The following is a 72,089-nucleotide window of genomic DNA, read 5'->3' as shown; positions in this document are numbered from 1 at the left end:
ATTCGGCAAGTACTTGCAGCAAGATGCAAGAAGGTAGAACAAATTTTCTCCCTGCAGCGGAGTGTATGCTGATTTTGAACTTACTTACAACTTAAAACTGTGTGCCGGGCTGAGACTCGAAGCTGGGAACCCGATCAAGAATAGGGTTTTAATTCATCAGGAAGCTTAATGCAAGAAACTGTTCCTACTAAACTGAGGAAACGAGCGGACGTAGATGGGTGGGAGGGGGGGGGGGGGGGGGGGCGGGGTTGCAGATATGGTTGTTCGTAATATTCCACTCACATCTGTGGTTGTACAGTTAATGCACCATGCCACTGCAGGAAGTTCGACAGAATGCGTAATAAATACGATATCAGGATTACGACGCTAGAATGGTTGCAAGGTAGGAAGCGAAACTGCAACGATTCAATCAGTGAAGCGGAACTGTTGTCTACAATAAATGAGAACAGACCAGCCGTGAAAGTGTACGGTGTGGATAAAATCGCCGAGAGCCACAAAGTAGTGCGTTTACCGCCCTACAACTCAGATCTAAATCCGGTAGAATTGGCATAAGCCAAAGTAAAATACAATTTCAGGGAGAACAATGTCAGTGGTGACACATCGAAGGAAAGATTGCAGAATCTTGTTAATTGTTGCTTCCGTTTCAATTACTTCAGAGGGCTGGCAAAGTTACTGCAGGAATGTGCAGAGGCTGGAGCAAGAGTACTGGACACGAGATGGAATAACGAAAATGGCCGTCGATGAAGTTATCATTAACAGAATGCCCTCAAGCGATGATGATGATGATGATGAGGAATGTAATGTACAGATTCCAAAAATCAGTTTTTTACCTTACGTCCATAGTGTCGAAAGGCGTACATTCATCTAGATTCATTTTTTCATTCTTTTCGATACATAAATAATACATGGTACAGGTAAAACTCTCGAGCTTGAATCATCAGCAAGTTAGGTGATTTCCGATCCGACGGATGTGTCACAAATGTATTGTAGGTGGTCTTGGGCGGGCAATATTGCCGCGAGTGCCACTTGCGATTTCGTGTTGAGCACAAAACACGGGTAGTGGTGGCAGCACTGGTGCAGGCAAAACGACGATGGCTTCCCATCACCCCTCGACAGTCAGCCGTTCCCGAAAGCCACCGTGCCAATCGTCAACTTACGGTGGGCAAACACGTCTCGAATTCTCCGACAGCCAATGAGCGTTCAGTAGTGTCCAAAGCGCCCTGCTGTGAACGTCGCAGCCAGTGTGAACACTTAAATTGATCGTTGTGAGTTATTTAGTAAATTTTTGTTCCATTTGTTGAGAGTTCGTTTCGCTGATGGTGACAGTAAGAGTCACTTCTACATAAACAAGGGAGAAACATAATTTGTGGTATACACGCTTTCTTCAAGTGCAAAGCACGTTGAACCTGCGTACCGCAACTGTCGCTTGAAACCGGTAACAATCCTGTGTCTTGACCATCATTAATCGCCACCGGTCGTGAAACGGACGATAGCACAACAATAGCTGTTTCTATATGATTCTACCTGGATGAAATCACACTGTGATAACAGCGTGCATTTACATTTGCATGGCCGAGGAAAGGTCTGCCTCTTGCAAGCAGAAGTCAGGAAGTGAGGGGCACCGGTAGGAGAACTCGCGTATCCTCTCACGTTTAAATCGTAAACCGTCTTTCTTTCTCTGTTTTTGCCCAGCTTTTGCACCCACTCTGGTGGAGGCTTGTCTCGTCACACCCTTGGTACAGCCGTGAGTGTTACCTGCAGGAAGTGAATGAAAGTAACGCAAACACAATTATAAATGAACACAATGAGACCTGTGACGAATATGGAGATCAATAAGAGATAACCAAGGTACATGGTGATTGGAAAATAAGGTGAAATAGCTAATATTAAGATAGGTAGCTAAGGAAGCTTTCAACAGAAAAAGAAACTTATTGCATGGAAAGCCAGGTAAAGAACACAGGAAAACTTCCTGGCAGATTAAAACTGTGTGCCCGACCGAGACTCGAACTCGGGACCTTTGCCTTTCGCGGGCAAGTGCTCTACCAACTGAGCTACCGAAGCACGACTCACGCCCGGTACTCACAGCTTTACTTCTGGCAGTACCTCGTCTCCTACCTTCCAAACTTTACAGAAGACGGTTCGCAGGAGAGCTTCTGTAAAGTTTGGAAGGTAGGAGACGAGGTACTGGCAGAAGTAAAGCTGTGAGTACCGGGCGTGAGTCGTGCTTCGGTAGCTCAGTTGGTAGAGCACTTGCCCGCGAAAGGCAAAGGTCCCGAGTTCGAGTCTCGGTCGGGCACACAGTTTTAATCTGCCAGGAAGTTTCATATCAGCGCACACTCCGCTGCAGAGTGAAAATCTCATTCTGAACACAGGAAAAGTGTTTTATCTGGAGTGTGGCACTCTACGGAGCAGAAACATGGACACTGAGACGAGAGGCGGCACGAGGTTGGAAGTATTTCAATGTGGGTGTTGGACTGTGGAAAGGATTAACTGGATGCAGAGAGCGACTAATGAAGAGATGCAGGAAACATTAGGGGAGAGAAGAAGACTATTTGAAGCTATAAGGTTCAAATGGTACAAATGGCTCTGAGCACTATGGTAACATCCCTGGTCATCAGTCCCCTAGAACTTAGAACTACTTAAACCTAACTATCCTAAGGACATCACACACATCCAGGATTCGAACCTGCGACCGTAGCGGTCGCGCGGTTCCAGACTGAAACGCCTAGAACCGCTCGGCCACCAGCGCCCGCCGAGCTATAAGGAAAAGAATGATGAACTGGCTTGGTCACATGTAGCGGCGAGACTGTTTCATGACGAATGTATTGCAACAATTAGGTTGTGGGGGAAGAATTACAGGAAGGAGAAGGTACACGATGGTCGAGTGCGAAAAGGAAGTGGAACTCATGTGGAGATGAAGAGAACAGCAGAAGACAGTAGGACATGGGGATCATCCTCGTGAAGACCTGACGTCGAGCAGAACACATAATAATAATAATAATAAGTATTATTATTATTTTATTAATGCCTGTAATTTTCAGCATCTGTGATATATATGTTTCAGAATAAAATTTGGTCCTCTGTTGCAAACATATTTTTAATATGCTTTATGGGATTCAACAATTAACTTGTATCTTCAGAAGCTTAGTTCTGGTTTAGAAGATGTTAATATCTTCTTCATGCAAGCATAATGATATGATATGTCAGAAACGTACAAATTGCATTCGATTACTGTAAATGCAGATTGACAATTGAAGATGACAAATTAATTTGTCGAAATTAATAAAGCATATATACACTCCTGGAAATGGAAAAAAGAACACATCGACACCGGTGTGTCAGACCCACCATACTTGCTCCGGACACTGCGAGAGGGCTGAACAAGCAATGATCACACGCACGGCACAGCGGACACACCAGGAACCGCGGTGTTGGCCGTCGAATGGCGCTAGCTGCGCAGCATTTGTGCACCGCCGCCGTCAGTGTCAGCCAGTTTGCCGTGGCATACGGAGCTCCATCGCAGTCTTTAACACTGGTAGCATGCCGCGACAGCGTGGACGTGAACCGTATGTGCAGTTGACGGACTTTGAGCGAGGGCGTATAGTGGGCATGCGGGAGGCCGGGTGGACGTACCGCCGAATTGCTCAACACGTGGGGCGTGAGGTCTCCACAGTACATCGATGTTGTCGCCAGTGGTCGGCGGAAGGTGCACGTGCCCGTCGACCTGGGACCGGACCGCAGCGACGCACGGATGCACGCCAAGACCGTAGGATCCTACGCAGTGCCGTAGGGGACCGCACCGCCACTTCCCAGCAAATTAGGGACACTGTTGCTCCTGGGATATCGGCGAGGACCATTCGCAACCGTCTCCATGAAGCTGGGCTACGGTCCCGCACACCGTTAGGCCGTCTTCCGCTCACGCCCCAACATCGTGCAGCCCGCCTCCAGTGGTGTCGCGACAGGCGTGAATGGAGGGACGAATGGAGACGTGTCGTCTTCAGCGATGAGAGTCGCTTCTGTCTTGGTGCCAATGATGGTCGTATGCGTGTTTGGCGCCGTGCAGGTGAGCGCCACAATCAGGACTGCATACGACCGAGGCACACAGGGCCAACACCCGGCATCATGGTGTGGGGAGCGCTCTCCTACACTGGCCGTACACCACTGGTGATCGTCGAGGGGACACTGAATAGTGCACGGTACATCCAAACCGTCATCGAACCCATCGTTCTACCATTCCTAGACCGGCAAGGGAACTTGCTGTTCCAACAGGACAATGCACGTCCGCATGTATCCCGTGCCACCCAACGTGCTCTAGAAGGTGTAAGTCAACTACCCTGGCCAGCAAGATCTCCGGATCTATCCCCCATTGAGCATGTTTGGGACTGGATGAAGCGTCGTCTCACGCGGTCTGCACGTCCAGCACGAACGCTGGTCCAACTGAGGCGCCAGGTGGAAATGGCATGGCAAGCCGTTCCACAGGACTACATCCAGCATCTCTACGATCGTCTCCATGGGAGAATAGCAGCCTGCATTGCTGCGAAAGGTGGATATACACTGTACTAGTGCCGTCATTGTGCATGCTCTGTTGCCTGTGTCTGTGTGCCTGTGGTTCTGTCAGTGTGATCATGTGATGTATCTGACCCCAGGAATGTGTCAATAAAGTTTCCCCTTCCTGGGACAATGAATTCACGGTGTTCTTATTTCAATTTCCAGGAGGATATATGCAATTGACGACTTAATTTTATTCTGAAATAATAAAAATAATATCTCATGAAAACCTACATACAAAGTTTCGAGAAACGGATCAATGTAGGAATATAATACAGTCCCATAAGTGCTGGTACTGTATCTTTCCCGTATTGACAGCTAACACGGTTTAAACCATTTACAGCCGTCACACAAGCAATTAGTTATTTCTTCTGCGCTCCAAGCTCAAATGGAACAGGAAGAAATTCTAATACGTGTCAAAATGGAGAATACTGTCTGCCATGCACTTCACAGTGGTTTTCAAATTTCGGATAGATTTAGAATGCAGGACGCCATAAAACGCTCTGGCATGCTCTTCCCAACCAAGGCCAGAGTAGAATCATTAAGTCAGATGTTTGACGAGTAGTTTGTCTGCTGTTCCTCAAATATTTTCTTTCAAGCTGAAAACATCTTCACCGAGGAGACTGCTGACGAGGAGACAAGAAGAGTCTTCACAAGCATTGGTACCTCGCCTTTCCGATTTATTACTGAGTGAAAGACATCCATCCTCTAATAATGAGTACTTCCGTATGTAGCTTAGCGCGGCAATTTTTGGAAACAAACGCGGGTAACCACTTCAATACTTGCAATAAAAATGGTTCAAATGGCTCTGAGCACTATGGGACGTAACATCTGTGGTCATCAGTCACCTAGAACTTAGAACTACTTAAACCTAACCAACCTAAGGACATCACACAACACCCACTCATCACGAGGCACAGAAAATCCCTGACCCCGCCGGGAATCGAACCCGGGAACCCGGGCGTGGGAAGCGAGAACGCTACCGCACGACCACGAGCTGCGGACTAACAAGCTCGAGCAGCGTTGCCAACAACACAGTTTTGACCATACGTTTATAGTTTTGTGTCACCTCTGTGCGGCGTAAGGTCACCATTGTCAGATAAAATTGACGAAAATACCGAAGACTGCCCGGCGGAAGGATTGGTGTGCACAATAAAACACTTAGCTAACATTAAACATTATATTTATTACTGTTAGTTACAGCTTTCAACAAATTTTTGTTACCTTTATTTTTTTGGCAAAAGTGGCTGCATATTGCAAAACTTAAAATTACAACAAATGTATAATTTTGGTTTTACCAAATCGGCATTTAATTTGTTTCTAGCGTCAGCCATAAATGACGCATGTGACCGAAGGCTTTTTCCACAAAGGCATTGCTACGTGGAACCCCCATTATTCTTCTGATATTTTTTTTGTTAGGTGTTTCTTCTCCGTTTACAAGTGTTTTCGACGAAAACGAGTTTTCGGACGTAAAAGCTTGACTTCGTAATCGTTACAAAGTTTTATTTTGCATTACGTATCTCTCCTAAAAACTATCTGAATTAGTGATATGAATGGAATTCTAAAATTGTCGAACCGCGCGTGCTACGGTACCGAATACTGATCTCGGCTGAAATACCGAACAGCTCGGTAAAAAACCGAACACTTGGCAACCCAGTGTGAAGTCCAAAGCTAGAAGCGTACGGGCTAAAACGGTCGTGGATATCTTTAAAGGAACATACTGCAAATGAAAGATATTTTGTGTTAATAGGTAAAATGTTCTTTTTCCCTTCACTATACTTATTTTTTGACGTACATCACTTTACGTGACGAGATTATAGCAGTATAACATGGCTCAGCCCATTGGCTTGAGGTCGATAACAAAGGCGTATTTCGAGCACGACAACGTCCCATATAGCACGCAAATCTGGAAGTACCCGCGATGACCGTACTTTCACGTTCTAATGTAACATTTTCGTATGTTTCTATTACGTAACGATGCAGTTCGGCCAGGGTCAGTTCAAGAACATTTTTCTACACAGGCGGCATATCATTTTGTTCCCCACGCCTCAGACATCAATTACCTTTCCATCGACTCTTGGCGAGACCTTTAAAATCTAAATCCAGGTCTAGTGATCCTGGAAAAATGGTTATTTCTCCTGTTAAAATATGTACGAGGAGCATCCCACATTGATTAACACTTCATTTTTTCCCATCATTCATGGTGCGCAATTTCACACATCATTACAGATGCAAGTATGTAGTATCTTGGTCTCCCCGTAAGTGGTAGAACAATCTTTAGAAAGATAATCCTCGAACAGAACAGCTCAGTTTTCCGTCTGCTGTCATTTTGTGAGCGGACAATATAGGGTATGACGGCCAAGGACGTTGCTGGACGAAGCAGGTTCTGTGGAAGGAGGGTGTAATCTCTGTGATTATTCACATGTGTCTGGTGTCAGTGTGTGGAGAGTGTGCGCCGTCACGAAAAGTGGTCTTTCAACATGACAATGCTCGTCTCCATACAAGTTGGTAAACCACAGGCCAGGTGCTGCTATACCCACCGTGTATTCTCATGACTTGTACCCCTCTGATTACCACGTCTTTGAGCCATGAGAAAACTTATGTGCGGACATCATTTCGCAGACTTCCAGGGACTGTGAACAGCTGTCCTTCGGTGGATGGAGAATGTTCCACACGGTCGCCTGGGTTACCCTGTACTGGTGGGCCAACTGCCTGTTAGTGACACGGTGGTCACCCTCCTCATTGTCAATCACATTTTCCTCCAAGTCTGGTGTCCGGGCATTTCGAGTACGTCCTTCATGATTTCCTACTTCCTGAAACGACCGTGACGCAGACAAACGCCGAAACACTTCTGCAAACATCGAATGCTGTGGTTGTTGCGGAGCGGATAGGTGTCCTGATACAATCTGGCCCGCGTTGCCATTTGCCTCTCCGTAAGTAAACAACATATCGGCAAGCTCTCGATTCGAATATGGAACCATTGTGTACAACGCTGTATCACGTCCACTATAAAGTGAGTCAGCAAGAGGAGTGAACCGGACACAACATCACCAATTACTATGGCAGGAGAGGGTGCTAGGGCATGACGTATGAGCAACAGTACGACCCTCTAGAAGGAAACCATGCATACTGTAACTGTGGCTGCTTGGTATAGACCAGGGGCTCCCAACAAAATTTTCTCGAGGATCCCCTCATCGAGCATGATTGGTACCTTGTCATATCACAGTATCAAGTACCTAAAAAGCCAAATTAAGAGTCTTTTTATACGTTTTCTATTTTTGGTACTTAGAAAAAACATTAATATATTCATTATTGAAAAAATATTGAACTTAAAAGTTTTTCAATTTAGCCATCATTGTTATTGTAAAAATTTTTGATTATTGCTCAAAATCTTTGTCTTAAAATCTGAGTGTTTAGTATAACAAACTCCTTGAAAAAAAATATAAATTGAGTATGAACTGAAAATGACAGGAAAAAATTAAAACTGAGTGTATTGGTCTTTCAAGTGTACTACACTTGAGATTGCATTGAGTAGACATGTGTGAAAAATAAGAAAACACTAATTTCATACAAGGTATTATTTATTTGAAAAAAATAGTTACAGCAGAGTACTCCATCTGTATACAGTTAGTTTTAATTTTCAGTTCTTAATGAGATAAGTTCAATCTGACCTTTGAGTCCATTATTTCTGAAATATTAGGTTCCAACCTTGAAACTTCCACTCTGAAATCCTACCGCATGTCGAGCCTATTCCTATATTTGTTTTTCATGGAACACATGGAAGAAAATACTTGCTCACACTGATATGTGGTTGCAAATGGAAGGATCTTTTTCATTGCCTTATCTCCAAGTTTCTTGTAGTCCTTGCGTGCTGATGCCCAGAATTCTGTAATTTTATAAGCGATGAAAATGTTTATCATCGTGCCATAGCTGGACAGATCCACAAGTTGATCTTGCTCTTCTTCAGTGAGGCCTTGGATTTTGTCTATTTCTTCACAGCTGAAGGGATTTAGAATCCATCTATCATCAGGTTCAGGGAAATACTCTCTAAAAGTGGTGGCTAGACTGCGTAGATGCTCAGGTACATTGATCTTGATCTGATCAGGCAAACTCTCCTCTGATGACTCCAAGAATTGTTTTAAAGTAGAAAAGTTAGTTAGTGACTCGTTTTCTATCCTTGACGCCCAGATCTGACAGTTTTTGACCATAGCACTAATCTTATCCTCAACTTTGAACATGTCTACATTTTTTTCCTTGTAAACTCAAGTTTAACACATTCAAGTGTTCAAACACATCAGCTAAGTACGGAACTGTGCAAAGCCAAGAGAAGTTAGTGAGAAAATATGGGTACTTTGTGTCAAGAAGAAAGGCACGAACCTCGTCTCTAAGTTCAAAAAATCTTGACAAGATCCTACCTCGAGAAAGCCATCTTACTTCCGTATGAATAAGAAGTTGCTCATGCTCACTGCCGATCTCTTTACACTCTAGGAAGACGCTAGACGCAGAAGTTAGCGTTCGATAAAGCTCTGCTCCTGCAGAAGCGGCCAAAACAAAAAAAACTGTTACCATACGAAATATATTTAATATATTTTTTATTCTAATAGCATCTTGCGGATCCCTCTGGCATAGCTCGCGGTGGGAACCACTGGTACAGAGCCGGTGGGAACCACTCGTACAGAACATATGAGACCGCAGTCTCTGTAACAATGTACGAGGATTGAGTGAAAAGTAAGGCCTCCACCTTCGTAACTCTCCACCAGTTGGCAACCTTGGCATGCGGCAGGTACTGGCTTGTTCCGTAGCCTCTTCTCTACAGCTCCTGTTGGCGGGAAGCCTTAGCACTGAACGGTTGTGTTTTTACAGTGTTAAGTATGGAACCCTGCGCAGGCGGTCGGTCAAACGCTGCGTCAATCAAACGCTGCCTGCAACACTAAGGAACACACTGCTCGTGGTCAGAGGAACTTTCATTCGTCAGCGCCATTTGGCGTGGCAGCGATACCCGGACAGATGTCCGTAAGATCCCTTTTCCTCCATCTCTAGTCAGGAGTCCGTCCCTGCAATTTGTCGGTTTTATTAATTTTCACCTAGTTTTTCTTGCTTATAGATTAAATACTAATTTATGGAGGCAGCCCGAAAGTAAATAATGCACATGAAAATAAATTGTGTGCTCAGGGTAAATGAAAAGCGTGAGCATTCTTGAGGTCCTCTTTCACAAATCGGATCCCCCTTTCGCAAAATCCTTGTTCCAGGGCCAACAAAAATGTTATATTTAATTTATACATATGATGAAAATGGATGTGTGTGTGTGTGTGTGTGCTTTACATTTAAATGTATTGCTTATGTATTACTTACTGTATTTGGAATAAATTTCACAGTAAGTATCCACATGTTTCGCTAATCCACCTGCAAAAGTATATCAAATGGTTCAAATGGCTCTGAGCACTATGGGACTTAACATCTGAGGTCACTCTCCTAGAACTTAGAACTACTTAAACGTAACTAACCTAAGGACATCACTCACATCCATGCCCGAGGCAGGATTCGAACCTGCGACCGTAGCAGTCATGCGGTTCCGGACTGCAGCGCCTAGAACCGCTCGGCTACCGCGGCCGGCTAAAAGTATATCATGGTACCACATGTTGCTCAGGAGCTATGACGTCATGAACAGAGATGTATGAAAAAGAGCTGCCTTGCGCATGACGTTTAAATTTATTTCTTCTATTCTACTAGCTCTGTTCGCATCACATTTTGCAGACAGTATCAACATATGGCCCTGAATGTGCCTACAAGGTTATATCATTGTACGACACGTAGTTCGGGAGACATGACTTTAAAAACACTGAGATGCGTGAAAAACTGCTGCATCATGCATGTCGTTTTAATCTATTACTTCTTCGCTACTAATCCTATTCGCAACACTTTTCGTTAACAGTATCCACGTACGTAACTACACAAATGCATAGTTCAAGAGATATGACGTCAGAAAAGGATGAGATAAGTGAAAAAATGCCTCAACATGCATGAAGTTTTAATACGTTAATTCATTCTCATTAAGGCACTCCTGCAGTTGAATAACATTAACGAAATCCCTGACACTTAGCAGCGCTTTTGACAGCTGTCAACTTCGAAGAGCGAACAGCTGTAGGCGAAAGCGGTAGCCATCTATACAGCTACCACGACGCGCTGCCGTAAGGCGTGTACGCGAAGCAGCTCCGCCCAGAGTTCAGAACTGTTCAAATGGCTCTGAGTACTATGGGACTTAACATCTGAGGTCATCAGTCCCCTAGAACTACTCACTAACTAACCTAAGGACATCGCACACAGCCATGTCCGAGGCAGGATTCGAACATGCGAGTGTAGCGGTCGCACGGTTCCAGACTGAAGCGCCTAGAACCTAACGGTTACATCGGCCGGCACAGAAACTGACCAGGATCACGTTTCTTAATTTAGATTCTGTACTTATACATTTGTACATTATGCTTATTTCTTTGTACGACTGTGTCATAATTTCAAAGGTGTTTTCACGAATACGAGAAAATAAAAATTTGTCATACTTCACTACAATCACAGTTCATTTTTTTTGTTCCCTTTTCTAACACAAAACTGGCGCAATGAATACACGGATAATGTCAGCTAGTATTTAACATAATAACTGCGAAGCCAAAACGGGCAACAATGTCTAATCCATGAAGTGCCGAAGAAGAACATTTCATATAACTATTGGCCGAATCTAGAAATTTGAAATCAATTCATTAAGAAATAAATCATATGTTACAGGTTTAACACAGTTAAGACAAGCACTTATAGTTAGAAACTATTCATATGTCGTGAGACAGCGTTTAACTCACAGCGCGAAAATTCCCAAGAGTATACTCAGTATTTGATAATGACAGCATTTAGTGACTCCCAACAAAATTTACAAATAATTTCAAACCTTTCCGAAAAAATTTTCCTTGTGGACACCCACCATACAATGATGAAAGGAAAATAGTTTATGGCTTTCTAGATTTTCGCTGTTCAGGTAATAGAACTTCATCTGCGGGCACGTCGTTTTACTCTGTTACTTTTTTACTGCTAACTCTATTCGCAACAGATTTTGTAAACAGTATCCATATATACCACTGAATACACCTGTAAAATTATATCTTTATGGAACACATACTTCGATTGATATGATGTCATGAGCATTGAAACGCGTGAAAAACTAGCTTTTCTTGAAACAGACGGTAAGTCTTACCCATACTACACTCATCCAGTGTTTGATAATTGGAGTACTTGACGACCTCCAACAAAACTTAAATATAATATAAAACCTTTTTTGCACTCACCTGTGAAGTAATCAGATATTGAAGCTGTTTCACACACGAGGGTTCGATTCTTTGATAAATTGGGATAAGGATTGATTCCGTCTATGTCCTTCCAACGGGGAAAAAACGATGTGTAAAGTCTGTAACATTTATTTCAGAATTATCAGTATGAAATGATCGTGTGGCATTTATTGGCCGGGATATCCCCTTCGGGGTTCGGCTGCCGTATTGCAAGTCTTTTTAGTTGACGCCACTTCGGCGACTTGCGTGTCAATGATTCGAACACACAACACCCAGTCCCATGCCGGGAATCGAACCCGGGCCCCTTGCGTGGTAGGCCGTAACGCTGCCGCTGCGCTACGGAGGCGGACTGTTACCAATATAAAAGAGATCGACAAAAGTGAAGCATATCAAATAAATGGAAGGCTTTTCAGCTGCCAGGCAAGAAATTCAAGATTCTTTTCCTCTAATGTAATACCGTTCGAAATTCAAAACACAGAGCAGAAACAATAGTACCCATCACTGACAGACATTAATCTTTTTTATTGTTGCGCTTGAGGACACACGTGTCGTTCGTTTTCGAGTGAATATCAGGTTTTGTTTTACATGTTCCTCTCATAGCCATTCTACTATGTAATGATCGGTACTTTCACTTAACTCTTCCGTAGGCACATTTCAGCGAAGCTAATTCCATGGTGTCGTATTACACGGGAGTGTTACAGACTGTCTTTAATATTCGATAATTTTAGTTTTGTGATTTAAGACCAAAAACTATCGTGATAAGTATCCTTCCCATTGTCATTTCGTGAGCTATTATGAGCTGTCACTACACAAGTTTCGAGATTGCCTTGATGACACCGAACTTCTGAAGAAGCAGTCTCAATATGTGCCGGATTTGAATATCAGCAGCAAGCCACAATAGTACTCTATAATACAAGTGGTCGTCTAGCTGGTCCGTAAAGCCCACTTATGGACGTTCCAGGTTTCATGGTGGGCAGAAGGAATTTGGGGGTTAAACAAATTTTAATTAGATTTTCATAAAATTTTGACGTTAAGTATTTGGTAAGTAATGCTTTAACTTGCTGCAGTTCTGCTTTATAAATTTTGCAACATAAAGTAACTTTCTTAATTTATAAGCGGCCATTACTGTAGAACTGGCGGGCAGTTAGAAAATTTTACTGCCAACAGAGATACAAAAGTGAGCGGTAGGCAAAAAAGGTTGACTGCCACTGATATGTACTGCATAAAAGAAGCAATGTGCGCCCACTTCACAAGCGACAACAATATTACCTCACAACTAGCAGGACTGACTATTGTAGCAGTATTTGTTCACCTGGTACTACCACATGATGTCAGGCACATCAGCAGATGGTAAGACATTAATTTTGTTGTGAGTATAATTCCCATATCTCTTTAAAAAAATACGTTGGTGGTAAGCAAACTTCCCACTGGCGTTAAAAATAACGTTATTTGGTGGGACGTATCCTTCCTGAGGCCCCTAAAATGCAAACTAGACGTTAGCGACAATCAAAAGCTATATTTCACAACAAACACAAACGACTGCTGGTACGATAAGACGAATTCCTATCATCGCAGTAAAGAAATACAGTTGGTGGTAAGTATACTTACCGTTCCTTGCGCAACGTTTAACCCATAACTTCCGAGGTGTGGTGTCTCAGACGACGAGTAGAATTTTCGAAATCGAACCTCAACGACCAATTCTGTGTGAATGCTTCTATACCCCTCCTTAAACCGCCGACCCTCCTATCTTTTACTGTCAGTTGTATTATCACGGTCTTTGTTTGTTGTTCACTCGTGCTGTTGACACGCGTTGGAGTTTTCTAAACCGCGCCTCGTGAATTATGCACCTGTTTTCCTCAGTATAGTACAAAATGTGTTCGCAGGGATCCGTCAATTTTAGCGATACTAAGTTTGATGTAATGGTTAGTCGGTGAATGGAGGTAGACGTCAACGATAAAGATCAAGAAGCAGACGAAAACGACGATCATTCAGAGGAAGAACTTAAGGACCGTGGCGATGGGCACCATCCCGTATCTCCAAAGAAATACTTACAAGTGTTAGCTCAAATTAAATGTGTCCTAAGTCGTAGTAAAGCGAAACGTAAATTCTAGAACAGAATGTCAGTTTTTCAGAATTTCTTTTTGTATTTGTTGAATTCAGTTTCATGTGCAAGTTTGAAACCTAGAATTTAAATTGTGTGATAATTTACTTGCTACTGAGATACTGTAATTTTTCAGAATGTAAAATCAGTTCTCTTAACAGTTCGTTTATGTGTACTCTTTAAATATCTGATGTGAATTTGCCTGATAAAAATTCAAATACTGCTGTCTTTATTCAGTCCATTAAAATCAACGAGGTGTGATTAAACAACACTTAATTAATTGTAAAAATAAATGTTATATAACTTAAGTTAAAAATTTCAAATGATTTGTGCTTTAAATCTCAGTTGAAACATAGGGGTTCCAGAGACTGTACCTCGTAATATGCACTGCAGAAAACTGACCTCATGAGTTAAGGGTTAAAATTAACTTTGAACGACTTTGTGTTGGCGAAATCTGTTTTCTAACTTCCACGAAGTGGCAACACTAAATGAAACATTCTTAACCCGAGCTATGGAATCGGATTCGCAATCGGAGGGATGGTGGTTCAGATCCCTGTTCGGCCAACCGGATTCTGTGATTTCCCTGGTGCTTACGGCAAATGCCCGTGTGGTTCCTTTGAAAATGACACGGGCAATTTCCTTCCCCAACCCGAATTTAGCCTCCATCTGTAGGTCTATACTGACTCCGTCAACGCCACGTTAGACGCTAACTTTCGCTCATTTAAATCTTCTGGAAAGCACAAAGCCGTGCGACTTGCGATGCGCTGCCCTCTTTCGCCGTAGTCGGCGCTGGCTGCTGGCTAGCGACTTAGTCACTGGCCTTCGAGAAGGACAAGTTGCGAGGGATAACGGGACCCGGTGAGTGGGGGTGGGGAGGAGAAATCCTTCGGCGAGCACGCCTCTTCCGCAGGTATGCAGTGTCGGAAAGTGGGTGACTGCAGCTGCTGCTACGTTAGCCGCCTGCGTTATATGTCATAGTTCCCATTATGAAAATCTGCTACCGGGTAGGGGCAACGGAGTGTATTCTTGTATTTATCGGCCTCCTCTTATTATCCGATTCCTGCGAAGGTAAGGCCAAAAGCACGATACCATGTGTTACTTATATTCTACCTGGACCGTACCTTTGCAATAGGAGGACGAATGAAGACGACAAATATGGGGAAGGAATAAGATTTTCTACGCAGATGGAACACTCATGCTGCACACTGTTCACAGACAGTTAGGAAGTAAAGTGACACCAGAGGGTGACGTGAATTATTTGCCTGTGGTCTTACATAAAAAGCGAGAGTAAACTCCCTGAGAGTAGTGGTGATGTGGGACACATATCCCGTAACTCATTTAAAGCGCTCGACAATTGAGCACGTTGTGATTGAAGATCATCTCACAACTTTTATTTATTTATTAATTTTTTTGTTCCGCGTGGAAACTCTTTTCTGCTGCTGGTATCAAAAATCAGATCTGAAATAAAACGATTCAACCCCCAACTAAAAATAGGCATAAGGTCAAAGATGAGAACGAGTTGTCTGGAAAATACCTCAGTTATTCGTATTTGCGCTAATGACATTAAGATTTCAAAAGCTCCATCTAACAGATATTTTTTGAGAAGCATTTTTTTTTATTTATTTGGTCCTGTTGATTACATATTATACAGCCAGTATACAAGTAATATATGCCAAGTCAATACATCTCCAGAAAGTAAAATGAAGAAGAAATATCCGTGGAAATTACACAATTTTTTGATGTAACAATTGTTACTGAACAATTAACTTCAAATTACATCTGCTGTGATTACAGTTGTAACATATAGTAACTATTTGCGGTTTCTGCTTGTTACATTCTGCATATAACAAATGAATTAAGTATACCAGCAAGTAAATTTTAAACAAAATTTTCTGAGTTTGTTTTGTTTTGGATTGAGTGCTATACTGGTAAATCCGATTTCAATCACAAATTTTTGGCATCAAAATTTAATCTATTTGCATATGAGACAGAAAATAAATGGCAGCTATTGTAACTGTTGTTTAAGCAGTATCTAATTCTAGTTCTTCATCTCAATTAATTAATTTGAAGCTACAGTTCTCAAAATGCCAAACGTAATTTTAAGAACTACTGGCTCATACATTTTACGTGATAAAAGTGTGGTATATGGTAGATGGGCACATCACATTGTCATAGGAAACTGACATTACATAGTGGAAGCAGCTTCCTTTGCTCTAGAGAACAAGCAATGGAATTAGGGACTTTTGAGTTTATACTTCCTATTGTAGTGTGAAAGTCTTATGTTTGTCACTGATCTTAATTAAATGCATACCAATGTAGTCACCAGTCGACATTGACTATACACGGAAATAATTTTGCAAATATGACTTTTATTCTCAGAATGAAAGAAGAAACTGTTTTAAGGAAGGAGAATGTATTGAGCAGTCTGTGATAAAACTGTAGGATTTTGCACTAACATAAAATTATTTCAATTGCTATATCAGTTTTGTATTTGTGAAAGTTTATTTTTTTCATTACAGATATTACCATTCATCAGTCTTCATTCATTTGTTGCCCTTACAGTATTCAGCATTCTTTACGGGTAATATTTTCTGTTTCCGTGATTGCGTGCTCTCTGTTATTAATATAACCCCTCTTTACATTTTGTTATATATTTGCATTGCTTTTTAGGTGTGTTGTTCTGGTCTTCATTTTGAAGGCTGGTGTAATGCAACATTCCATGTTGTTCCATCCTGTACAAGCATCTTAATCTCAGCATAACTGTTGTGACCCACCACTTGGATTCTGGTTATTGTAGTCAAATCTTGGACCCCTCTCCCAATTTTTTTCTCCCAGTACTTCCCTCCATTATCAAGTTTTTTATTTGTCAATTCTGGATGACGTATCCTGTCCACCAATCAGTATTTTTAGTCAAAAATTTCATTTCTTCCCAATTTCATTCATCCTTCCTTCTTAATTAGCCAAGCTACTTATCTTATCCTTAGCATTCTTCTGTAGCATCACATTTCTAAAGATTCTGTTCTCCAATGAAAAATCCAGGATGAAGTGTAACAGTATTATGAAAAGGATAGTTGCTACTCACCATATAGTGGAGATGCTGAGTCACAGACAGGCACAACAAAAAGACTGTCAGAAAGTGAGCTCTCAAACAACTGGAATAGTTTGAAGTAGACAATATACACACATATACTCATGCAAACACAACTCACCTTTTGACCATGGTGTTTACTGTTCACATTTAACTTCCATATCTTCCAGTTTTCAGAAAGGCTTCCTAACATTTCAATTTATATTAAATTTTAACATAATACTCTGTTTCAGAAATGCTTTTCATGCTAATGCTAGTTCACATTTTTATTCTCCTTGTTGTAGTCACCATAAGTTATAACAAAACTCACTGACTAATTTCATAATCCCATTTCCTAATCAAATTTCCTCAGAATCCATTTATTTGATTTGATTACATCACATTACCCTAGTTTTACTTTTGTTGGCAGTCACCTTATACCTTCTTTTCAAAAAACTGTCCTTTCTGAATTACGATGTCATTGTCAAATCTCAAAGTTTTTGTTTCACCTCTCTGAACTTTTAAATCCTTTTCAGAATTTCTTCTTGGTTCCCTTCACAGCTTGCTCATTATACCAGTTGAGAAATATTGGAAATAGGCTGCAATCCTGTCTCACTGGATTAAAGTGCCGTTGACTCTTGTATATAAGGAAGCCAAAGAACAGAGCTGCAATATTATGGACCAGTATCCTTAACATTGGTGTGCTGCAGTATTCTTGGGCATATTTGAAGTTCAAGTACAAAAAATTTCCTTTAGACAGAAAAGCTTTTGTCCATAAATCAGGATGTATTTAAAAAGCATCAGTTGTACGAACTCTGCTTGCCCTTCTCGCACACCACAGGCGAAGGGCAACAGGCTGATTCCATATTCCTAGATTACCAGAAAGCATTTGATACAGTGCCTCATTGCAGACTTTTAACAAAAGTGCTAGTATATGGAACAAATTCCCAGCTGTGTGAGTGGCCCAAACACTTCTGAAATAATAGAGCCCAGAATGTTATTCTGGATGGTGTGTGTTCATCAGAGACAAGGTTTTCATCAGAAGTGCCCCAGGGATGTGTGGCAGCACAACTCTTGTTTATAGATGTAAATGATCTGAGGGATAGCATCAGCAGCAATCTGTGACTTGTGCTGATGACTCTGTAGTGTAAGCCAAAGTGTCAACATTGGGTGACTTAGACAGAATTTCTATTTGATGTGATGAATAGAAAACTGCTCGAAATGTAGAAAAATGTAAGTTAATGCAAATGAGTAGGAGAGACGTTCCTGCAATGTTTGGAAACAGTATTAGTGGTTGCTGTTTGACAGTCATGTTGATTAAATACCTAGACATAACATAGCAAAGTGATAAGAAATGGAACAAGAACATAAGGTCAGTAATAGGGAAGATGAAGAGACAACTTTGGTTTATTGGGAGAATTTTACGAAACTGTAGCTGATCTATGAAGGAGACTGCATAAAGAACGCTAGTGCAACCCATTCTTTAGTACTACATGAATGTTTACAATCCCCACCAGGTCAGATGAAAGGAAAACATCATAGCTATTCAGAGGCATGCTGCTGTATTTGTTATCACCTGCAAGTGTTACAGAGATGCTTTATGAACTCAGTTGGGAATCCCTAGAGAGAAGACAACATTCTTTTTGGAAAAGACTATTGTAAAAATTTAGAGCACCTACATTTGGAACTGACTCCAGAACAATTCTTCTGCTGTCAACATACATTTTGCATAAGGTCTGCAAAGACAAGCTAAGAGAAATGGGGGCTCATATGGAGGCAGATAGGCAGGTGTTTTCCTGTCACTACATTTGCAGGTGGAACAGGGGTGGGAATGATTGGCAGTGGTACAAGTTACCCTCCAACATGTACCATATAGTGATTTGCAGACTATGACTGTAGGTATAGATATGTTCCATATCATCTTCATCAACTTTGCAGTTTTTCATTATATTGTCTTCAAATGTCGGGAAATATTGTACAGTTTAAAATTTGATTTTGAAATCTCTGTCTCACCATTATATAATCAATCTAAAACATTTCAGAATCTCCAGCTCTCTTTCATGGTGTTTCTTAAATCAAGTACAGGGCATTTATAAATGAATGGTGTGGTTTTAAAAATTAATACTGAATCAGTTTATTACTTTTTACCGGCAAACCTAACAGCATAAGCAGCAGCAAATGTCTGAGTTTTTGATGCATTAATCACAATCCTTCATTATGTGTAGCCTTGGTCACACAACAAACATCTACACAGTAATCAAATTCTTCCCACACTCGATGTAGCATGTCCTCTGTGACAGTCTGTAGTCAAGCTTTATCTGATCGCACACTTCCTCGAGGGAAACAGGTATTGCAACACACAAAACCAGTATTTCACAAATCCCCGCAGAAAGAAATTGGAGGGTATTAAATCTGGTGAATGAGGTGACCCGGGGAAAAGGCTGATGTCTGTTTTTGCAGCACATCTATTCAGCTTTGGTGAAGAATACAATTAAGAAACTCTTGTACATCCCAGAAAATGGGATGGAGAACTGTCCAGTGTCAAAATGTAATCGCCATAACTGGAGTTTGGATGGGGTAACAACCAGGTTTCTAACATCTCTAGAAATGAATTACCCGCGCACTTTCTTGTGTGACACCACACAGAACATATTTACTTTTGGACAGTCAGATTGACGCTTTATCAGTGTATGAGGTTTCTCGCATCCCCAGATACGGACATTGTGTGTGTTCACCTTGCCACTTAATGGAAAGTGCCTTCACTGCAAGGGATGAGTCTTTTTACTAAATCACTGTCCTCCATTTTTAACTGAAGCTCTTCACAGAAGTCATGCCTGTTAGTGTAAGGGCCTGTAATAATCTCTCTTTGTACCGTTTAAAACATAGCCACTCACGCAACACCTTCCACACCATAATCTTTGGCATAACCAATTCCCTCCTTGCTTAACTAAGTGACTTGTGAGGACTTCGGTGAAACACCACGAGCTGTCTTTCAGTGTTTGCATCAGACACAAGGATTCAGCCAGGACTGTTCCCCATACAAAGGCATCTGGTTTCCACCAACTGTTGGAACCACCTATCTATGTTATCCTTGTGTGGTGGGTCTTTCATAAACTGTGCACAAAACTCATGCTGCACCGTAACCATAGATCTGGACACCTCAAAACAGAGCTCACAGAAAGCCTTTTCCTGTTGCGGTGCCTTCTTGGAAACAGATGCTACACCTGTGCAATAAGAATGGCAAGCGAACAGTGGGCAGCAAAACAAAATTTGGACAGTTGCTTATGCTGTAGGTTTTGCCCATATGAAGTGATAAATTGATTTATTATTAATTTTTAAAACTGCAACATTTGTTTATAGACATCATGTATTAGCAGTGATTAAATTGTTTGATCTATGGAGCTAGTAGGCATGTAACTTGTGCTACTGTTGTAGGTGTTGGTTTTGTGTCTTGATGGCTATAATGCATTCACTGTGGTGGTCATAGTGACTTGCTTGTACTGCTATTTTCTTATTCATTATTAGACCTGGGTCTACTCTTGCATTACCCTTATTTGATTTTATCTTGATAATCCTGTGCTCACCTGACCTGAAACCCTATCCTTCCTACCATCACACTTCACTAATTACCACTGTATCTATCTTTACTGTATCCTTTTCTCTTTTTAAATTCTATAATATGATAAAGATATCTGACAGCCACACTCTGGCCCATAGAACACCTGATTTGATTTTCCTGATGACAAGTCTTGTGTAGATCTTGCCAGAAGATCCAAATGGGGGACTATTTTATGCAAGAGGATGACAACATAATTAAACGATACAGTAGAACTGCATTTCATTAGGAAATGTGACTGTAGTTCTTTTAGTAAGTTGGTTAATGTTACAAGCCCAGATCAATCATTTAGATTGTGCTGCTTGCAAGTACTAAAGAGGCTGCTGCCCCTGTTCAGGAACCATAGGTTGAGATGTGACCTCACCACAACCTTCTGATGTGGTAGCAGGTGTGGTGGCGTTGTCTGCATTGTTGAGCCACACGAGCCACCTCACTGTGGCAGATCCACGGCTCTTGGGGTTCTGTTAAGTTAGTAGTGATAAATTCTGTTGGTGATGAATGATAACTATTTATTATTTTTATGCAGCAGTTTTTTCATTCATTCAGACACTACTTTCCATAAAGCCCAACGTGAGGGAGCTCCTGCAGAGTCAAATTATACAGTAAAATCCTAAAGTCATCAGTGCATGCTCCTGCTGCAAAGTATACTAACAACATGTTGTGATTACTGCTGATCTACTCTCTCAGATAATAATGTGAAATGTGATTACTATATACACAGAAGTGCTATATACACAGAAGTGCCAAAGAAACTGGTATAGGCATGCATATTCAAATACAGAGATATGTAAACAGACAGAATAAGGCGCTGTGGTCAGCAGCAACTATATAAGACAACTAGTGTCTGGTACAGTTGTTAAATCCATTACTGGTGCTAAAAAGGCAGGTTATCAAGATTTAAGTGAGTTTGAACAAGATGTTATAGTTGGCGCACAAGTGGCGGGACATAGCATCTCCAAGGTAGTGATGAAGTGGAGGTTTTCCTGTATGACCTTTTTCATGAGTGTACCAGAAATATCAGGAATCCGGTAAAACGTCAAATCTCCGACATTGCTGCAACAAGAGCAAGAGCCTGCAAGAATGGGACCAACGACGGCTGAAGAGGATCGTTCAGTGTGACAGAAATGCAACTCTTTTGCAGACTGCTGCAGATTTCAATGCTGCGCCATCAACAAGAGTCAGTGTGCAAACCATCCAATGAAACATCATCAGTGTAGGTTATCAGAGCAGAAGGCCCACTCATGCACTCTTGATGACTGTATGACACAAAGCTTTACATCTCACCTCGGCCCATCAACACTGACAATGGACTTTTGATGACTGGAAACATGTTGCCTGATCGGATGAGTCTCATTTCAAATTGTATGAAGCAGAAGAACATGTACGGGTATGGAGAAAACCTCATGAATCCATGGATCCTGCATGTCAGCAGGGGACTGTTCAAGCTGGTGGAGGCTCTGTAATGGTGTGGGGCATGTGCAGCTGAAGGGATATGGGATGCCTGATATGTCTAGATATAACTCTGGCAGGTGACACATACGTAAGCATCGTGTCTAATTACTTGCATCCATTCATGTCCATTGTGCCTTCTGACAGACTTGGGCAATTCCAGCAGGACAATGTGACACCCCACACATCCAGAATTGCTACAAAGCAGCTCCAGGAACACTTTTCTGAGTTTAAACACCTTCGCTGGCCACCAAGTTCCCCAGACATGAACATTATTGAGCATATCTGGGATGCCTTGCAATGTGCTGTTCACAAGAGATCTCCACCCTCTCACACTCTTATGGATTTATGGACAGCCCTGCAGGACTCATGGTGTCAATTCCCTCCAGCACTACTTCAGACATTAATCAAGTACATGCCACGTCGTGTTGCAGCACTTCTGTGTGCTCGCGGGGGCCCCACACGATATTAGGCAGGTGCACCAGTTTCTTTGGCTCTTCATTGTAAGTGTATATGTGTTAGCAGAAAAGGCTATTTAAAAATTTAACAGCTCCATCTATTATACTAGTCAGGTGTTGTTCTTACCTGATACATAAAACAAAGCATTTACATTACGATGGATACTGTCAGCTATCTATACAGACGTACTGACAGTGTGTGATAGAAACATTAGACTTACACAGACTGTATGGTACATCCCCAGGTCCAAATATTGTGATAAATTGTAGAAGGAGTGGGTGTTGAGCTTGCTTTCACTCATTTTTGGATATCTGGAAATTTTCAGTATACTGCTGGGTGTCTACTGTAATTTATTGCAGCCTTTTGCACCAAGACATAAAAATCCATCCAGAACCCTTGATTTGAACACAGTCATGGGCACTGCACAATTTATCCTAAATTCACTCTTGTTATTAGCCTCAATTACCATTACGGAATATATGTATTGACACCTATGTGCAAGGACCCCTAGGTCCTAAGGAGTTTTCTCTAAGATATCTAGTTATCAGCTTTCACAAAATATTCTAACTGCATGCTTCTTTAGAATAAATACAGTTTTGACCTTAGCTGCATTGCCCCAGAAGATTATGCCAAATGACGGTGTTGAGTAGAAGTATGCTAATACTCCTCTCTGCAGGTCAGCACATCGAGAGATACTTCTAGTACAATACCTATAATAACATTATGAATTAAGACAGAGTGCTACTCACAACATAGAGAAGGCAGACAGGCACAATGAAAAGACTGCTGAACATTTAAGCTTTCATAACAAAAAGTCTTTGCTCAGAAATAGAAAACAAACACACATTCACAGAAGCACAACTCTCATACACACATGGCCACTGTCTTGGCCAATGTGGCCTTACTGCTGTGAGCTGTGCTTGTGAGAATGTGTGTTTGTTTTCTATTTCTGAGCAGAGACTTTTTGGTCTGAAAGCTTAAAGGTTCAGCAGTCTTTTCAGTGTGCTTGTCTGTGACTCACTAACTGACTCCTCTTTGTCAATCTATCCTTTTCATATTATTGTTTTTATTCTGTCCTGGACATTTCCTAACAACTGTATGAGGCATCTGGTATCAAAATGGAACAAGTCACTGAAGGCATATTTTTCAGTATGAATGAAAAACCTCTAGCGACAAAACAATTCTCTCTCTCTCTCTCTCTCTCTCTCTCTTTTTTTTTTTTTTTTTTTTTTTTTTTTTTAGTGATCTGTGTTGCAATTTTATATAATTTTACGCTTTTTAAAATAAAAATGTATCCTTTTTAAATTCCAAAATCTTGTGAAAAAGCACATAAATTAAAATAAAGTGACATTGTAATTACTTTTCTTTATAATAATTTAAAAAAAGCATCTCTATGTAAATTGAATAATAGCATGTCAAGGTGAACATTAGAAAACTGAGGAGAATACAAAATAAGATTTCTCTCACTAAAAGTTTGTAGTTTACATAGATTTTGAACACAATAAAAAAATGGAGTGCAAATTATGCTAAAAGAATCACTATTATGATAGACACTGATTACATAAACTGAGAAATATTGTTATTTTATGTCTTCAATCTGCCCTCATTTAGATTACAATGTACAAATGAAATATTAAGACTTCAAACAATATACAGTATAAGGTATTATTTTGCTTCCTGATATGGTCACATTGTTGTGTAATATAACAACACAAGATTCCAAATAAAAATGCTGCGACATGAATATTGTTGCCCATTCCTTGATGCAGCCACCTGTGAATTCACTGCCTGCAAGACTTGGCCCATTCTCTTACAAGATCAGTAGTTCAATGGTCTGTAACATAAAGACATGATGGAGTTTAAATCATGTTCTTGTTACACCTAGTAGTGATATACTTTTACTTTAAATAGGTAACTTTGACTCATTTTTGTAAATTTTGCCACTTGTCCAATTTAAATACTAAACACATCATAAATAAAGTAAGCTAGAAGTAATTATCATAATTATCAGTCAGTAGATTAATGGTAGTCCTAATTTGTAGTTGATATATTTTGCAGAAGTAGCCAGCAGTGGTAGCTTCTGCCTGTTAATGGATTACTTGACTTGTTCTACATCTCGGAAGGCTTCTGTTTTATGATGTGATTGACAGAACATAATGTGTGAATCAATGAATGAACAAATTGGCTGCATACAATGATATTTCCTTTCTATCTGAATTCTTTACATTATTTGCACAAAATCACATCATACAGCTGCAATGTGCACACTTTTGATGTCCCACAACAGGACTTGGACACTTGTCAGTGATGTAATGTGAGTTGTACCAAGAAGCTGGCAATGGGGCACAAATGGCAGTCATTGTGTGTGGTGCCCTTCTTATGATGTCAACAAAACGTCAGTAGGGGGTGTGATGCCCTCATACTGCAGTACAGAGCACACAAGAACTCACCGTACCGTGTATCGGGCCTCGTATCGGGACTAGTGCCTTCTGCAAGTCGGCAGTGGCCTATGGCACCAGTGTTAGGGCTGCAGTCCTTTGGTGTAAAGGATCCTATACATAGCCAGGAAATAAGCTGGGCCACACTAAACATGTGATGCTATATGCTGGAGGTGCTTTTCATCCTAGACTTATCATCTGATAGATGGAACTCATGATGTTGCTGTGGTTTCCACTCCAAAGACTTGTTTTGATGCAGCTCTCCATACTACTCTATACTTTGCAAGCTCCTTCTCAGCATAATTACTGCAACCTACATCCTCTTGAACATGCTTATTATTGTAAAGCCAGGAGGTCTCTCTACAGTTTCTACCCCTCTCCACCCCTTCCACACTTACCTGCATTACTAACATAACTATTTCTTGATGTCTCAGGCTGCGCTCCATCTTCAGTCTTCTTTCAGTCAAATGGTGTCACGAAGCTCTTCCCATTGTGGTGTGGTACCCCTTCAACCTCTTCATTAGTTTGTGTATCTACCCAAGGAATTTCAGGATTCTTCTGTGACATTGTATTTCAGAAGTTTATGTTCTGTTGTTGTGTGTACTGTGTATCACCGACATTTCGCTTTCATGCACTTTGTGGAAACTCATTCTAGCACTTTAATTTATACTTTGTGTTAATTTCTCCGTTTCAAAAACACTTTTTGTGCTGTCGCCAATGTGAATTTTATATTATCTTTATTTTGGCAATTTTGCTCCTCAAATAGCAAAACCCATCTGTTACTTTTAGTGAATTGCTAGTGAAATTGGTTAATTTGACTACATCCCATTGCCCTAATTTTATGTTTGTTGATAAGTATGTTATAATCTCTTTTCAAGACACTGCCCTTTACATTCAATTGATCTCCCAAGTCCTTTTCAATACACTGTCCTTTCCATTCAACAGATCTCCCAAGTCCTTTACTGTGTCTGATAGAATGCCATCAACAAACCTCAAAGCAACATTGTCAAAAGCTCCCTCTAAATTACAAATGTTGTAAAGATGGGTATATGCCTTTTTTCAACCTATCTTCTAATATAAATAATAGTATCATACTGCTTTGCATGCTCCTGATTTTCTCTAAACCCTGAACTGTTTTTCCCCAAGACAGCTTCTGGCAGTATTCATCTGCCTGTAGATATTTTTTGTTAATATTTTTCAACTGTTATTCAGAAACTGATGGTTCCCTAAGCCTCAGTTGCTCACACTTGTCAGTGTCCACCTTCCTTGGTATTGGGAGTAAGTCCAGGGGTATTTCACCTTTCCTATATGTTGTACATACTGGGTGGAACAGTTTTTTTCCTCGTAAGTTCTTCCAGGGTTCATAGTAATTCTGAGGCAATGTCATGTAATTCACATTTGTCATTTTGACTTATGTCTTTCAGTGCTCTGTCAAATTATTCTTGCTTTATCGTGTTCCCCATCACACTTTCATCCCCTTCTTCTTCCCTTTCCTTAATATTGTCTTCAGGTTTGTAGCCTTTCTATATATTCTTTCAACCTTTCATTCTTTGCTTATAACTGGCCTATCAATGAGCAACTGATGATATTTATAGAGATGCTTCTCATTTCTCCAAAAAAATTCTTTAATATTGCATGTGCAACCAGTATCTTTACAATATGCAGCATGTGTCTTTCCTATATTCATGCATACTTTTACCACCTTTCATTTCTCTTCTAGCCCTCCCTAATTTGCCATTTTGCACTTTGTCACTTCCATTTAGTTAGTTAAACATTCCACACGGGAAAAATATATCTAAAAACAAAGATGCTGTAACTTACCAAACGAAAACATTTGTATGTTGATAGAGACACTAACAAACACAAACACACACACAAAATTCAAGCTTTCACAACCCACAGTTGCTTCATCAGGAAAGAGGGAAGGAGAGGGAAAGACGAAAGGCTGTGGGTTTTAAAGGAGAGGGTAAGGAGTCATTCCAATCCCGGGAGCAGAAAGACTTACCTTAGGGGGAAAAAGGGACAGCATATATATCCAGAGACAGTATTAATTATGTGGGGGTTGTTCAGAGTAAATATCATTTAAAAACACATGTGAAATGTAGTTCAAAGATCCTCTAAAAATTTTTGTGCTAAAATCTTCTATAAAATTGTAGAGTCCACTTGTAGCTGCTAAACGTCATTTATTGAGAGTTCAAGTTACAACTGCTTGTGCAATAATGATTTGCATTTTCAGGTTAATGTACAACAACATACGTACAGATTAGAGGCCATTAAGTGAAAACACTAATATCGCTTGCTATAGAAGAGATAAGAAAGTACTCACTTGGCTGGATTACATGAAGCCATTAAACAAATATGTACATGAGAAACATTTGTGGCTCTACACATAGTTAAAATACAGAAATGTAATATTCTTTTGTTGTGTAACATACTCTGTTTGTGTAGTGTAGGTCATTTTTGTGTTGTATACTTGCTCTTGATCATAACAGGTAATTTTCCAAGATGAACATTTATCTAGATAGATCACATATCCTTTTTGGCTAATCTTTAACAGTGATGCAATTATTTTTCAATAAACAGGTTTTCTTTCATGTAACAAATAGTTTGAATGTATACATACAACATGGAATATGGTTTAAATGTGCGTAACTATATACAAGGGCAAATGAAAAAGTCTTTGCCCCTATTTTTTATTAGCTAAAGTAAGGTACAACAGGTAATTACAAATACAGGGTGTTTCAAAAATGACCGGTATATTTGAAACGGCAATAAAAACTAAACGAGCAGCGATAGAAATACACCGTTTGTTGCAATATGCTTGGGACAACAGTACATTTTCAGGCAGACAAACTTTCGAAATTACAGTAGTTACAATTTTCAACAACAGATGGTGCTGCAAGTGATGTGAAAGATATAGAAGACAACGCAGTCTGTGGGTGCGCCGTTCTGTACATCGTCTTTCTGCTGTAAGCGTGTGCTGTTCACAACGTGCTAGTGCGCTGTAGACAACGTGGTTTATTCCTTAGAACAGAGGATTTTTCTGGTGTTGCAATTCCACCGCCTAGAACACAGTGTTGTTGCAACAAGATGAAGTTTTCAACGGAGGTTTAATGTAACCAAAGGACCGAAATGCGATACAATAAAGGATCTGTTTGAAAAATGTCAACGGACTGGGAACGTGATGGATGAACGTGCTGGAAAGGTAGGGCGACCGCGTACGGCAACCGCAGAGGGCAACGCGCAGCTAGTGCAGCAGGTGATCCAACAGCGGCCTCGGGTTTCCGTTCGCCGTGTTGCAGCTGCGGTCCAAATGACGCCAACATCCACGTATCGTCTCATGCGCCAGAGTTTACACCTCTATCCATACAAAATTCAAACGTGGCAACCCCTCAGCGCCGCTACCATTGCTGCACGAGAGACATTAGCTAACGATATAGTGCACAGGATTGATGATGGCGATATGCATGTGGGCAGCATTTGGTTTACTGATGAAGCTCATTTTTACCTGGACGGCTTCGTCGATAAACAGAACTGGCGCATATGGGGAACCGAAAAGCCCCATGTTGCAGTCCCATCGTCCCTGCATCCTCAAAACGTACTGGTCTGGGCCACCATTTCTTCCAAAGGAATCATTGGCCCATTTTTCAGATCCGAAATGATTACTGCATCACGCTATATGGACATTCTTCGTGAATTTGTGGCGGTACAAACTGCCTTAGACGACACTGCGAACACCTCGTGGTTTATGCAAGATGGTGCCCGGCCACATTGCACGGCCGACGTCTTTAATTTCCTGAATGAATATTTCGATGATCGTGTGATTGCTTTGGGCTATCCGAAATATACAGGAGGCGGTGTGGATTGGCCTCCCTATTCGCCAGACATGAACCCCTTTGACTTCTTTCTGTGGGGACACTTGAAAGACCAGGTGTACCGCCAGAATCCAGAAACAATTGAACAGCTGAAGCAGTACATCTCATCTGCATGTGAAGCCATTCCGCCAGACACGTCAAAGGTTTCGGGTAATTTCATTCAGAGACTACGCCATATTATTGCTACGCATGGTGGATATGTGGAAAATATCGTACTATAGAGTTTCCCAGACTGCAGCGCCATCTGTTGTTGAAAATTGTAACTACTGTAATTTCGAAAGTTTGTCTGCCTGAAAATGTACTGTTGTCCCAAGCATAGTGCAACAAACGGTGTATTTCTATCGTTGCTCGTTTAGTTTTTATTGCCGTTTCAAATATACCGGTCATTTTTGAAACACCCTGTATCATTTAGCTTATCGTTTAGCTACAAAATAGCAGGTCAGCAACTGGAAGCAGTTAATTCCATAAATGATTTAAAATGGAATGATCATATAAAGTTGATCGTCGGTAAGGTGGATGCCAGACTGAGATTCATTGGAAGAATCCTAAGGAAATGCAATCCGAAAACAAAGGGAGCAGGTTACAGTACGCTTGTTCGCCCACTGCTTGAATACTGCTCAGCAGTGTGGGATCCGTACCAGTTAGGGTTGATAGAAGAGATAGAGAAGATCCAGCGCGCTTCATTACAGGATCATTTAGTAATCGCGAAAGCATTACGGAGATGATAGATAAACTCCAGTGGAAGACTCTGCAGGAGAGGCGCTCAGTAGCTTGGTACGGGCTTTTGTTAAAGTTTCCAGAACATACCTCCACCGAAGAGTCAAGCGGTATATTGCTCCCTCCTACGTATATCTCGCGAAGAGACCATGAGGATAAAATAAGAGAGATTAGAGCCCACGCAGAAGCATACCGACAATCCTTCTTTCCACAAACAATACGAGACTGGAATAGAAGGGAGAACCGATAGAGGTACTCAGGGTACCCTCCGCCACACACCGTCAGGTGGCTTGCGGAGTATGGATATAGATGTAGATGTATGTGAGGGCTATCCAGAAAATAATGGACGTTTTGAAATAAAAAAATAACAAAACAATGAAATCAATTTTTGTTATATATATTTTAAAGATACACTTTTAAGCTATTTTTCTTCATAATTGCCATTCAAATTGAGGCTCTTCTCTTACTGTGGCACAAACTTTCCAATACCATCTCTCTAGAAATCTACTTTCTGCGATTGGATTTTGGAAACCCACCTAGCACAAAATTTGCCATAAGCAAGCTTCTCCACCACAATTTAATGCACCAAACTCTGTGGAGAAAATGTTGCAAAAGTTCTGTCATCGTGAAATGACAGTTTCCACTAATTTTGTCATTGATTTTCATCACTAGTTTGTCAGTCACAAGGCTAGGCCTACCACTGCTGTACTCATCATGAACATTGGTCTAGCCATTTTTAAAATCAATGCGCCCTTGCCTCACCTGACTTTCACTCATTATTCCTTTTCCATACATATCACAAAGGTTGTGATAAGTTTCAATTAGTTTGCAGCTTTTTCCCAACAAAAACCTTATCACAGAACACACCTCAGGAATGTCCGGAGTGGTGGCATCTTCTACTGCAGCAGCCATTTTAATGCGGCACAGGAAGCAAAGTAGCAGAGATACAGACCAAATGCTACCACCGCTGGATGTAGGAATGTTATGGCACTAAGATGGTGGCTGTAGCCCGCCCACCGCCGCGACAGACCAAAATGTCTGTTAATTTCTGGGTAGCCCTCATATGTACTGTTCTATGTATCTTACACTACTTTTCCATATAGTCCCCAAACCATTTCAGACATTTGGCTCAATGCAGCACTAAATTTGTGATGCTTGTGCGGTAGAATTCATCTGGCTTACTGTGGAACCACCACTGGACTGCTGTCTTGACTTCATTGTTTGAACTGATGACATGTCAGAAATGTCTTCAGTGGAATGAAAATGTGGAAATCACTAGGTCGCTAGGGGCAAGGTCAAGACTGTATGATAGATGGACCAGACTCTCCCAGTCAAATGACCAGACCTTGTCGGCAGTTCTGATCGCCACCTGTGGCCTCACACTGTCATTGAGGACAAACGTGTCGCCCATATCAAGAATCCCTCGGTGCTTCTTCCTGATGGCAATTCACAGCTGTGGCAGTGAGCAACAATAACTATTGGCATTGATGGTTGTACTTAATGGCATACGATCCAGCAGGAGCAGTCCATGGTGATCCCACAATACTCTTTAACATCACTTTCCCAGCAGATGACAGTGAACAGGCTTTTCTTTTTTGTCACAGATGATTCCACACCATGCTCTGCTTTGAATCTGGCATGAAATGCTATATCTACATTTCATCACCAGTAACAGTGCAGTTAAGGAAACTGGCACCCTCCTTGGCATACCACTACAGAAGATTCAATGAAGCAATCATTTGCTTGCTTTTCATCGTGTCATCCAACTGATTAGGCACCCACCAACATGAAATCTTCTGGTGCCCTAAGGCTGAGAAACAATGTTGTAAATGCTCCCAAATGAAATGCCAACCTTCTAGGAAATGATCTTCAGGTACACATGCCGATCTGCTTTCACTGTTGCATTCGTATGGGAAATGTTGTCATCAGTCAGTGACACACGAATGCTCATTGTCATGTTAGTCTTCGTGGCCTTTTGTGAACTCACGACACTACCACCTCACACTTTCCAAAGTCAGACACTTTTCCCCATATATGGGCTGGATTTCCCTGTGAATTTCGAAGGGTGTTTGTCCCTTGTTCCATAGAAAATGAATCACACCTTGCTGCGAGTGTACTGTAGGTTTGTGAAGCACAACCAACATCTTCAACAACTGGCAGCAACATCATTCTGTGGAGCTACCAGCAGATAGGGCGGCTCCAGTTCAAGAAAGATCAACCTCTGGGAATGGATATGCTAACTGCAGGTTTACAGCTGTAATTTGGCTAAAAGAGGACAAAGACTTTCTGATTTGTCCTCCGACATACAGTATTACTTGAGTAATGTTAAATATTTGCAGAGTTTATATAACTATTATTTTATACTATTTTTTGTAACAGTTAATTTGATAACATGAAACTATAAGGATTCTTAAAGCTTTATTAAACAAGGCAATGCACGGAGCCTTCTACTACTTTTTTATGATTTGTAAAGAGAGCTCTTTTTTTTGCTGGAAGATTCACTAATACTCTGCCCATTCCTCCCCACAAGGTTATGCCATAACTAATTATTGAATGGACATATGCAAAATGTGTTACACTTGCTCATGAACTGCTAGTTGCTGAAATTATGATTCAGAATACATAGCATGCTGTTGTGGTTTGCTTTCCCATTATTGTAATATGCTCAGTACACTTTAGCTGTTGGCCACAAGCAGTCCTAGAAATTTTGTGTTTGATATGCATTCTACATCCTCATCATTCACTCTTAGATTTACACTATTGGGAATTGTTTGTAGGGAAACTAATACTTTTTTAGTTAGCTTATTTTTTGTGTCCACCTACACACATTCCTTAGAATTTCTTCAATCTTTTCCATTAGCATGCCTGGTGACTTGTTGCTGGTCATAATACTTCTTTCATCACCAAATAGTATTATTTTTCTGTGCTTTAAACTCTGAGGAAAATAGTTTGTATATATTAGAAAACGTATGGGATCCAGAACAGTTCCTTGTGGTACTACTCTGTTGGTGTGTTGTGGATCGGAGAGATGTTTTCTATTCATCACAAAATGCTCATACCATCACAGGCTCTCACATGTATAGATTGTCATCATCGTAGCACTTCTACAAATAAAGTAGCGCGATACATACTGCTAACATAAAGCTGATTTAGATGACAACACTACTGTTGCCATATTGTCCCTGTTCCACAGTACTGACAGGGTCATAATGTGTGACTGGGGTGTGCGACATAGTCAGGCTCATTTTCCGGGCAAAACTGCATTTCATCCATGAACAGAACTCTACCCAACCATTCCTGTATCCACTCATGATGAGGACACCACCCTGTGTTATCTTAGCATCTCATGAAGAGCCAACCATAAATAACGAACTATACAAGCCAATGATATGAATCTGGCTGCAAATATATGACCAAATTTTCATATTCTGCCATGTTCTGGTCATGGAAACAACCCCCTGTTCTCTTTGCACTAGCCTCTGGCGTTAATTAATATTTATGTTTAACTAACTTCTATCCAAAGACACCACACTGATGTATATCTGTTACTTCCAATCAGGATGTTCAATTGTGACCTGTTGCTTACCAACACCATCTACTGACTGTTTCTTAGGAATTGTCAAACCATATACACTCAGGCTCATAAATTAAGGATAATTGCAGAATGTGGCGCCACACAATGTGGCACTACACAAAACTGGCGCTAACAGCATAGGCACATAGGGAACACACACGGCACAGATCTGTAAGTCCACAGTATTGGTGATAAGTTGAGAAAACCGTCCCAAAACACATGTGCTAATACTTGTTTAGTTAGTTTATTTTTTTCCTGCACATGTACCCTAACATCAATACAGGATATAATCACCATGCAGTACCTACACAGGCTGCACAACGGGTTGGCATACTCTGGATCAGGTGGTCAAGCAGCTGCTGGGGTATAGCCTCCCAGTCTTGCACCAGTGCCTGTCGGAGCTCCTGAAGTGTCGTAGGGGTTTGAAGTCGTGCAGCGATATGTTGACCGAAAGCATCCCATATGTGCTCGATGAGGTTTATGTCTGGAGAACAGGCAGGCACTCCATTCGCCTGATATCTTCTGTTTCAAGGTACTCCTCCACGATAGCAGCTCAGTGGGGCCACATGTTATCATCTGTCAGGAGGAAGGTGGGACCCACTGCACCCCTGAAAAGGCGGACATAATGGTGCAAAATGACGTCCCGATACACCTGACCTGTTACAGTTCCTCTCTCAAAGACATGCAGGTGTGTATGTGCACCAATCATAATCCCACCCCACCCTATCAAACCCCGACCTCCATAAAGGTCCCTTTCAAGGACATTAAGTGGTTGGTATCTGGTTCCTGGTTCACGCCAGATGAAAATTCGGTGAGAATCACTGTTCAGACTATACGTGGACTTGTCCGTGAACATAACCTGGGACCACTGCTCCAATTACCATGTACTGTGTTCTTGACACCAGGCTTTACGAGCTCTCCTGTGACCATTGGTCAGTGGAATGCACTTTGAAGGTCTCTTGGTGAATAAACCATGTCTGTTCAGTTGACTGTAGACTGTGAGTCTGGAGACAACTGTTCCAGTGTCTGCAGTAAGGGCTCGAGCAAGGCTACCTGCAGATCTCCATGGCCATCTGCAGGCACTGATGGTGAGATATGGGTCTTCTTGTGGTGTTGTACACTGTGGATGTCCCATACTGTCTGCTGGAATCGTTGCCATAATCTTGAGATCACACTTTGTGGCACACGGAGGGCTTGTGCTATGACCTGCTGTGTTTGACCAGCCTCCAGTCGCCCTAGTATTCTACCCCTCATAATGTCATCAATATGTTTTCTTTGAGCAATTTTCAACACATAGTTACCATTAGCACGTCTGCACACATACTCTCTACACCAAACTCTGACATGCGCCAACACACCTCTGCATATGTGGACTGCTGCCAGCGCCACTGTGCGATGACCACAGGTCAAATGCACCGCATGGTCACACCCCGAGGTGATTTAAACCCACAAACTGCTCACCAGAGCATTGTTTCACCGTGTATCAGCATTATCCTTAATTTATGAGCATGAGTGTAGTTTGTGTAGTCCGAAATTTTAATTTCCCATTTTTTCCCAGAAGTCATATGCAATATATACTGCCTGCCAAATAAAGAGAAAGTATCTGGAAGACATGGTCAGATGTCAGTGTAGCTTCATACGATACACACCAGGAGCATGTATATTAATAACTAGAGTTACAATTCTCTGTGACAAGTAGAATTGCCATCAGAGTGCTGTAGTATTGTTCATGTTTAGTGTTGCTACCAGGCCTGGTAGACTTCATATGGGGTGTGAACAGTCTGATGTTGTGTGATCACTATGAAGGACACAGAGATGTCATGTACTCATCTGAGACAACATTATCAGCACATAACAGAGTTTGAAAGGGGTGTCAGTGTGGTTTTCCATTTGGGTGACTGGTTGAATTGTGCATAACCAGATATGACAGTGGCCCGCTGTTGCATGGAAATAGGCAGGTGGGCATATTTTTGACAATGTTTGACCACCACAAAGAGCTTCAGAGACTACCATAGCTGAATATTGTCAAATGATATTTCACAAAACCAAAAGAAATTCTGGTCATATGTGAAGGCTGTTAGTGGCACCAAAGTTAGTGTCCCATCCCTAGCAAGGGAGAAAATGTTTGACTCCATTTTCAAATGCTCCATTATAAAGGAAAACTCAGGAGAAATGCCCCAATGTAATCTTTGTACCACTGAAAAGATGAATGATGTTGAGAAACAGCTAAAATCGTTAAAACTGAACAAATCTCCAGGGCCTGATGGAATCCCTGTCAGATTCTATACTGAATATGAGGCTGAGTTTGCCCCTCTTCTAACTATAACCTATCATAGATCCCTTGAACAAAAGCCTTGTCCAGCTCTTGGAAAACAAAGCACAGCTCCACACATTAACAAGAAGGGTAGTAGAAATATCCACAAAACTAGCATCCAGTTTCTTTGATACCAATTTGTTGTAAAATCTTAGAACATATTCTGAGCTGAAACATAATGTCGTATCCTGAACAGAATGACTTCCTCAATGCCAATCAGCATGATTCCGAAAACATTGATCATGTGAAACCCAATTTGCAGTTTTCTCACATGATACGCTGAAAGCTATGGATCAAGGCAGTCAGGTAGATACAGTATTTCTTTATGTTCAAGAAGACTCAGTGCCACACCTATACATATTGTTAAAAGTACACTATATGGGATATGAAGTTAAATTTGTGACTGGATTGAGGACTTTTTCGTAGGGACGACTCAACATGCTGTCCTGGATGGAGTGTCATTGTCAGATGTAGAAGTGTGTTGGGACTCTTGCTGTTCATGTTGTATATTAATGACCTTGCAGACAATATTAATAGACTTTTTGCAGATAATGCATTTATTTATGATAAAGTAACATCTGAAAGAAGCTACATAAATATTAGTCAGTTCTTGATGAGATTTCACGTGGTGCAAAGATTGCCAACTGGCTTTAAATTTTCAGAAATGTAAAATTGTGCTCTTCACAAAATGAAAAAAATGTACTATTGTATGAATATAATATCAATGAGTCACTGTTGGAATCGACCAACTTATACAAATACCTGGGTGTAACATTTTACAGTTGTGTAAAATGAAATGATCACATGGGCTTAGTTGTGGGTAAAGGAGGCAGTAGACTTTGGTTTATTAGTAGAATAGTGGGGAAGTGCAATCAGTCTATGAAGGAGGTTGTTTACAAATCACCTGTGCAACCATTTTTAGAATATTGCTCAAGTGTGCCGGACACTTACCAAATAGGACTAAGAGGGGATATTGAATATATAAAGAGAAGGGCAGCACAAATGATCACAGAATTGTTTGATCCATGGGTGAGTGTCACAGAGATACTCAAGGAACTGAATTGGAAGACTCTGGAAGACAGACATAAACTATCCTTAGAAAGTCTATTAACAAAGTTTCAGGAAACAGCTTTCAGTGATGACTCTTTGAATATACAAAATCCTGTATGTATCACTCACATAGGGATAATTAAGATAAGATCAGAATAATTACTTCATGCACAAAGCCGTTCAATCAATCATTCTTCTCGTGCTCCATAAGGGAATCGAATAGGAAGACCCCCTAATAACTGGTACAATGGGATGTACCCTCTGCCATGCAACTCATGGTGGTTTGCAGACTATAGATGTAGATGTAGATGTTGGAGGACTGCCGTGTTGTGTAGTCCGTTCACATCTGGGCCCACCCTCCAAGACAAGTAGTGGACTCCCTGCAAAATTCTGTCAGTCCCAACACCATCGGTAGGCAACTAGCCACAGCAGGCTAGGAAATTACTGTCCCATGCTTGGGCCTCCATTAACACCACAGCACAATTGGCTGCATTTGGAGTGGTGCCACGCTCATGAAACATGTACAGCTAATGAATGGCATTTCATTGTTTCAGTGATGACTGCAGTTCTGCCCTACCGAGATGATCTCATTGTCGAGACTGATAGTGACTTTTGAATCACAGTGTGGAGAGCCACTTGGGTAGTAGTAATTAAGTGAACTTTGATGGTACAACGGTATGTCACGGATATTCAGCATGGACAGTCTGTGTGATGTTGAGGTACCCCTGCGACCAGTGACATCCCAACATCTGTCTCTGATAGGACATGTGTGGCATCAGCTCAGATGTCAATTCTGCCCCAGCGACAGTACCCAGGATAATGAGGCTCAATTACAACAGCTGTGGGCCAGATTGCCTCAGGAGAGGATGCAATGGCTTTATGACACCATTCCCACCCGAGTCAGTGAATGCATCCAGGTAAGGAGGGTGGGGGTGCAGCGTCGTATTAAGTGGGCTAAAACTGCAACGTTCTTTATAAATTTGACTCGATAGTGTTATCACTGACATAACATCAAATTCTCTTTGAAACCGTGGTTTCATATTACTTCCTTTCCCTTCTGGGTGCTTCACCTTTCTTGTCAGACTGTGTACATTCTTTCTTGCTATATGCTGAATTTCTGATGAGGTTGTAATTTTTTCTCTGGTAGTGTTTTTTTATCATGTTATAGCAGCAAATATATCTGAAGAATGTGTGAAAGCAATTACAAAGAAACAGCTGCTCTCCTTCATTTATTTAGCGGTGATTTGCAGAGTGAAACTGTGAAGTTATAGTGATTATACCTGAAGCAAACCTAGCGACAGCGCTGAAAACACTGGTGATCAACACAGTGTAACTCTTTAGGAAGTGTGCTAAAAGAATGTGGCGATATAATGTTAACCGATAAATTTTAAATTTTTAGCTCTTGTGTATGTGAGCAAAATTAACTTCTGCTGAAGGAGTCAAGTTACATCATTTTCTTTGTGAACCATTTTTAATATCTGGTCTACAGGTCTTCTCAGAAGATGCTTCGCGTGTCGTTCGAGAGGTGAACTGGGCTCTTGTAAGGATCCATTCAAGTTTAATGCCACACAGGTGGAAAATGAACGTGGTGTAGAAGCGGTACCATGTGCATCTGGTTGGTGTGGGAAGTTCCTGGAAGGAGGAAATGGATACAAAGATGATGGTAAGTACTGTTGGTAATCAAATAATGTTTTAATTTTAGGATTCACTTTTCATGATGTCTTTATATAACATGTAAAACGTGAACATATACCCTGAGATGATAAAAGTCATGAGGCATTGATACGCACACATGCAGATGGTGGTAGTATCACATACAGAAGGTATGAAAGGGCATTGTACTGGAAGAGCTGTCATTTGTACTCATGCAGTTCTTGTGAAAGGGTTTCGGATGTGATTATGGTCACATGACAGGAATTAACAGACTTCAAACGCGGAATGGTTGTTGGAGCTAGACACATGGGACATCATTTTGGAAATCGTAAGGGAATTCAATATTCTACAATCCACAGTGTCAACAGTGTGCTGAGAGTAAGAAGTTTCAGGCATTACCTCTCACCATGCAGTCGGTGACAGCCTTCACTTAACGACTGAGAGCAGTGATGTTTGCATAGTTGTCAGTGCTAGTAGACAGGCAGTCCTGCATGAAATAACCACAGAAATCAATGTAGGATGTACAATGAATGTATCCATTAGGACAGTGTGAGGAAGTTGGGTGTCAGTGGACTATGGCAGCAGACAACTGATGCAAGTGCCTTTGCTAACAGCATGACGTCACCTTCAGTGCCTCCTGGGCTCGTGACCATATCAGCTGGTCCCTAGATGTCTGTAAAATTACGGTCTGGTCAGATGAGTCCCATTTTCAATTGATAAGAGCTGGTGATAATATTTGAATGTGGTGCAGGTCCCATGAAGCCCTGGACCCAAGTTATCAACAACACATTGTGCAGGCTGATGGTGGCTCCATAATGGTGTGGGTTGTGTTTACAGGTAATGGACTGGATCCTCTGGTCCAACTGAACAGTTCATTGACAGGAAATGGTTAAGTTCAGTGACTTCAAGACTATTTGCAGCCATACATGGACTTCATGTTCCCAAACAATGATGCAATTTTTGTGGATGACAATGTGCCATGTCGCCAGGCCACAATTGTCCGTGATTCATTTTATGAACATTCTGGATAGTTCGGTCAAATGATTTGGCCAGCCATTGAAAATTTATGGGACATAATTCAGAGGAAATCCTATACCGGCAACACTTTCACAATTATAGATGGCTATAGAGGCAGCATGGCTCAGTATTTCTGCAGGGGACTTCCAGCAACTTGTTGTGTCCTTACCACATCGATGTGCTGCACTACACTTGGGAAAAGGATGCCGGACACAATGTTAGGAGGTATCCCATGACTTTTGTCACTCCAGTGTACAGCACTCTTAGTTGGTAGGGGTAAATGCAGGCTATAAATGATTTTAGCCAATTGTTGCATAAGTTCTGCAACAAACTTTTGCTTTTCTTGATGCTAACCTGAGCACAGAAGTAGCTGCTTTATCAGTTAACATTATTTGCAAAATATTGAAAGCTTAATGTGAACTTCTGTTTGGAGACATGCATCTATAGCATCATAGCTCTTACTAACAACTATCAGCCTCACAATTGTGACAAAGCTACTTATCAAAGAAGGATTAAACTTTTCCAGTTCATTTATGCAAAACTTTTAAATTCTCTTTTACTTATTTATGGAATACAAACATAATTTAGGTAATTCATTTAAATGATTCACACATCTAAAAGATAGTTTATTCATTATTGTGTAGTTACTAATCATATCATACAGTTCATTGCCTCTTTTGACAGTCTCAATTTAGCATTTGCTCTGCTGCTTTGGAATGATACCGATAATATTTTCTATTTTATTTGAGAACTGATCTCTATTTCCTAGATGTTTGATACTGAGTTGTAGAGTTTCCACTTCAAGGTGCAACCAATATATCATATCATATGATTTGCATCTCATTTTACTAATGAAATTCTCTGTTTGCCTATTAGTAACAAATTTTTTTGTGATGAAAATCATAGGTATGATCATCACTTTAGAACTAATTCTTTTGTTTTGAAAGTGGCAGATGTTTTTGGATAAATGCTGTCAATATTTTTTACTTGACATTTGGTGGTATGTTTATGAGCCACATTTCATCTCTATTAACTACCCCCAAAGACAATGGACTCTGGTGTGGTGGGATGGCTTCCATATCTCTGTGATGCAGATTCCCATACTGCAGGTGCAACCATACCAGAGGAGTATCTGTTGGTTGGTTGGTTGATTGATTTGAGAGGGGGGACCAAACAGCGAGGTCATCAGTCCCATCAGATTAGGGAAGAATGGGAAAGGAGGTCGGCTATGCCCTTTCGAAGTAACCATCCTGACATTTGCCTGAAGCAATTTAGTGAAATCACGGAAAACCTATGTCAGTATGGCTGGATGCGGGTTTGAACCATTATCCTCCCGAATGCGAGTCCAGTGTGCTAACCACTGCACCACCTCGCTTGGTGGGAATGTCTCTGGAGAGGCCAGACAAATCTACGCTTCCTGAAAAGAGGCAGCAGGGTCAACAGTCTGGATGACTGACTGATCTGACCTTGCAACATTACCAAAATGGTTTTGCAATGTTGGTACTGCAAATGGCTGAAAACGAAGGGAAACTACAGCTGTTAAATAATTACCATGGACATGCAGCTCTTCTACATGGTTTAATGATGATGGCATCCTCTTGAGTCAATATTCTGTATGAAAATTGTTCCCCATTCAGATCTCTGGATAAACACGACTGAGGAGGATGTCACCAGGAGAAACAAAATTGGCACCTACACATCATAGCATATAAAGTCAGGTCAGATCTGTTACCAAGCAGATTAAGACTATTTACAAAGAGAGATGGGTAGGTTGAAGTTTGGTATAGTGGAAATTAGGTAGAATTGGTGGAAGGAGGAACCACACTTGTGGTCAGGTCAATACAGGGTTATCGACACAAAATCAAATGGGTGTGATAAGGAATAGGGCTAATAGTGGATAAGAAAATTGGAATGCAGGTAGGTTGCTGTGAACAGCTTAGTACATGCATTATTGTAGTCAAGATACATGCAAAGCCAACCAGCTTTGCAGATGATGGACAGATTGAAAGAATGTATGATGAGATAAAAAAAATTATTCGGATAATTAAGGGAATGAGGATTTAATTGTGACGCGGGTCCAGAATTCAGTAGTAGGAAAATGATGGGAAGGAAAAACAGAAGGAGAACATGTACTGTCAACAGGGGTAATTCTTTTCTGCTGGGGGTAACATTGACCCCCAGCCAGTTTCACCCTTTTCTTCCCATTTCTGGATAAACTTCTTCTTGATAACAATAAATAGTAAATAACACAATGGGAGTTGTTGATTTGAATTTACACAATTTAAAATAAAATTAAAAAAAAAATCTATAGTTAAAAAGGTTGTCCAATCCCTACATACCTGCTTAAAAATTAAATTAGGAAAAATTTTCTTGGTCCAGAAGAAATGGTTAATCCTACCATCATTAGGTTCTTATATGTTCAAATTCACATATTTTAATGAAGCTGTCTGATCTTTTAGCAGTACTAACAATTTTAACAACAAAAAATACACCTTTCTTTAAAAGAGGTTAAAATTGGTGCCCTGACTTTTTTTCATCGGGGTAAGTATTCTGACTGTGTTCTCAACCATATTAAATCATTCACAACTATTATAATGTGTGAGTGTGCTTCTGATGTTTTGTTGCTCATTTATATTGTTCATAAAAGTGAAAACTTATATGATATTTGGACTCAGGGAGGGAGGACCAAAGGGTGCGCCCTGTTGCAGTGAATGGTGCTGAAGAGTCAGAACACTCTACAACAGAACTCAGCATGGTTGGTTTGGCAGTGTAGTATTTACAGACTGGTTTAAAAAAGTGCTGCTGCTTCCTCATGCTACAAACCTGTCTGGAACAAAGACAATGATAGGAGAAAACCTAAGTTCACATGTCACAAGTGAGGTTATTCGGTTATGTGAAGAAAATTACAAAGTTTCTGAGTGTTTCAGCCATGTGAAGAAAATTACAAAGTTTCTGAGTGATTCAGCCATGTGAAGAAAATTACAAAGTTTCTGAGTGTTTCAGCCTACACAACTCACTTAACGTGACCTATGGATGTGGATTTTTTCATCCCTTGAAAACTCGCGGGAGGAACATACTAACAGATTTCAAAATGAGCGATCAACAGTTCTCAACTGTATCAAAGGCAATGTTTCCAACCCTTCTTAATGAGCTCACAAATAGTGTACGGCAGGAGTCATCAAGTAATTTTAGATGAGATGCGGATACTTTTGAAAATTTCTATCGAGTCCCAGAAGAAAAACCTCATAGACGTCACTAATTTTGTATTTTAATTTTCGCTCACAAAATAGTAAGAATCACAATAGACAGGCATTTTTGTATTTAAAATCCAGAAATAAAATCTGACATTTCTTACTAATTTTTATTTTAATTTTTACTCTAAACTAATATGAAACTCAATAGATAGGCACTTTTGTACTAAAAATCCAGAAAAAATCTTACATTGTTCCCTATTTTTTTGTTTAAATTTTCACTCAAAAAATTTGAAATATGATAGGTAGGAATATTTGTATTAAAAATCAATGGGAGAAATTACATTTGCAGTCTTGAGCCAGTTTCTTAAAGTTAGGTTCATGTGATGAGCAGCTTATGAAAATAGTGTCTTCAAGTTGGATGACCATTAATATTGAGCGATATTTGTTTGGCAAAAAATTCATTTTTGAAAATGAAATTTCACAAATATATGTGAAGCCAAACAAAGTAGCCAGTAATATGACTGTTTTTTTTAAATTTTCATATTTTTATGGCACACGTTTACTCAAAAATTCTTCAGTGGATCCAGTTTTATACACTGGTAAGGAAATGTCTTCCTGCAAGTCTGTTATCTCCATCTGGAGTAAAGAAGTAAAGACTTTGAAAGGCAGAACAACTGAGCAGCTGCATCTGTTCATTCTGCTGCTGGAGAAACTTCAAAAGGTGATTTTAAGAAACGTGATAGTGTGTCTGTCTCTGAAAAATCATTGGAATATTGATGCAAATTCGTCTAACATGAAGTTTGAGAATACTGGAATGTCTATTTCAGAACTATTTTTACATTCAAAAATTTTTGGAAAGTGAAAAAATTCTTGGCTTGCAATGTATTTTTCAAAGATATCCAGCTTGCAACGAAAAGAAGACACACTTTGTATCAGATCACATATTAACTTCCCATTTCCTTGTAGCTTGGTATTGAGTGCATTTTAATGTTTCAGAATGTCTTTTAAAAAGCCATAGCTAGCTTACTGCATTCATTTGCTAGGAACTCCAAAAGGTTTCTTGTGTCTTGTGAATCCAAGTTTTCTAAAACATATGTTACTTCTTCGTTTATTTACCAAAAATTTTCAGTCGCCTTACCTTTACATAGCCAATAAACATTGTTGTGCTGCAGTAAATCAGAATACACTGAATAACACTCTGAAAGAAACTCTTTGAACAGCCTATGCTGAAGAGTAGAATGGGACATTATAAAATTAATTAACTTGAACAACTTGTCCATTAGTTCTTTCAGAATCATGCTAAGTTTTCCACAAAGGGCTGCCTGTTGGATTATGCACTGATAAGATATTAGCCCAGCATTCATACCTTTGATTATCTTTACTAGTTCCTTTTCCTTGCTGATCACCACTGTGCGACGATGCAAGCTTCCTCTCTTGTTTTCCCTCTGCCTCCTTAAATTCATTTTATTTACATTTTTTCCTGCTTACCATTAACATGCATGAGTATAATTTGCATTTCCATAAAAGAGAAAGGTTGGCCCTCAGTCTTAAAGAATATAATACCAGATCTAACTTTGTGTTTAGTTTTGTGTATGTACTTAAATTTCCTAATTTATTCGGACTATTCCTAGCTAATATCTTTTGTTATAGGGTGAAATCAATAATTGTTTCATGACTTAAATTCTATTGTTGTCTTATAAACAAATATAAATTGTGTATTAATTATAAACATGCGTAAGAAGAACTACTAGGATTCTCAAAGTATTTATTTGACTCCATTCGAAAATATATTAGCAAAGCCAGCCTTTAACCCTTAACCCTTTGAGTGCTGCACCGGTGCATGTGGCTGGCCGTATCAAGCCTGCCCTTGGGGCCACCTAATCCATGTACCTGCACTGGCAGCCACTTCCGCACACTATTTTGTGTGCCTGAGCTCTCCGCTCGGCCGTCCTCGCCCGGGCCTGAGTATTTCTGGAACCACGGCAGTTGTGACAGTCTTGCAGTTAGTGTGATTGCCGATCTTAAAAATAAATGTAGGATATCTGGATACTTATTCCATAACTTTGAATCTGGAGATGAATTGCTCTATAGATCTACTGTACACTGAAACTGCTTATGCTGCTAACATTTAACTCCTCATCAAAGGCTTTCTTTCATTTGCAATTAGTTCTTGAGAATTGTCATAAGATCTCAGTATGCATCTGTGTTTTATTTGTCATACTGACACTTAATTATCAGATTTTTGTACGCAACTTATGATGTAAATGCTGTAGAATCCGTAACGACCAAACATTGACGTTCTTCTGTACTAGCACAATAACTTGCCTGCAAACAACTGTCTGGACACTGAGACACACTTTTGAAGCTAATCGCTATATTTTGAGAGCATTAGCCCAATAAATTATCCCCAAGGAAACTTCAAAATCAAAAATTCAACATTTCTGAATTCTTTTTATATGGGACGCAGTTGTTATTGTACAATAGAAATAAACAATGATTTATAACTTTTGTTTAAGAATTAGATAAGGAAATACTCAAGTTTCTAAACTACCTTACTAAATGTCACCTTTAATTCCTAATGACCTTTTGTGCTTCAGAAACGGGAGAGTGTGTGCAACTGACCAACATGTGCCGAGACGCCCTTTCCAAGTGTAGGCCTAGAATTTTTTCACAAATCCAGTATCCTGGAACAGATAGGACAACAACCTGTTATTGAATATTAGTAGAAAATTGTAGTGTGGTTTGGGGTAAAAGATATTTATTTAAGCGGCGACTAGTTTCGGGCAAAGCCCATTTTCAAACAACCATGTCAAAAAGGAATGTGACAAACACATTATAGCTGTTAATAAAACCATAGAATATCGATAGCGATCCATCTGGTATGGTTTTATTAACAGCTATAATGTGGTTGTCACAGTCTTTGTTTTACATGATGGTTTGAAAATTGGCTTCGCCCAAAACTAGTCGCTGTTTAAATAAATATCTTTTACCGCAACCCAGGCTACAATTTTGTAGTAATAATAATGCTAGACATTTTTGTTTAATTAATGATATTTGCACTAAGTTTAAGGTTTATCTTCTACCAAGAAGTTATGGAAGAATATATAAATTTGTACTAAGTTTTTATTTTTGCACCTTATGTATGAACATTTGAAGCATCCAGTCTGTGTTTGTCAGCACAGACTAGATATTTCACATTTTTGTACATAAGCTATTTCTCAGCAAAGTAATTCATATGGAGAGGCTCTTCAAGCTCAGATAATTCGGTGATTTATTTATTTTTTCTTTTTTTCCTTTTTGCACAGTTATGTTTCCCATCCTTCTTTCTCATCCAGGCTTTGGACCGGCAATGGTGAAGTTAAAAATATATATTTTTTTAAATTTTTGTAACTATTTTATTTTTTTTTTAATTTTTAAGTAATTTTTTCAGAAGTAACGGCTTCATTTCATCTTCCAGCTGTAGCAACTTGGCTAAAAGTTCTTCCTTGTGTGGTATGTTTCAAAACATGGTTCAACGCACAAAGGTACATTGCATGTTTTGCATTCATATTCCGTTTCTTGATGCACATTCTGTTTCGAGCAGACTGCACATCTACGCCATAGTCTGAGTTTCTTGGACTGGTCACTTGGAATGACACGTGGAAAGTGCCTCCCAGTAAAGCAAAGAGGATTCTCGTCGAGTGTCATCCTTTCCTATCTCTTCTCCGTTCTGTAGCAAATTTTGCCACAAGTTCTTGTACCAGACATAAATGAAAATCTGCTAATGATATTTTGCGCCCCGTCACCGATCTGTGAAGAGTGTGAGCATTCAAAACACAAAGGCCCACAACATGAAAAAAAAAGAAAAAACTTTTTGTACCATTTAACAGATTTACGCACAGATGCAACAGAGCTTAACAGCATGTTGGAGTGGTCTACTGCTCCCATATTTGCGTTGTAATCAACAACACATTGCGACTTCATTACTTTTTCGCCAGTCATCCTGTTTGTCTTTCCCATGTCACGCATTTATATAGTGTTGCAGGTAGTCAGCATGAACACTTCTCTCTTGTCGCACCACTTGATGGCAAGTATTGCGTCAGTTGACATAAACTCAACTTCTCCTTGTTTCAGTTACTTTTGTAGCTTTGGAAAGTTGCACCTGTTCCTATGTACAGTACCGGATGCTGCTGTTGTCTGGTTGTGAAGCTAGAGGATCAAGGTTGGACTTGTATACCAATTGTCGACATACAGGGTTTGTCCATGTTCAAGGTATGGCTTCATTAGTGTTGCCACAATATCACCATATTTCCCCAAATTATGGACTTCAAATTCTGCTGTTCTGCCTGCGTATACAATGAAATCTAATACGTATCCAGTTTTACAGTCGCACAACAAGAATGCCTTGATTCCAAATCTACTTCATTTTGAAGGAATGTATTGTTTAAAAGATAAGTGACCTTTAAACAATAATAGGCTTTCATCGAGACAGAGTCTTCTGTATGGATTAAATGAACTGTGGAACGGCACACAAATTGTATCAATTATTTTCCTAATTTTAAACAAACTGTCATCTCCACGATTGGCTAAAATGCAACATTCTCAAAAGTAACATAAAATGGTCCCGAGACACAACTTCGCCAAAAATTGGAGTACTTCGAAGTACATCTCAGGACCAATATTCCTTTGTTTTCAACTTTTTAACACGAGCTATGAGAAGTCAAATACCAATGAAGCTATACATTTCGTCCAAACCTTTCCAGGTGGATAGTCAAGAATGAACTGATTCCAATGTATTTTCCATGGCGAAAGTTAAAAATTGGTTCATTTCAAGTGCTATAAATTTCAACAGATCTTCTGATAGAAATAACATGAAAAAGGATAGAATGCTTGAATCAGGCACTAGCTGGCAATTATGTCCTGAAGATGAGTCATCAAATGCATGAAGTGCTGGACTGAAGTCACGTTTTTGCCAATCAAATTTCTCATTCTCACTATGACATGGCCTTTTACGGATTGATTCGTCTTCACTTTCAGAATCTGAAGAACAACTGTTCTGGCAAGCTCTACTAGGTGAAGTACGTGGAGGTGTATTACTACAACATTCTTCTGATGAACCTTCATCATCACTACATTCATTGAAGATGCCACACTCCCTGTCACTGTCACTCCTTGTCAATATCCCCAGTATGTCTTCATCAGTGTAACGACTCCATTGTGCCATTTGTCTGTGGAACTCAAAAATGACAGAACTCTAAAAATCCTGATGAAACAGCACTTGGCTAAAAGACACCACAAAAGCAGAATGCAGAAGATCACATGAACCAGCTAGCATGAATGTCGAACAGGAGCTGCAAAATCCATTGCAGAGTGTTTCCCAGATAGCAGGGACAGCGGCACAGAACAGTGCATAGGGTACATCCATCCCAGGGAGTGCACGGCACAAAAGAACTTGCGACAGGCCGGCATGCAGCCCTGAGTGGCTACTGACATCCGCAGGCCCACAGGCAGTGGAACCGGCTGCGGTATAAGCCGTCATTAGGACTCAGGTACTGGCTAGGCCGTGCAGTGAATGCCATCTGCAGGGCCCAAGGGGAAAGCCCACGTCAGCGGCAAACAGCGTCCACAGGCCCCGCGGCCAGGTGGAGTGCCGCGGCATATCACATCTGCAGTACTCAAAGGGTTAATTAGTTCCAAAGTAATTACTACATTTGTCAAAATCATGGTTTGTGTAACTATATCTGTTAATTTCATTATTTAAACAAATAATTCGGCCTAACCTTTGTGGTAGAAGAAACTGTTAAAAAGATGGAATTTTTTGAGGGATTCAGTTAATTGAATGAATTATTTTGTAATTGTAATTTCTGTAAATTAAACACTGAACATTGTATTTCAGTGCCTATTATCACCATTTTTGGTTTCGAGACAGCCAGTCCATGGCCGATTTTCAGAGAGAAATTATGTACTGTTACAAGTAACAACAATGCATCAACTTAACAGTAGAATTAGTGTAACGCAAATAGGCTGTGGGTTAAAACAATGACAGTGTGTGTTAAATTTATTTGAGAAATAGTGTCACACATCTTATTATTCTGCAAGAACTGTGAACTGTGTCATTAGGTTTTCACTGCTCATAGATGTTCAACAGAAAACTATTGTAGCAGTATGCTGATATTTGCCTGCAACCTATTAATGAGACTTAACATTTACCAATAGTGAACTGTGTAATGATGGAGGGTTGGGAACAGTGAAAGTAAAGAACTGAAACACAACTGTGCAACTGTTGGCTACATCATTTACAGCAGTCAGTGTTGTACTTCCATCCCTCATTTTTCAGCCAGTATAACAATGCAGCACCTCAACACTGAGGACTATCAATGAAGAAATAAAGCAGGCAAACGTCACCACTGGGGCCCTGTCAGGTGAAAGCAACATCATTTTATCATAACTAATATTTGATTTCGTCATTAAGTCTTCAAAAGTCTTGAAGATATCTTCTCTGCAAGTTTTGCCTTTCAGTGGCAATATTTTTAGCAATTCTTCCCGAAATTCTTTTCTTTCAAACATCCAAAAATCACATGAAAATAGATGTTTGTTCTTCATCAACAATGTTGCATGTTCACCTAATGCTATGATGTAGCAAGGTCCCTTCTGCAGAAATTCAAGCAAACTACTTTTATCGTCAGCAGCAAAAATTTCGGTTCTTCTTGTATTAATTCTTGCTGACAATGGAATACCCTGAATTTAGCTCATAGAGAGAACTAGAAAGGGTGTGCTTTTTTTGTAGGAAGCTAGATATGCCTGGAGTTTTTCTTACAACCTTTACTACTCAGAGGAAAATTTTTATGGAACTGCTGGTGAGTTGTTTCACAGTATCACTTTAAATTTGGCACTTTAACGAGAGTGACAGTTCTGTTGCATACAAGGCAAACTGAAACAGTCCCAGGCCTATCAGGCAGTGTAAAACAATATTGTTCAGTCCACTCAGTCAAAAAGTTGCTATTTTCACTTCCAGCTTTATGCTTTTTAGGATCCATATTGATGCAAAAGAAATGTTAATAAGCCTCAATAATAATGAAACACTCTGTGTGAGATTGCAACAACTACTGACAAAGTGGCAATAAAATATGTGTACTTTGTTTAGATTTGTTCCTTATAAAAATACCAGTGTCCAGCACACAGCACGTGCTGATGCACTGCAAAGGAGCTACTTCCATGTCAAAGTGTATGCTGCCACACATCCAAGAAGCTGCATTGCAAAGGAGCTGCACTGCAAAGGAGTTGCTTCATTGTCAGAGATCGCTGCCACCTATAGTGCAGTTTCATAAAGTAGCTTTAAGCTATAGTTCAAGTTACAAGCACAAAAAATTTGTTTAAATGAATATGCCTTCCCCAATTTATTAGAGGTTTCAGAGGTTGTTAGAGTCTGAAATCAATTTATAAAATTTCCTTGTTCATTAAATAAAATTCTTGTGCTGCAATTTGTGTGTACAGAGCTTTTACATGGGTTGACATAACATGCTGTGCCAGTTGGCCAGCTTGCTCCCATCCACTACCATTGTTCAGTGCACTCTCCTGCATCTCACTGCATATCAACTTTGTATTTAATCTACCTACATATAACCATTAAGAATTTTAATTCTTCAGCAGTTAATTGTAAAACTACCACAAAAAATTATAAAGGTGGTGCTCCAACGAATTGTGATCTACAGAAAAATATATTATAAAGGTGGCACTCAAACAAATTGTGAACTACAGAAAAATATCTTTTTTAAAATAGTTTGAGTACATAATTTATACTTTCAAAATATTTTGGCAGGCTAGTTTTTGACCTTCCATGGTCCAGACTTTCCATGGTCCGCCAGTTACCAACTACTGTTCTTGGGGATAGGATGAAGACAAATCTCCAAAATGCATTCAAGGCTTGTGGGATATTCCCACTCAAAAGAGAAGCTGTCTTCTCTAAACTTTAAGGTGAACATGTCTTCTCTAAAGTTTAAGGTGAACATGTCTTCTCTAAACTTTAAGGTGAACAGGACATGGAAGAGAAAAAGGAAGCTGTAGCTGAATCTTATTTAAAGTCTCTATGCAAAAAGAAAAACCGATAGCCCATTCAAATATGAAAAGAACAAAAATTGCTGTTAGCCCTGATAAAGTTGTTTTAGGTATTCATGCATTGAACATTGTTCCAAAATCATTCAAAAGGCCACCAAATGAAAATATATGTGCACTACATAAAAAGCTCAGATTGCCTGCAGGTATAAATATACAAACGATCCTCAACCTAGTTTTCCAAATCATCCACAGCTAATGAAGACCTCTCAAAGGCCAAGAGAAATCTCTTTCAGAAGTGTGGTAATTCTTCATCAGAAGGTGAGCCAGGTGTAATGAAATTGTCAGAGCAATGGAAACTGATGGAAATGATTTTGATCCTTCAAATGATCCTGTTGTTGAAGATTTGCTGCTCGCTAAGTGTGAGTGTCAGGACCTTTTTCAAAATGGCTTTATTATGGTGAAAGTAGTTGGAGGTAAAAGGGGGAGGCAAATTTGTTGCCATGTTTAAATTATTCAAAAATTTGAACCAGAGGAATGGATATCTGAAGTAAGGGTGATTCGCTCCAGTTACTCTAAAAGTACCTTTGTTCCAAGAGAACATGATATATTCATTGCCTCATTCTGTTACATGATTGGCAAGCTGCCTTCACCAGAGCTTCAAGCTGACTGGTGTAGAATTACGTGTAAATTTCCAAGGAGGATTTAAGTAAAAGAAGTTTAATATTTTTTGTAATTAGAAGTTTTTTCTAGTGTGTTTTAATTAATGATTGATAATTACATTCATAGAAATGAATGTTTCAGCGATACCTAGATTATCAACATTTTACAAAACATCCAGTTTTCAGTGAGGATCATCAAGATCCCTTTATGGAGTCATATTCATACTGCACTACACTAACATTTATCCCAGGACTATTCTGCATGTGCTTGTAATAAAATAAATTTGAGGGGTCAGTGTAACCCCACATCACAGGTTAACATTGACCCCTTCCAATTTTTTTTTCTACTAACCTTTGAAAAATATAAATATTACCCCAGATGATGGTACTGGAGGACAAGAACAAAAGGGAAACCCATCTGGCATAATTTTGCATGGAGTATAATTTAATCATTGCTAATGCTTGAGTTAAGAATCATGAAAGAAGGTTGTTTATGAGGAAGAGTTCTGGAGATATTAGAAGATTTCTGTAGATTACTTAATGGTTAAACAGGGATTTCAAAAGCAGATTTTAAACTGCAAACATTTTTGTGGGTGGACGTGGGGTGCTGCCAAAGCAGAGGTACCAAACACAGCTTTCTGAAATCCTTTCGCAAAAGAAGATGAAGTAAATATTCCAAAATCTGATTCGAGAGCAGCTGCCAACATGAGTAACGCAGAAGTAAATATCCTTGGTGATGTAGAAGTAAACATTCTCAAAGTAGTGAAGCAACTTAAATCACTTAATAAAAGCAAGTCTTCTGGTTCAGACTGTATACCAATTAGATTCCTTTCAGAGTATGCTGATACAAGAGCTCCATACTTAACAATCATACACAACCGTTCGCTTGCCAAAAGATCCATACCCAAAGACTTGAAAGTTGCACAGGTAACACCAGTATTCGAGAAAAGTAGTAGGAGTAATCCACTAAATTACAGATCCATATTATTAACGTCAATATGCAGCAGGATTTTGGAACATATATTGTGTTGGAACTTTATGAATTACCTCGAAGAAAATGATCTACTGACACACAGTCAACATGGATTTAGTAAACGTCATTCTTGTGAAACACAACTAGCTCTTTACTTGCATGAAGTGTTGAGTGCTATAGACAAGGGATTTCAGATTGATTCCTTATTTCTGGAATTGCAAGGCTTTTGACACTGTACCACACAAGAGGCATGAGGTGAAATTGCCTGCTTATGCAATATCTTCTTAGTTATGTGACTGGATTCGTGATTTCCTGTCAGAGAGGTCACAGTTCGTAGTAACTGATGGAAAGTCATTGAGTGAAACAGCAGTGATTTCTGGCATTCTCCAAGGTAGTGTTATAGGTCCTTTGCTGTTCCTTTCTGTCTAAACAATTTGGGGGACAATCTGAGCAGCCGTCTTAGGTTGTTTGCAGATGATGCTGTCGTTTATTGACTAATAAAGTCATCAGAAGATCAAAACAAATTGCAAAATGATTTAGAAAGATGTCTGTATGGTGCGAAAATTGGCAAATGACCCTAAATAACGAAAAATGTGAGACCATCCTCATGAGTGTTAAAAGGAATCTGTTAACTTTGGTTACACGATAAATCAGTCGAATCTCAAATGATTTGCCCATATGCAGCCCTTATCTTCATTAGGGTGATCCCCAGATTGTGTCTGCTCTGCTTACATACTTTTGTTACTGCGCCCATAATGCCGCCAGATGGCATCCAACATTGCAGTGGGCAGTGATCATAATGGTTGGTTGGTTGTTTCGGGGAAGGAGACCAGACAGCGAGGTCATCGGTCTCATCGGATTAGGGAAGGACGGGGAAGGAAATCGGCTGTGCCCTTTGAAAGGAACCATCCCGGCATTTGCCTGGAGCGATTTAGGGAAATCACGGAAAACCTAAATCAGGATGGCCGGACGCGGGATTGAACCGTCGTCCTCCTGAATGCGAGTCCAGTGTCTAACCACTGCGCCACCTCGCTCGGTGGTCATAATGTTTTGGCTTATCAGTGTATCTACCATATGCACAATACAGTACAGTAAATACATACTGTACAGTATTGCTCTTTTTCTGTTTGCAATTATAACAGCTTTTGTGTGGTTTATTGCAATGTTTTTACTGTACACACATGTAGAGTCATCATTTTTGAGTTAAGATATTGTTTATTTTAATGTAAATATGTACTTTCTGATAATCTGGCCTTTTTTGTGTTCCAACCCACACCCTGGTCCCAAAGGTGATGAATAATAGGGGCTGTACTGTATCTGAAACAGTTGAAGCACTCTTGGCTTCAAGAAGAACTTAGCAATTCCTATACCAAAGAAGGTACGTGCTGACAGGTGTAAATGTCACCACGCTCTCAGTTTAACAAATCATGGTTGCAAAACTCTGACTCTAATTAGTTACAGAAGAATGGAAAAACTTGTAAAATCTGACCTCAGAGAATATCAGTTTGGGTTCCAATGAGATGTATGAACACCACAGTAATGAAAAAGTAAATAAAGGAAAACTACATTCATAGTGTTTTTAGATTTAGAGAAAGATGTGACAGTGTTGACTGGAATTTGGAAGGTAGCAGGGATGAAATAAAGAGAGTATACAGCTATCTACAATTTGCACAGAAACCAGACAGCAGTTATAAGAGCTGATGGACATGAAAGGGAAGCAGTATTTGAGAAAGTAATAAGACTGGGTTGTAGCCCGGCATTATTTAATCTGTACTTTGAGCAAAAATTAGAGGAAACTAATGAGATATTTGGTAAGGCAGTTCAAGTTCAAGAGAAGACATAATATCTCTCACGTTTGCCGATGACATTGTAATTCCGTCAGAGATGGCAAATGGGTGGAAAGTTCAGACTTGATATGAAATTATAAGATGAACACTAACAAATGTAAAACAAGCTTAACAGAATGTAATCAAATTAAGCCAGGTGATGCAGATAGAGTTACAATAGAAAATGAGACACTAAAGGCAACTTATGACTTTTGTTATTTGGGCAGCAAAATAACTGATGGTGGCTGAAGTAGAGAGGCTATATAATCAAGACTGGCAATAGTGAGAAAGCAGTTTCTGAAAAAGAAAGATTTGTTAACATCGAATATAAATGTATGTGTTAGGAATTCTTTTCCAAAGACACTTTACACTTTTACTAAAGTGAAAAATGAATGATAAACAGTTGTGACAGGAAGGGAATAGAAGCTTTAGAAACCTAGTGCTACAGAAGAATCCTTAAGATTACGTGGGTGGATCAAATAACAGTAACCTTAAACAAAGTGTGATCAATATGTCCACCTACTGTAAAAAGCAGATCTCGTGCAATTTGTTTCCCAATGTGTATTTCTTACTGTTCAGTCTAACTGCGACGAAAACTTGGGAGCAACAAAGTAGTTCTGGAAGTGCAAATAAATTACATGTCCCCTTCACTGTTTTCCTAGATTCCTCCGCTGTCTACATCTACATCTATACTCTGCAAAGCACCATGCATTGCATGACAGAGAGTATGTTCCCATTGTACCAGTTATTGCAGTTTCTTCTCATTCCATTCACATATGGAGCATGGGAATGCTCCATAGTTTACATCTATCTTCAAAGTTCTGCCAGTCCACTTCCTTCAGTATCTCTGTGACACTCTCCCATGGATTAAAGAAATCTGTGTTATGTTGCCCTTCTCTGTATATGTTCAATACCGCCTCTTAGTCCTATTTGGTACGGGTCCCAGATACTTGAGCATGAGTAATTTGTAAGTAATTTCCTTTGTAGATTGATAGCACTTCCCAAGTATTCTACCAATAAAATGAAGTCTACCACTTGATGTACCCACTACTGAGCTTATGTGATCATTCCATTTCATATCCCTACAAAGTGTTACACCCAGGTAATTGTATGAGTTGGTCAATTACAACAGTGACTCATTATATCATAGAGTACTACGTTTCTTCATTTTGTGAAGTGCACAGTTTTATATTTCTGAACATTTAAAGCTAGTTGCCAATTTTTGCACTACTCTGAAATCTTATCACGGTCTGACTAAATAATTTATGCAACTTCTTTCAGACAGTACTTCAGTATGGACAACTGCATCATCTGCAGAAAGGCTGAAGTTATTCTTAATAGTGTCTCCAAGGTCATTAATGTAGAAGATGAACAGCAAGGGTCCCAACACACTTCCCTGGGGCACATCTTAAGTTACTTCTACATCTCACAATGCCTCTCCACCTAAGATAACTTGCTGTGTCCTCCCTACCAAAAAGTTCTCAATCCAGTCACAAATTTTGCTAGATACCCTATATGATCATACTTTAGATAATAAATGTAGGTGTGGTACTAAGTCAAATTCTTTCGTAAATCAAGGAATACTTTATCTTCCTGACTGCCTTTGTCCGAAGGTTCCAGTATATCATGTGAGAAAAGTGTGAGTTGGGTACCACATGATTGATATTTTCAGAATCTGTGCTGATTGGCATTGAGGAGATAATTCTGTTCACGGTACCTCATTATGTTTGAGCTCAGAATATGTTCTAATGTTCTACAACAAATCAATGTCAGGGATACTCGATGGTAGTTTTGTGGATCACTTCTACTACCCTTCTTGTAGATGGGTGTGACCTGTGCTTTTTTCCAAGAACTGGGCATGGTTTTTTCATTGAGGGATCTATGATAGATTATAGTTAGAAGAGGGGCTAACTCAACTGCAAATTCAGTAAGATATGTATTCCATTGAGCCCTAGAGTGTTGTTAAGTTTTAATGATTTCAGCTGTTTCTCAACACCGCCGATACTAATATTGATTTCATTCATTTGTTCAGTGGTATGAGGATTAAAATGTGGGAATTCTCCTGGGTTTTCTCATTTGCTAGAGGCTGGACACTAACTGTGATGCCGCTAACAGCCTCTAAATATGACCAGAATTTCTTTGGGTTTTGTGAAAAACGATTTGACAATATTCTGCTATGGTAGTCATTGAAAGCAACACACATTGCTCTCTTGACACCCAAAAGTGTTTCATTCAGCATCTCTCTACCTATAACCCTATATTTTGTTTTATACCTATTGTGCAGTAATCTCTGTTTCTTTAGACGTTTCTTTACAGTGACTGTATACCATTGAAGTCCCATCTCATTAAGAACTGTTCTAGTGGGGTACACATCTAGTCAGTGCATTCTTTTTAACTTGAGCCATACTTCCTCTATAGGCTCCTGCCCTGTGCTCAAAGTTTCAAGTTCCTCATTAAGATATGACTCTACTGAGTTTTTTGAGTGTAGTTTCAGCTCTCTTAGATTGCAGATGTTTGTGCAAGTTGTGCTTGTGTGTGTGTGTGTGTGTGTCTACTGCTGACAAAGGCCTTAATGGCCGAAAGCTATGATTGTGTGAATCTTTTTATTGTGCCTATCGCGGCTCAGTATCTCCGCTATATGGTGTGTAGCAACTTTCCTTCCCTCGTATTGTTACATTCCATCCTGGATTTTCCATTGTTTGATTTTTACTGAACATAAATATCTTTCTGCTTGTTTTAGTTGTCCTTTGTACTTTGATAATCATTCTTGCCAGAACTGTCTCATGGCCACTGATTTCAGTTTCAATGTGGACATCTGCAAAGAGGTCTATTTTGATTGTTCCCATTAGATCCAATATATTGTCATCATGAGTGGGGTTCCTAACTATCTGTTCCAGGTAGTTTTCAGAGAAGAGTTTCGCGTGGTGTCTTATCTTGGCCACCACTAACAAACTGTAATTTTTCCTTTTGATTGTTGGATGATTAAAGTCTCCCCTGGTCATTACAGTATGGTTGGGGAACTTAACATACAAGTGAACTTAGGTTTACAGTATGGTTGGGGAACTTAACATACAAGTGAACTTAGGTTTCCTCTTAAGTTTTTGGTTACATCAGGAGAAGAGTCTAGTGGGTGATAGAAGGACCTAAACAATCTCAGATGCAGCTTCAATTTCTGTCTCGGTGGATTTGAGTTTCTAGTCTACTTTGACAAATATGCCATTCCCAATACCTCTTTGGCCTATCCTTTCAATAGACACTCAAATTTTCCCCAAATATCTCACTGTTATCACTTTCAGATTTCAACCACACTTTGCATCTCATAAAAAATCAGCAAGAATCACAAGTCTTGAGACAGATAGCATTGTTTACTTCACCACAAGCTTGCTGCCATTTGAGATACCATAGTGAAGTAGCAGCAAAAACTCCAGTGTTAAATGTGAGCAAACTGCATGGGTGGCAGGTGTGAATGAAATGTACTGTCACTGCATAAAATTTATTAGTGATAATGTTTGTTCAGTAGCAGTCATTTCTCTATTATGCTACTTGGGTGAAAGGCTGCAGTAGAACTGGCATTTACACTAATGGGCCTAGGGAAGGCTGCTTCTCATAGGCAGAAGATAGGAACTCAAGTAGTGGGAGAAGTCAGCTCTCACATATTTCTTTCTTAGTTTTTTTTCTCTGTTCAGCTTTGCAACCCTTCTATGCCTGTGTCGGCTTAGCACCAACAATCATATAATGGAAACAATTCAGATTTTTATTGGGAGACCTCCATGAGCTTTGTTGCAGACTTGTAATAAATGACATGTCATGCAGAAATTATCAGTAGGTTTCAAATATTTGAGCCTTTTATGCTATTTATACCTGTCTGGATAGCTGTGCGTGTTAAAGCACCCACTTCCAGGACAGGGAGGTGCGCCAGGGCTGGTATGAATCCACCTGGTGGATTGACAGTGGTGGTCGGTGTGCCGGCCAGCCAGGATGTGATTTTTATGCAGTTTCCCAAATCCCACTATGTGAATACCAGGCTGGTACCCATGTAATGCCTCAGATACACACTATGCAAAATTTAAAGACATTTTTCGTGCTTACATGTCGAATTTACTGTGGACGCAGACAGATGGGGTACACTGATTCTGTCCTGGGGGGTGAAAAGGGGCTGATGACCTTAGATGTTTGGTCTCCTTAAACCCATAATCAGCAGCTCAGCTGTATTCTGTTTGTTTGGCTTATTTGCGTTGATTCCACCTTTTCTTTCTAGCAGGCTAAAGGTGTCTGATACCTGATGACAGAGTTTGACTGCATCCCATCTCACTGAGGTATAAATTTTCATGTCTTCTCATTTACATTCCTATAACAGTCTCATCCATTATGGGTTTCATTGTGAGAAGTGCATCTATTGACTGAGATGACTAAAAAACATAATCCTGCAACAGTCACAAAGATTTAACTTCACATGTTTTGATGGTTAAAACACCATCATTCGGTGGAAGGCATGTTTGCTGCATATTATATTCAACATTTCTGGACCCCCCCCCCCAGAAATGTTGCAATATACCTTGGGGGGGTGGGGGGTGTCTTAAGGAGCAAATCAAGGACATGATCCTGTATCTGGAAACATCATCCAGTGATGTTACAGAGCTCTGTTGCTTAAGTGGGTGATGGTTTCAGACACAGATTTTCATCTGCTGTTTATTTTTCTCCTGGAACTCTCTAAAATCTCCCATGTTTTTTTAGTGTACAGAAGAAAAATAAACTGCAGATGGAAACACGTATCTCAAGCAGTCATCCACAAAGACAACAGTATTGCATTGGTAGGAGACAAGGCCCGTCTATACAGCAGCTAGATGCATGTTCTCCTCTAGCATTTATGGCAATCAGTCATGATCACTGAATAACAAACAACATTGTGAGACATTCTGCCTATGGGGCTTCAACATACAAAATCACATTTGCTGCTGAAGGGATGACCCAGTGCCAGGTGCCGATATCTATAGCTTCGATGTTTTGTAACATCATTGGAAGACATTTCTGGACACAGGTTCCTATCCTAGACTTGTTCCTCCAGAAACCCTCTACAATCCCTTCAAGTTTTTTAATGAAATCATTCCACTTTAGGCTGTTAAAATGTTATTTATTGTGATTACAGTTTTGACTCATGATCATTTTCAAGCATTGTCGGATGCTGTAACCTCCTCAGTGATATGATTGAAAATGACCTTGTTTCCAAATTGCAATCACAATAAATAATGTTTTGACAGCCTATAGCAGAATATTTTCATTTGAAAATTTCACAATGGCTGTGGACCCAGTAATCAAACCCATTGTTTGTTGCAACGTTTCTAGGACACCCTATATACGGGTGTTCCTTGTATGGGTCATCGGGCATATTTTCTCTGATGTTTCAGCTAATATTTGCAATTTTCATTTTGCAGCATGTAGCGGAATAAGTCCAAACAAATCCTGCTGATCACACCTTTTATACGACATCCAGTGTCGATGGAAAGTGTTGATTTGTCTCCCAGTGATTTACAAATCAGAATTATATTTGTCCATTTGACAGAGCAGTCCTATATTACTCTAATGTATTATTCATTTTATCAATACATATTAACAGGAACAGTAAAATACAAAGAATGTTCTCTGACAGCAACTTAGCAACACTTCTTTATGGCAGTAGCAGTCAACACAGGCCAGGGCAGCTCTGTCACACTGGTTCTTCTTTTTGTTTTATACATATCAATAAAGCATATATATCAGTAAAGCAATATACATATCAATAAAGCAAATATTGCATTAGACTAATTTGGCACCACGCTGTCAAATGGGCACATAAAATTCCACTTTAAAAATCATTATGTTTGCAACAGGAAATAAACCAATACTTTCCACCGATTCTGGCCGTTTCATGATAGATATGATGAGGAGTGTTGGTTTTGGCTGGCTCCAGCTACAGGATGCAAAAATGAAATTGCAAGTATCAGCTGAAACAGCAGAGAAAATGTATATGATGATTCTCAGGAGAGACACCTGGGTGTGTGTAAAATCAGAACAGGACTTGCATGGTGCCATGGTACACAATACACTATCAAAAGAAACGTCATTTAAGCTCATCTTTTTCATCATTGAACTCTGAAGTGATCACTTGTACACAGTACATGTAGATACTGCCAACACTCACTCTGTTTGGGCTTAAACTTAGATAGCTATTATTCCCGACAACCTGAACTTTGAAGAACTCCAGAGATGACAGTATCATTATAGCATCATTTGTGAAACAAGAGGAGCTATACAGAACAATAGATATCAACAATAAGGAAGTGGAATGTCCAACATCATATCCTTCTGCAGTATAACAAAATATATACATTTAAAATATGTATTGTGAAATACTTAGCTGATTTTGTCATAAAACTCAGTCTATTTTTATGATCCTCAGTAGTTGAAATTAAATATCATCACATATTCTGAAGTAGATACTGAGTGTCCTGAGCTGTACAAGAGTGTATCACATACATATTGTAACATTGAAACTGTAGTCCATCATTTGGTCAGTGATGCATTATTGTTATCTTTGTCAATGAAAATAATTTCATACACTGTACTCCTGTTTTAATTTATTATTTTACACTGAATATGTAGTGTTTAATATCTGAATTGTTTTTCTTGATGAATATATCTACAAGGGAGGGGTACCTCACACATATGTACAATCTTATGGGCTTGGAATACAATGTAAAAAAACAAAATATTTAGCTGTCTTGGTGGAGCTTAACTATAAAGGCATACTTTTTAAACAAATGATAATGTTAAACCAAATGTGTTTTCCAGACAGAATCTATATAAAATAGGACTAACACTAATGATTTGTAATAATTTACTACATTTCAGACTATGGGATAGCAACTCAGAGAATGTGTCTGCAAAGAGGGCCATCCGATTCTGAAGAACGCTGTGCCTACACAGTGTGGAACTACAGGAAAGTTTTCATGTGCTTTTGTCAAGGTGACCTGTGCAACTCATCAACAAATCTACATCAGTCTTTTATTTTTGTATTATTTGTCAGTTTTATTGGGCACTGGCTTGTGAACTGATCAGTCATCTCCTTTTGAGTCCTAATTATTTGCTGCTGGTGCTGCTGAAGATGAATACTCAAGTTCCTTCATCGCTCTAAACTCAAGAAATGTTATTACATCACTAAATGTTTTATTGGATTTTTGAAACCAAGTGGCTCATATCTCTCTCTCTCTCTCTCTCTTTAAAATTTTCTTAATTATGATCAACAGTTTACTTATAGATTAGAGTAGACCTATGTTGTTACCATGATTTGGGCTTGTTCCTACACTTTGTGCAGCTTGAGTTTGATATTTTTCTAGTAATATCTTAGATCATCTACTTCCAAGCCGTGCAGTCTTAATCAGTTCTCTTGGTTCTGTTGACATGTACTGAAGTTTTTGTTAAGATGTTTTCTATTAAAAATGGATAATTGTGACATGTAAAGAGACTGTTACTTCAATTACTGTTAACAAATTCTAATTGTGACTTAATTAACATTAATCAGTTTTCTACTGCACATTCTTCTTTCATTCATTATATTAGAGAAATATCAAATGTAAAATATTATTTTGCAATGGATGAACAAATGTATAACTCTCAGTTGACTTAGGAATTATCAAGAGATGCACAAAGATCTGCTTTATACTTGAACAAATCAACATGATTTCTCATTTTGTAATAAACGGATGTCTTAACCAGTCACTCAATAATGAAAAATTCTGATGTTCGCTGGTAAAAGTTACTGTATGCTTTTTCTTTTCTTGTGAAGTCGTGATGTCTCTTTTTGATTTACCATATAATACCATTCTCTGTGGTTTTTACACATTACTTCTTAATGCTTTTGAAGAATACAGTAAACCAAGATGAGATTTTAACCAGAAGTAAGCCTAGTCATCGAAGAAACAAAGAATGCAAACCTAAAAGAAAATCAGAAGTATTGTACAGTAAAGGTAGTTTACCTGTCTCACACTATTGCCCATGACATTCCCCCACATTCCATTATTATTAGTTCTTTGTGTAACAAGGCTGAGTAAGTGTTGTGAATAAATTCTTGATATTTATTTGAGTGAGCCCACCAAGTGTTGAAATAATGTCATGTATATTTTGAATATCAAAATGAATGTATAATTTTGTATGTTTGATAAAATGTGATATGTATTCATTAAAGGAACATAAATGCAAATTAACCTTGGTGTCTTTTGAAATCTGATGTCTTAAGAAGAAAGATTATGAATTATTATATACTGAAGAATATCTTCAAACAGTGTGATCAACGTTTTGTAACAGATGAAACTATAGTGCCCCCTCGATATGCTAGTTTAAGTCTTGTTTTTTTATTTGTAATGATGCAGGCAAAGTTACTGTACACAGACCATTATAGTTCTATAACATGATTGACCCTCATAGAATACTTGGGTGTCAGTTTGGGTCAAGTCACCTGGGACCACATGAAGATGGCAATGAGCCTGTCTGCCAAAATATCGTGGATGAATTACGTGTGACCCGGCGAACACCCTAGAGTGCTACAAGCTGCAAATACACTGGGAGAACATCTGATTGACACTTACTCTTTGAATAAGTCTCAGTCATAAAATGTCTACGAACACAAACTTGGAGTGCTTTGTGGCGAAATAACAAAACAAAATAAGTTGTAGCAAAAGGTATGTGGGTCAGAGGTTTGTTATAAGGATCCTATGGAAATATATCTCACCCAGCAAGGAGGTAGCATATAAAATCCTTGCTTGACTGATTCTTGCTATTGTTGATCAGTCTGGGATCCTGACCAGGTTGGATTAATTGAGGAGATACAGAAGATCCAAAGAGCTACTCGTATAACTTAATACTTAGCTCTCAGGGTTTGAAATCCTATCTGGTACAGTCCCCAACAATCAGTCTTTCCTTCTCATCCCATCTGGTAAGTCTCCTCTGACCCAGGGTTTTGGATGACTTTTCCAAATTCTCTCCATCTCTTAAATCTGGACAGTCCTTTTCCTTCATCCTTCTTCCTTCCACTTCATTCCATTTCAAGCCTTCTGCCAGAAGACGGCGCCACTTGTTCTGAAAGCTTGTACATTTCTTTAACGTTCATATAGAATTTCTTCTGCAGCTGCTTGGTGAGAAGACTTGTTTATCTATCCAATTACACTGTATTTTCAAAAATTAATTTTCATTGATATTTACTACTTAGTGCGTTAGCTTATGGGGCATTGAGGTGAGCCATGTCTGATGGAATCCACAGGCCAGAGTAACAACCATAGGCCTCTATGCTAGTGAGCTCAGATCCACTTTATAGTCAAAGTGCCACGCTCGTTTTCACAAATTCTGAGTTGATCCCCAATCTATCTCAAATATCTACACACAAACTGTAAAAACGACAACACAGAACAAAGATTACATGATATAGGTACATTGTACTCAGAACTTTTTCCCTTAGGTTGACTGTTAATTATGATTGGCCATCAAGTTAAAATAATGTCAACTTATGAAATGAAATGTGAACCCTGTCATCATAGGCAGGACTGGTTTAAGGCCCAAGCATTAGAAGCTGACGCTTGAGGTGGCAAGCTGCGAGGCACCCCAGTGTTAAATCTTCATACAGTATTATGAAAAGGATAATTGCTACTCACATATAGAGGAGATGCTGAGTTTCAGATAGCCACAACAAAAAGACTGTCACAAAATAAGCTTTCGGCCAACAAGACCTTTGTTGAAAATAGACAGACAGACAGACACACACACACACACACACACACACACACACACATATCCATCCACTCATATACAGACACAAGCAGACATTTGTAAAGGCAAAGAGTTTGGGCAGAGATGTTTCTTCAACAACATCTTTGCCTCTGTACTACCGCCTCGACTGACATCTCTGCCCAAACTCTTTGCCTTTACAAATGTCTGCTTGTGTCTGTTTATGTGCGGGTGGATATGTGTGTGTGTGTGTGTGTGTGTGTGTGTGTGTGTGCGCGCGCGTGAGTGTATACCTGTCCTTTTTCCCCCTAAGGTAAGTCTTTCTGCTCCCGGGATTGGTATGACTCCTTACCCTCTCCCTTAAAACCCACATCCTTTCGTCTTTCCCTCTCCTTCCCTCTTTCCTGATGAAGCAACCGTTGGTTGCAAAAGCTTGAATTTTGTGTGTGTGTTTGTGTTTGTTTGTGTGCCTATCAACATGCCAACGCCTTCATTTGGTAAGTTACATCATCTTTGTTTATATATATAAAAACAAAGATTCTGTAACTTACCAAATGAAAGCGTTGGTACGTTATTAGTTGATAGAAACAATAACAAACACAAACACACACACAAATTTGAAGCTTTCGCAACCCCCGGTTGCTTCATCAGGAAAGAGGGAAGGAGAGGGAAAGACGAAAGGATGTGGGTTTTAAGGCTCATTCCAATCCCAGGAGCAGAAAGACTTACCTTAGGGGGAAAAAACGACAGGTATGCACTCGTACACACACACATATCCATCCGCACATATACAGACACAAGCAGACATTTGTAAAGGCAAAGAGTTTGGGCAGAGATGTCAGTCGAGGTGATAGTACAGAGGCAAAGATGTTGTTGAGGAAACATCTCTGCCCAAACTCTTTGCCTTTACAAATGTCTGCTTGTGTCTGTATATGTGTGGATGGATATGTGTGTGTGTGCGCGAGTGTATACCTGTCCTTTTTTCCCCCTAAGGTAAGTCTTTCCACTCCCGGGATTGGAATGACTCCTTACCCTCTCCCTTAAAACCCACATCCTTCCGTCTTTCCCTCTCCTTCCTCCTTTTCTGATGAAGCAACCGTTGGTTGCGAAAGTTTGAATTTTGTGTGTGTGTTTGTGTTTGTTTGTGTGCCTATCAACCTGCCAATGCTTTCGTTTGGTAAGTTAAATCATCTTTGTTTTTAGATATATTTTTCCCACATGGAATGTTTCCCTCTATGCTGTGACTTACCAAATGAGACAGCGCTGGTAGGTAGACAGAATAAAAAACACACAACACACACACAAATTTCAAGCTTTCGCAACCCAAGGTTGCTTCATCAGGAAAGAGGGAAGGAGAGAGAAAGACGAAAGGATGTGGATTTTGAGGGATAGGGTAAGGAGTCATTCCAATCCCGGGAGTGGAAAGACTTAGCTTGGGGGGAAAAAGGGACAGGTATACATTCACGCGCGCGCGCACACACACACACACACACACACACACACACACACACACACACACACATATCCATCTGCACATAACAGACTCAAGCATCATATGTAAAGGCAAAGAGTTTGGGTAGAGATGTCAGTCAAGGCAGATGTACAGAGGCAAAGATGTTATTGAATGACAGGTGAGGTATGAGCAGTGGCAACTTGAAATTAGCAGAGGTTGAGTCCTGGTGGGTATCGGGAAGAGAGAATATATTGAAGGGCAAGTTCCCATCTCTGGAGTTCTGGTAGGTTGGTGTCAGTGGGAAGTATCAAAATAACTCGGACGGTGTAACACTGTGCCAAGATGTGCTGGCCGTGCACCAAGGCATGCTTAGCCACAGGGTGATTCTCATTACCAACAAACACTGTCTGCCTGTGTCCGTTCATGCGAATGGATAGTTTGTTGCTGCTCATTCCCACATAGAAAGCTTCACAGTGTAGGCAGGTCAGTTGGTAAATCACGTGGGTTCTGTCACACGTGGCTCTGCCTTTGATTGTGTACACCTTCCGGGTTACAGGACTGGAATAGGTGGTGGTGGGAGGGTGCATGGGACTGATTTTACACCAGGGGCGATTACACGGGTAGGAGCAAGAAGGTAGGGAAGGTGGTTTGGGGATGTCATAGAGATGAACCAAGAGGTTACAAAGGTTAGGTGGACGGCGGAAAGACACTCTTGGTGGAGTGGGGAGGATTTTGTGAAGGATGGATCTCATTTCAGGGCAGGATTTGAGGAAGTCGTATCCCTGCTGGAGAGCCACATTCAGAGTCTGATCCAGTCCCGGAAAGTATCCTGTCACATGTGGGGCACTTTTGGGATTCTTCTGTGGGAGATTCTGGGTTTGGGGGGATTAGAAAGTGGCTCTGGTTATTTGCTTCTGTACCAGGTCGGGAGGGTAGTTGTGGGATGCGAAAGCTGTTTTCAGATTGCTGGTGTAATGGGTCAGGGATTCGGGACTGGAGCAGATTCGTTTGCCATGAAGACCTAGGCTGTAGAGAAGGCACCGCTTGATATGGAATGGGTGGCAGCTGTCATAATGGAGGTACTGTTGCTTATTGGTGGGTTTGATGTGAACGGATGTGTGAAGCTGGCCATTGGACGGATGGAGGACAACGTCGAGGAAAGTGTCATGGGATTTGGAGTAGGACCAGGTGAATCTGATGGAACCAAAAGAGTAGAGGTTGGAGAGGAAATTCTGGAGTTCTTCCTCACTGTGAGTACAGATCATGAAGATGTCATCAATAAATCTGAACGAAACTTTGGGTTGGCAGGCCTGGGTAACCAAGAAGGCTTCCTCTAAGCGACCCATAAATAGGTTGGCATACAAGGTGGCCATCCTGGTACCCATGGCTGTTCCCTTTAATTGTTGGTATGTCTGGCCTTCGAAAGTGAAGAAGTAGTGAGTTAGGATGAAGCTGGCTAAGGCAATGAGGAAAGAGGTTTTAGGTAGGGTGGCAGGTGATCGGCGTGAAAGGAAGTGCTCCATCGCAGTGAGGCCCTGGACGTGCAGGATATTTGTGTATAAGGAAGTGGCATCAGTGGTTACAAGGATGGTTTCCGCGGTTAACGGATTGGGTAAGGATTCCAGGCGTTCGAGAATGTTGTGGATTGGCAAGAGATTGAACCCACTATGAGAGGAAGCCGAAAGGCATGCGTTTTAGCTCGCGCAGGCTGGCATGAGGTCTGGAACAGGTCGAGGAAATTATACTAGCAAAAAACGTACGTAGCTGCTGGAATACTTAACTTTAATCCATAATTGGTGAACATCGCTCTTGACGGTACCTGTTTTACAGCATCAATAGTAATTGGTAATGGTGCCTTGCTAGGTCGTAGCAAATGACGTAGCTGAAGACTATGCTAACTATCGTCTCGGCAAATGAGAGCGTAATTTGTCAGTGAACCATCGCTAGCAAAGTCGGCTGTACAACTGGGGCGAGTGCTAGGAAGTCTCTCTAGACCTGCCGTGTGGCGGCGCTCAGTCTGCAATCACTGATAGTGGTGACACGCGGGTCTGGCGTATAGTAACGGACCACAGCTGATTTAAAGGCAAGTGTGGTGTCTGGCAGTGACACCACATTCCTCCCCCGCAAATTGGCGAACGGTTGTGGCATAAGGCTTCCGCCCGCTGGGGGAAGGACCCCATGTTGACGTATGCGACGAGGTGGGGAGCATAACAACAGGCGAGGCTGTGCCACCCGCACCCTGCCATTCGGACCAAGGGGAGCTAGGAAACGCCTGAAAACCTGCTCCAGGGTGCACGTCAACATGCGGTGTATGCACCCCTAGAGAGACAGGAGGGGCCGAAGGGTCGACCTCCATCGAGCCGGGGCACCCGACGGGCGAAGACGACATATGGTCCGGAGCGAGCAAGAGTTCCATGGCAGAGGACAACTGGTCATGGGAAGCGATCGGCAGCGTGTGACCCAGGGAGGCGCCCGGCGGTTGCAGCGGGACGTTCACTGCGGGCGTCGCCAGCGGGAGAACAGGCGCGTCGCCACGGGGCAAAATGGAAGGCAGTGTCGGTAACACCAGGGGCTGAGGCGAGCCAGTAGATGGGTCCCCAGGGTGCTGACCGGACGGCACCGTCGCTGAAAGCAGACGGGGAGTGGCAGATCCCATGCGACGACAGAGGCGCAGCTGATTGAGATGCCGACACACCTCACCAGAGGCCCCCAAAACCAGATACATAGCGCAGCCGAGGCAGTGAAGAATGCGCCCTTCGAGCCAACGCCGTGAACCTTGGTAGTTGCGGTAGTAGACAACGTCGCCTGGAGCAAAAGCAGGAGTCTGCCGCTGCACAGGAACCTGATGCGCCGGATGTAGCAAAGACATCAAGGTGTGATGAGGGAGACCGTGAAGCAACTCAGCCGGCGAGCGACCATCTCGAGGCTGAGAGCGATACGAGGACAAAAAGAGCAATAACGCATCCTCCCAAGAATGCGACTCTTTCAACTTCAACATCTGTGACTTGAAAGTCCTGACCAAACGTTCAGCGGCACCGTTTGACATTGGCGAAAATGGCGCTGACATCAGATGTTGAATACCATTGGCCTTGCAGAATGACTGAAATTCTGCGGACATGAATTGTGGGCCATTGTCGGAAACAATAGTCTGTGGAAGACCTTCAATGCAAAAGATAGTGGATAACGCTTGGATGGTGGCAGATGACATCGTGGAAGACATCTGGACAACAAAAGGAAAATTACTGAATGAATCTACCGCAACCAACCATTGAGCCTTCCAGAATGGACCAGCAAAATCGATGTGTAAGCGTTGCCAAGGGGAAGTGGTTTTTGGCCATGCAAAGAATTTCCGCAGTGGTGGTGATTGTTGTTTGGCACACACCATGCAAGAAGAGCACATATTCGTAATCGCGGCATCGATTCCGAACCAAGTACAGTGCTGACGAGCAAGTTGCTTCGTTCTCACTATACCCCAATGTCCTTGGTGGAGAAGCCGTAAGACAGAGGACTGTAACGAACGTGGGACCACGACCATGGACTGATCATTATCAGAATGCAACAGCAAAACACCACGTCGTACAAAAAGTCTCTCCTTGTGAGCAAAAAATCGGCGAACCAACGGATCCCCGATCTGTGACTTTGACAAGGGCCATTGAGTAGCAACAAAACGCAGAACGGTAGCCAGGACAGGGTCAGCGGCTGTAGCTGTAGCTACACGACGAAAATCAATCGGAAACGAGTCGACCACGTCATTGGTTTCCGAATCAATGAACATGCAAGCAAGTTCGGAGGAATCGAATGCTCTATCCTCAGCAACAGGCAAATGGGACAACGCATCGGCGTTTCCGTGCTTAGCTGTGGACCGATACAAGATATCATAGCGGTACTGCGAGAGGAAAACAGACCAGCGAACGAATTTCTGCACTGTACGTGGAGGTACAGGCTTGGTCGGATGAAAAAGCAATGTCAAAGGTTTGTGGGCTGTGATGATGGTAAAGTGACGACCATACAAGAAATCATGAAACTTTGTAACACCAAATACGAGAGCCAAGGCTTCTTCCTCTATCTGTGAATAATTTCTTTGCGCAGACGAGAGCAATTTGGACGCAAAGGCAATAGGACGATCGTGCGAACCATCTTTGTGCGCAAGCACAGCACCGATCCCGAAATCCGATGCATTCACCATCAACAAAAGGGGCTTCCGGGGATCGAATGGCGTAAGGGAAGTATTGGAAAGCAACGCCGATTTCAACTGGCGAAAGGCGCATTCACATTCCATCGTCCAGATGAACGGAACACCTTTATGGCGTAAGCGATGAAGCGGAGCTGAAATGGAAGAGGCATGGGGAACATATTTGTTATAGCAATTTATTTTTCCCAGCACACTCTGTAGCTGCTTCAAATTTTGTGGCGAAGGCAAGTCCTGTATGGCACGGAGGTGTTCTGGAGTGGGATGTATGCCTTGGGCATTGAGTACATGTCCCAGATAGGGTAAGTCACGAGCAAAAAACACACATTTGTCCTTCCGCAAGCGAAGACCATTTTGTCGCAAGACCTGAAATAATGTTCTGAGATTGGCTAAATGTTCTTCTTCCGTCTTTCCGGAGATCACAATATCGTCCATATAGTTTGCTGCAGTAGGGACCAACGCACAAACAGTTTGTAGATATTGCTGAAACAATGCAGGGGCGGATGTACACCCGAATGGCAGTTGTTTGAAGCGATACAAACCAAGATGCGTGTTAACCACCAAAATGCGCTGGGATTCTTCGTCCACCGGTATTTGCAAGTACGCATCTGCTAGGTCCAACTTCGAAAAATATTTACCTGGGCACAGTTTGTCAAAAACATCTTCCAGGCGGGATAAAGGAAAAGTTGCAATCACTAGTTGTGGATTCACTGTTGCCTTGAAGTCTACACAAAGTCTCAATTTTCCGGAAGGTTTTTGCAAAATTACTAAGGGTGATGCCCAGAGAGAAGCCTGCACACGTTCAATTACCTTGTGATTCCAAATCGTGTAATGTTTTTGCGGCCTCATCACGCAATGCGTGGGGAACATTGCACGCTCTGAAAAATTTTGGTTGCGTGTTTACTTTCAGTTCCAAATGTGCTTTATAGTTCTTAGTGCAACCAAGGCCCGGTGCAAAAATGTCTGCAAACTCTTCACATAGACGAGAAACACTGTCTGAAGGCACAGTCTGGTTCACTGATAGGACCTGATTGACTATAGACAAGTTAAACAACTGAAACAAATCGAAACCAAACAAGTTCACTGCAGAAGAAGAACGAAGGACGTACAATGACACAAGTTTTGTTTGTCCCTTGTATGTTGCAAGAAGGCTGCACTGTCCTAACACAGGGAGCCCGTGACCTGAATATGCAGTTAGCTTAACATTTGTGGCACGCAACAGAGGTGTGCCCAGCTGTTTGTACGTGTCTTGATTGATCAGTGAAACTGCAGCTCCGGTATCGAGCTGGAATGGGATCACTTTGCCGTCAATGTCCAAGTCTACAAAAAGTTTATTGTCCTGTTGACAACAAGAGCGACTGTCTCGTGCAACGTGAACTGACACTGGTACAAAATCACTTGTGACATGACGGGATTTCTGTCGATGTTGACGCACACTTTTTGTGGGACGAACACAGTCACTGTTAGAGAGAGTAGCACTGGGCGGAGTGGAATGAACTACATGAATTTCCATGGGCGAAGTTTCACAAGCCAGCGTATCCTTGGTTCGATTCTGATTCCGGCGCAAAGCAAAGAGCCTGGAATGGTTGTGAGTGTCCGATCTGAGCTTTTTCTGGCAAACACTCTGAACATGTCCTTTTTTATTACAGAAAAAGCAAATAGCTTGGCGTGACGGGCAATTCTCACGCGAATGTCTAGTAGCACACCACGGGCATGATTTTAGCACTGCATTTGCTTGCCTGCGCGGTACACGTGTCTGAGAGCCAGGCGGCCATGCGCGAGGGCTGTTTACCACTCCGTGCAGCTCACCCGGCGGGCCGGTTAACGTGACACACGGCTGGTGAAGTTTCAAATGATTCCTGAGCAAAGTCAAGTGTGTCCTGCCGATCCATCACTTGTTGAAGGGAGGGATTGACTAGTTTCTAAATCTGTTCCCTTATACGAACATCAGAAACGTTCTGTGCAACTGCATCACATACCATAGTATCTGAATAAGGGAGTCCACATTGACACTCAAAAGCACAATCCCTAGTAAGGCCTTGCAAAGTTGCAACCCACTCCCTATTAGTCTGACCTGCCATACGTATTGTACAAAAGAAGGTATACCTTTTTGCAACTACATTGACAGATTTTTTTGAAATATGCATCTAATGCAGACAAAATTTCGTCGTAGGACAGAGTTGCTACGTCGCATCGGGGAAATAATTTGACTATCACATGGTACGTGTGCACCCCTACGGAGGAAAGGAGAAAAGGCTGCCGCTCATTACCTTGAATTCTGTAGGCGGCGAGATGGAATCCAAATTGGCGTGACCACTCCGTCCAGCTTTCCAGTGCAGCATCAAAAGGTCGAAAAGTTGGTGCAACAGCGTGTTGTGGCTGCGTGAGCGGTGGAGCGGCGGCTGCCGCATCGCTTTGCATTGCATGTTGACACTGGACGAGCTGTCCAAGGGCATCCAGTAAGGCCTGCGTCTGCTGGTTCTGTAAGCGATAAAATTCGGACAGTACATCTGGAGATTGTGGCGAAGCCATTACACTAGTAAATCAGGGCAGTATAGTTACGAACGCGAATTGGGCTCGTCGCCAAATGTTGTGGATTGGCAAGAGAGCCAACCCACTACGAGAGGAAGCCAAAAGGCACGCATTTTAGCTCACGCAGGCTGGCGTGAGGTCTGGAACAGGTCGAGGAAATTATACTAGCAAAAAACGTACGTAGCTGCTGGAATACTTAACTTTAATCCATAATTGGTGAACATCGCTCTTGACAGTACATGTTTTACAGCATCAATAGTAACTGGTAAT

At 40.7% G+C, this 72,089-nt stretch overlaps 1 protein-coding gene across 1 annotated transcript; it reads left to right on the top strand.

Annotated features, from left to right (window-relative positions):
• Nucleotides 1–14,876: 14,876 nt before the first annotated feature.
• Nucleotides 14,877–62,132, top strand: LOC124605564. Its single transcript, XM_047137337.1, has 3 exons — nucleotides 14,877–15,045; nucleotides 38,026–38,199; nucleotides 60,781–62,132. Exons 1-3 carry the CDS (start codon nucleotides 14,964–14,966, stop codon nucleotides 60,981–60,983), a joined length of 459 nt encoding a protein of 152 aa, XP_046993293.1. The 5' UTR covers nucleotides 14,877–14,963; the 3' UTR covers nucleotides 60,984–62,132.
• The last annotated feature ends 9,957 nt before the right edge of the window (nucleotides 62,133–72,089 follow it).

Source organism: Schistocerca americana, chromosome 3 (assembly GCF_021461395.2).
Source record: "Schistocerca americana isolate TAMUIC-IGC-003095 chromosome 3, iqSchAmer2.1, whole genome shotgun sequence".
NCBI lineage: Eukaryota > Metazoa > Arthropoda > Insecta > Orthoptera > Acrididae > Schistocerca > Schistocerca americana.
This window is presented reverse-complemented; position numbering and strand designations above follow the sequence as displayed.

Excerpts from the sequence above, each read along its gene's own strand:
- LOC124605564 (XM_047137337.1), top strand. The coding sequence starts at position 14,964 with ATGAAAATCTGCTACCGGGTAGGGGCAACGGAGTGTATTCTTGTATTT. Across the intron at positions 15,046-38,025 it reads ATTATCCGATTCCTGCGAAG|GTCTTCTCAGAAGATGCTTC; the intron begins GTAAGGCCAAAA and ends TCTGGTCTACAG. Across the intron at positions 38,200-60,780 it reads AAATGGATACAAAGATGATG|ACTATGGGATAGCAACTCAG; the intron begins GTAAGTACTGTT and ends ACTACATTTCAG.